This window comes from Limanda limanda, chromosome 11 (genome assembly GCF_963576545.1).
Source record: "Limanda limanda chromosome 11, fLimLim1.1, whole genome shotgun sequence".
Taxonomy (NCBI): Eukaryota; Metazoa; Chordata; class Actinopteri; order Pleuronectiformes; family Pleuronectidae; genus Limanda; species Limanda limanda.
The window spans coordinates 5,766,077-5,836,612 of NC_083646.1; the positions used below are offsets into that span (position 1 = coordinate 5,766,077).

General features: G+C 40.7%; 7 protein-coding genes across 8 annotated transcripts; 3 read left to right on the forward strand and 4 right to left on the reverse strand.

The window, feature by feature from the left end:
- Positions 1-333: 333 nt before the first annotated feature.
- On the reverse strand, positions 334-5,574 carry LOC133013873 (C-type lectin domain family 17, member A-like). Its single transcript, XM_061080960.1, has 7 exons — positions 5,514-5,574; positions 4,794-4,940; positions 3,549-3,797; positions 3,083-3,237; positions 2,748-2,866; positions 2,072-2,220; positions 334-473 (listed from the first exon to the last, which is right to left on the reverse strand). The coding sequence occupies exons 1-7, from the start codon at positions 5,572-5,574 to the stop codon at positions 334-336; spliced, it is 1,020 nt and encodes a 339-aa protein (XP_060936943.1).
- Positions 5,575-6,660: 1,086 nt separating this feature from the next.
- On the reverse strand, positions 6,661-12,072 carry LOC133013874 (C-type lectin domain family 12 member B-like). The gene is made up of 7 exons (XM_061080962.1): positions 11,880-12,072; positions 11,447-11,601; positions 11,101-11,219; positions 10,415-10,563; positions 8,689-8,787; positions 8,413-8,601; positions 6,661-6,671 (listed from the first exon to the last, which is right to left on the reverse strand). Exons 1-7 carry the CDS (start codon positions 12,070-12,072, stop codon positions 6,661-6,663), a joined length of 915 nt encoding a protein of 304 aa, XP_060936945.1.
- Positions 12,073-16,964: 4,892 nt separating this feature from the next.
- Positions 16,965-23,769, reverse strand: LOC133013876 (C-type lectin domain family 12 member B-like). The gene is given in 6 exon segments (XM_061080965.1): positions 16,965-17,097; positions 18,587-18,705; positions 18,933-19,087; positions 19,399-19,731; positions 22,901-23,005; positions 23,709-23,769. Coding segments are annotated over 6 exon segments (873 nt in total). The 3' UTR covers positions 16,965-16,997.
- Positions 23,770-26,667: 2,898 nt separating this feature from the next.
- On the forward strand, positions 26,668-30,935 carry LOC133014144 (tetraspanin-13-like). The gene is made up of 6 exons (XM_061081302.1): positions 26,668-26,886; positions 28,033-28,200; positions 28,405-28,485; positions 29,218-29,331; positions 29,418-29,534; positions 29,860-30,935. The coding sequence occupies exons 1-6, from the start codon at positions 26,824-26,826 to the stop codon at positions 29,932-29,934; spliced, it is 618 nt and encodes a 205-aa protein (XP_060937285.1). The 5' UTR covers positions 26,668-26,823; the 3' UTR covers positions 29,935-30,935.
- A 1,594-nt stretch (positions 30,936-32,529) lies between these two features.
- Positions 32,530-43,888, reverse strand: bag6 (BCL2 associated athanogene 6). Of its 2 annotated transcripts, none has more exons than XM_061080468.1 (25): positions 43,768-43,888; positions 41,951-42,038; positions 41,730-41,847; positions 41,119-41,333; positions 40,937-40,999; positions 40,733-40,855; positions 40,410-40,639; positions 40,104-40,236; positions 39,310-39,510; positions 39,131-39,221; positions 38,655-38,705; positions 38,016-38,362; positions 37,843-37,915; positions 37,349-37,710; positions 36,900-37,158; positions 36,649-36,818; positions 36,503-36,556; positions 36,116-36,224; positions 35,733-35,857; positions 35,139-35,273; positions 34,754-34,810; positions 34,421-34,645; positions 33,758-33,865; positions 33,521-33,667; positions 32,530-33,092 (listed from the first exon to the last, which is right to left on the reverse strand). In XM_061080468.1, the coding sequence occupies exons 2-25, from the start codon at positions 42,029-42,031 to the stop codon at positions 32,997-32,999; spliced, it is 3,573 nt and encodes a 1,190-aa protein (XP_060936451.1). In that variant the 5' UTR covers positions 42,032-42,038; positions 43,768-43,888; the 3' UTR covers positions 32,530-32,996. The 2 variants fall into 2 exon arrangements, with proteins under 2 accessions (XP_060936451.1, XP_060936450.1); XM_061080467.1 differs by having other exon boundaries at positions 38,999-39,221.
- A 16-nt stretch (positions 43,889-43,904) lies between these two features.
- glrx3 (glutaredoxin 3) lies at positions 43,905-45,364 on the forward strand. Its single transcript, XM_061080469.1, has one exon. The coding sequence runs from the start codon at positions 43,940-43,942 to the stop codon at positions 44,921-44,923; it is 984 nt and encodes a 327-aa protein (XP_060936452.1). The 5' UTR covers positions 43,905-43,939; the 3' UTR covers positions 44,924-45,364.
- A 1,250-nt stretch (positions 45,365-46,614) lies between these two features.
- apom (apolipoprotein M) lies at positions 46,615-49,902 on the forward strand. The gene is made up of 7 exons (XM_061081205.1): positions 46,615-46,817; positions 47,136-47,275; positions 47,933-48,003; positions 48,852-48,986; positions 49,503-49,601; positions 49,703-49,727; positions 49,811-49,902. Exons 1-6 carry the CDS (start codon positions 46,704-46,706, stop codon positions 49,711-49,713), a joined length of 570 nt encoding a protein of 189 aa, XP_060937188.1. The 5' UTR covers positions 46,615-46,703; the 3' UTR covers positions 49,714-49,727; positions 49,811-49,902.
- The last annotated feature ends 20,634 nt before the right edge of the window (positions 49,903-70,536 follow it).

A 70,536-nucleotide genomic window follows, 5' to 3' on the forward strand; every position in this document is an offset into this window, starting at 1 on the left:
ACTAACATTTACAATTTAGGAGCCTAAAGCTTTGAGGTTTGAGGAATGGAAACACTGGAAAACATCATCTTTGCATCAAAAGCGATGTGTTTTTTCACCTTTCTCCGGGCAGTGGGTTGCCACTGGGAAGGTTTGGTACTGGAGGATGACCTCCATGGTCCAGTTGAGTCCGTCTCTCTCTCTGCTCAGCTCCTTCTCCGTCTCTCCAAGTCGTTCTTCTCCTGCCGCAGCTGCAGATTCTGAGCTGCTGCATTTTGCATGTTCCGCTCTGACGTGAGGGATGTCGCTGCACAACAGAAAAAAATGTACTGTCTCACTCTCAGTCAGTCAGGGTCAAAGTGCAGTGGAGAGCAGGGACAGACGGACGGACTCATTTCTGAGGACGATGGCAACCGACACCAGGACGACGCAGATGATCCCAAACGCTGCTGTCACCAGGAGCAGCAGAATGTGCAGAAGTTTCGTCCCTGTTTCTAGAAGAAGAACAAAAAACAATCAAGTTATTAAGTTAATTGAAATATCATGTATATAGATGTCAAATAAAAATTCTAAGTTATTTTTGTTTAACACCTTCATTCTTTTTACCTGCATTTATTTTCTCCTCATGTAAAGTGATCGTCTTCTTCTCATGTTCATATTCTTTTTATTTGTATTCATATGATTCTGTCTTCTTATCACTTGTATTTATTGATGGTTCTTTTCGATGTGAATGAGTTTCCTGTGTCTTTCAAAGCAATTTGTAAACCCTATAAAAAAGGTTAAAATTATAGCGGAAAAATACAAATATATGAAATGTCTTTGTGGCTACAGATTGTCACGTTTTATTGGTATAAATTGGAATATATATATAAATGGAAACAGCCACGTTAAGTAAAATCTGTAGTGAAGTGCAATACCTTAGCATCAGATTCCTCAAGTGGAATAAAAACTTCAGAATATAAGACTTTCACTTACTGTCAGTCTTGGAAGATGCTCTGACGTGATTCGGTTCTTGCCCCATTGTTTTCAGTTTTAAGCTAATTGTTGGTGTTAACATGTCAGAGACAGAAGCTGACTGCCTGCAGCCGGATGAATGGGGACGGCCGTCACTGGCTGTGTGGAAACCAGCAGTGAAAACACTGCTTCTCTCCGGTCCACAGCGGCTCAATGCATATTGGCGTTAGTGGGTTGTTGCTGCTGTGGTACGTTGCAAAAAGAGGCGCGGTCCTGACTGTAGTCCGGTTTCAGAGAAGCCAACTGAGGCTGATTTCATGAGCTCCACTTCCTCTTTTTGGGGAGAATGTTGTGAAACAGTCATTTCTTTCTTTTACTTTGGTTGTTATTGGAAAGGTTGCTTTTATTTTGAAGAGCCTATGTTTATTTCTTAACATGTTAATACAAATACTTCATCATATAGCTTCACACCGGTGGTCTGGTTGTATATAAACTGTGTTTAAAGATGGACGTCATGAAGGATCCCCCAAAAGTGAAGCTAAAGCGTCTCAATCGCCCTCTAATGGACATGGAGCTACTAAAAAGTCACATGTCAAATAAAAGAACCAAAGATGGTTTGTGTCATTTCAGATTGTTCTTATCACCCTGATGTTTGTTTAACTGTATATGTTTATGATAAGTTTGATTTGGGTTTTATTTGATGATATAAAAACAAGGGGAAACATTATGATTGACAGCTGAGACTGACTCACAACTAGACTCTGCTGTCAAATGAGATTATCGACACAAGATGGCAGCATCAGTATACAGGACATTTTGTATATATATTTTTGTAAATTACCAAATATTAATTAGTGTGGAAACCAGGTTGTGGCTTCTTGTCTTTACACTTTTCACACATTAAAATATATTCATCCAAATTGATCGTACACAGTAGCTAATAAAAATGCACAAAATCATAGATACATCAAATTAACACTTGCACGCCAAACACCCTTTGTTTTTTACCTTATGTTGTATCCATTATTGTTTTTTGTGTGTTTGCTTGTGCACTTACATTTTCCAAACGCTAGTGGAACAGTTTTGTAAATTTAAATTTGCATGCAAAGTTTGGAACGAGAAAACCCAATATGCTAACTGACTGGAGTCCTGATGAGGGCTTCATGCTCACAGATGAATTTGAGCTGAAATCCATGCCATGATGGGCCCCAGCTGGCTGTCGCATTATGCCCAGGAAATGTCATCGCATATGCACCAGAGTTTTTGACTCTCTCCTGAATCCAGAACCTGCAAACACAGAACATGCTCATCAGTACCTCTAATAACTTTACAGATAATACCAACTAACTCCAATGGCCCTCAATGGGTTTAAGGAAAGCTCAAGTACTCCGACAATCTGCACCCAATTTCTGAACCGATTAATTCCCAGCATAAATAGATCTTCACCAGTTGCAGGCTGCAGGAATTGAATCTGCTTGAATAATAATAATAATAATTTAAATCAAGAACGCCCTCTCGCAAAGTTAAAGAAAGTGAGCGAACATTCCTGGATCCCTACCAAAGGTCTTTGGGGGTTCTCCCCTCACTCATCCCACATCCTTTTGCCAAGTTCTGTGGAAATCCGTCCTGTAGTTTTTAGTTAATCTTGCTTACAAACAGGCAAACCCACAAACAGATGGGTGAAAACATAACCTCAGAGGGAATAACTCTGGCACATTCACAGCACTGATATCTACGAGTGTGTTATTGGCTATTTGACTGCTGGGTCGTTCTCATCAAGTGAGACCTGAAAGATGCTCAGTTTCAATTCTTACCCCAAAGTCTCATTGCGTCCATCAATCCAGATCCACATGTTGTCCTCATTTTTAAGCAATCCCATCCAGTATGCATGATCACTGGTGTAGTAGTACTTGGTGTGCTTATTGATGAATTCCTGAAAGTGATCATCACAAACGTTCACACTTCTTTCATTGACATTAAAATCCCTCCACCTCCCATATGTTTGATTTTACAAAAAAAAATTGTTTCCAGTTGAATTTTGTTTGCAATGTGAATATGCAGCGTTTCTTAACCAGCACAATTTTGCTATGTAATTTAAAAATCTATTTAGAACTCTGTGTTATTGTGGCTTTATGATGATGGAGCTCACCTGCTCTTGTAAACTATCGACAACAAGCAGGTCTGAGACATACTTTTGACAAATTGTTCGTGCTTGCGTCCATGTCTTCCAACGAGGGGGTTGCTCATAAAACAGGTAGCAGTGATCCTGGAACGGGATCCAACTCTCCCGGCATGGCTGACACTCTGTACTCATGAAAGAAGCCGAGAAATAGAAGTTAAATATCACCAATTTAAGTTTGACACACTACAATCGCTGCCATAGTTAAACACAATCGTTTGAGAGGCTTGGCAACGGCTACTGACATTTACACTTTATTATATGAGCATGGCAGATTTGAGCTATTACCGTAAATAAACATATATATCTATATTCTCAGTGTATATCTGTGAGTTTAGGGCTGGACTCACTGTGTGGTTGTACATATAGATATATATAAAGCACTTTGAGTGGTTGTTAAAAAAGCTAAATAAATGCAGTCCCTTTATATACTCACTTTTGTCTGGGCAGAATGTATTGACCTGGAAGTTTTGGAACGTCATGATGACTCTGAGCGTCCTGTTGAGATCATCTCTGTCTCGGGTCAGCAAGTCGGTCTTGTTCGCTAAGATTTCTTTCTCGTTCGCTAAGATTTCTTTCTCCATCATCAGCCTGTGATTTTCCTTCTCGAGGTGGATGACGTTTTCCTTTTCGAGGTGGATGACGTTTTCTGCGACAGCTTCCTGGGCCTTCATGACCCCGAAGACTGCAGTTGTGGTGGGAAAGAAACTGGTCAGTCCAGTGGACAGGTGCTTTACCCCTGAACCTTTTTAAAAATCCTCTCCTACCCATCATTGATTTCCAGGCTTTTGTCATGTGACAGTCCCCTTTTTTTTAATTTGATTTCACCATGGATTTGGCTTACTATCAAGCCAACTCCAAAATACAACATCAAAACAAATAAAATAATTATCGTTCTTATTATCAACATAACAATTATGATACCCTATTATACCCTTTATTTGATAACAATATGTCCCACTTTCCAACTCGTTTCTTTTCAGAGAACTGGACCTTTACTGTCTGGATTTAAAGACGCAGCCAACTATCTGCTCTCTAATGTCAAATTGTCCTGAAACGCAGCAGCAGATAAGGTTGTAAAATGTTTCCTCCTTACTGACAACAACATTTTAAACTGAAAATTCTGAAAATGTGGTGTCCCTGACATTTATTGACCTGTTGCCAATGCCGATACCGAATCTGACATACAAATGTAACCAGGATTGATACTGTGTTGATGGTCAGAGTAAGTTAGGATTGCTTACATGGCCTCTTTTTAATTTATTATGTTTAATGTTGTATCCATTCATATATCAATATCCTTTTTTTCCAAATTTACTTTAAACTGCTCCTGTTCATTGAGGGCAGCTGGAGCCATGGTTTCTGTTTAACTGAAAATAACATAAATATATATAACTGTGACTAATAACCTTTAAGTCTCTGTAAGTTGATTTTAATTGTAAGTGCACCAAAATTGACTGATTCCAATGGCTGCTGAGGAATCCGTGTAAAGATGTATGGTATTGTTTAGAAAATACTGTGCAGGAGGAAGTGGACACTTCCACATTACTGATCCAAAGTCAACGGTAAAATACAGTTTACAAAAGGCTGAGCTCACTCACGCATCTCTTATTTTTTTGTGTTTCCCAGATGTGATGTAAACTGCGTCATTAAAAACTCAGTCTGTTGAAATCAAACTCACTGTAGATGATGACGCCGATGCACGCGATGAGCAGGACGCAGAGAATCCCCAAACACACCAGCAGCAGGACAAAGTGCCGGGAGTGTGCCGCTGCTGCTCCTCCAGCTGCTGCTCCTCCTGCTGCTACTGTTCCTCCAGCTGCTTTGACTGACGGAAGTGAAAATATTCCTTTCATTTTCAACATTATTATGGATACACCTGTGACCTGGGTATATTCTGACACTTCATATGACTTCCATATATTATTGTCTTTTAAAGCAACACCATAACTTTTTTTTATAGCAGATACAATAAAATGGGTTTGATGGTTCAGTAACTGACTCTGGAGAATGTTCCCTCTTTCATCCTCACTCCCCCCCTCCCCCTGAACACCTATTAGGCGCTCTATGTATTAAAAGTTACAAAGCGACACATATACGGCAAAAGCCCAAACATTCAAGGTTGATGTGAAAATGTTTTGGAAAGTTCAGGAGGAGCAAATTTAGTTTTATTTTCAGACTTTGCAACATCACATTTGAATAATTCAAATTGGCACTTTTCTTCCATAACTTACTCGTTACAGTCGCTGCAGGAACTTTAGATTTAACTGTAGAATAAATTGTAGAGTCTTCATCGTTTTCTGGTGGATAAAAAAAACTAAAAGTTTTAAATCTATTGCATGGAAATTTATCAAGTAAGATTTCAGCTTGTTGTTATAGGAGTTTCATAGGAGTCACTTACCTTTCTGAGGACTACCACCGTTTTTGAAAACCACAGTAGCATAATTGAGTTCTTCCTCCATCCTTAAACTCTGTTCATCGTCGTATTTGTATCAGTGCAGAGAAGGAGAGCAGGTTTGTTCAAATTAACTTTAACGGATGCTTGAAAGGCTCGACTGAACAACAACAGCTCCGCCCTACCTCATAGAGAACCAACGAGGTTCCTCTTCATTCAGGACCTAACACGTAAACTTTTGTTTCTCAATTTGCATATGACATGTTCTTACTGGACGAAGCTGCAGCTTGTTTTGTGATTACACACGGTGTGAGTTGTCCCTTCACAGTTGCAAGTCTGTAACTAAGGAAGTTACCAAAGTCAGTATTTTGTCATGTTTTTTATTCAGCAAAGCAGGTTCGTTAGCTTACAGTGTTCTGGACCTTTGACCAGCAAATTCTAATCAGGCCATTATTGGTTCACAGTGAATATTCTTTGGCAAATTTCAAAAGATCCCATGTTGCACTTTTGCATTTGAATAAAGTTGGAAAGTTGACCGACCTGTTTGAATGTCTGTGTCAGTCCGATTTAGGGAAATAGAAAAAAAATGACCAAACCGATTTGCCGGTGGTTTTGACCCAGTTGCAAACCACAGCTGCAGTTAACCCGAGGTTTTCAAAGAATTTCATCTTTGACTTCGACAGACTGCTGGTCGCCAGTTTATTCAAAGTTTATATATGTTAAACGTATCATATGTCCAAGTTGCACCAATGTCAATAGTGCCCTTCCATATTTTCAGTTTGTGCTCCACATACAGACAGACAGACATTCGTGGAATCAGTAGCTAGATAGATAGATAATAAACAAAATTGACATTAAAAGGTAAATTTTCTTCCTTATCTTCTTCATTTAGTATAAACAAAACAATGTTTGTAGGACCAGACCCTTTGAATAAATGTGTAAAACACAAATGAGTGAACAAAAAAGCAAGTTTCTAGCGGCTTTATATTTCCTTTTTATTTGAACAGAAACTGCTTCCTAATCCGGTTTGTTTAAGGCTCTTGTTTCTCAGATACAGCGTTTCAGCATGCCGCAACACAACCTTTTCCAGTTGGCCAGCTCATCGGCACGACACTTAGAGCACAAGGCCCTCGTTGCAAGTCCATTGCTCCTTCTATCCAGTACCTAGTGGAGAAAGAAAAGATTCAGATGAGAAGATTCACACCATTCCCAGCAAATTATAAGCAACTTTAACTTAGCTTAGCTTAGCCTGAAGACTTGAAACCATAGACTGTACACAGAGATAAATGATGTGCCTCCACTTCCTCCCACTATTCAGAAATCAGGAGGAAACATGAACGCTGCCATCCGGCACATTTGGAGACATTTGGTGTACAGCTGCAACATGTAACTTCACCACTAGATGTCACTAAATTCCACACACTGAACCTTTAACGTGTACTTTGACTTTTTTAGTTTGGTTCATGTTCCATCCACTAACACGGAGGAGGCGGGGTTTAGGAACTATGCTGCAGCCAGCCACCATGTCACGATCAAGATGCTTTGGCTTCTTACATAGGGAGCCAATGTTTCAGAGGTGAAACGTTGCCTTCTGTTAACCTCCAAGGTGTGAGGGCGGGGGGGACGAATAAAACATTTACTTCGTGTGGCTTCGCTGGGACTGAATCATCCGCTTGTTCGGGGTAATGATAACTTGTCTGAGCTGGGGCCAGGCTCGTTCTTATTGAAATGACATATGGAGAAACGTTTGATTAGTGTGTTTTTACTGGAAAGTGACGTTGGTTCCATCCACCCACATCCAAGTGCCCGCGTCCTTCTTCCTCATCAATCCAATCCAATAGGCGTGATTTTCATCATTAGAGGCCAAAGTGGGGTTGTTGATGAATTCCTACATTTGTGAGACAGTTGTGAGAGAAGTCATCTGTCATGTGTCCACAATGATACGACAATAATCATCGAGAAAGTGAAATACAGATGAAAATACAGATGCAAGAAACAGGAACATTAAAAAATTATCAGTCAGGGTTAGAGACACGTGAAATAAAATTAGAAACAATAAAAAATTGCAAATGGAATTTCATTTACACAATTATAAAGTATGTCTTAACTCTAAATATTCAAACAAATCATCTTTTGTGTTCACACTTTTGAACACCATGTATCTCCACCTCTAGTTTCTAAGTATATTTATTCGTGTCCGTTTTAAAGTACTTCATGTAACTGGCTAGCTGGAATTACAAGTTAATCTCAAATAAAGATTTTACTCAGTACTCATATTATCTTATTTTATGGTATAATATGGTATGATATCGTATCTTACTAGCCTCATTGTGGTACTTGTAGTAAAGTAAACGACCTGAGCACATCCTCCAGCCCTGATCCATGAGGACAGAGGTGCGTGTAAGTGAAATCGATAGAATCGGTCTTGCCTGTTCCTCCAAGCTTTCAATCACCACCAGATCTGCCTCCTCTGCTCTGCAGAAGTCACGACTGTTCAGCCAATTCTTCAAAGGTTGATGATTATTATGTTCAGAAAAAAGGTAGCAGCTTGTTTGAAAAGGAATCCAGCCGCCCAGACAAGTTCTACACACTGTCAGACAAGAGTCAAGCAACACAATTATAGTCATAACCATAGCTGTTTACTGTATACATCAAAATATATATACAATGCATTATATAATATATATAATTTTCATTGAAATCCCTTGTGTAGATTTTGCATAAACCCTCTGACAAACAAAGCGACCAACACACAGTAGTGAAAACACACTGTCCTGGACGAGGGTGATAAAATCAAGAGGATAAAAACTAACATTTACAATTTAGGAGCCTAAAGCTTTGAGGTTTGAGGAATAGAAACACGGGAAAACATCATCTTTGCATCAAAAGCGAGGTGTTTTTTCACCTTTCTCCGGGCAGTGGGTTGCCACTGGGAAGGTTTGGTACTGGAGGATGACCTCCATGGTCCAGTTGAGTCCGTCTCTCTCTCTGCTCAGCTCCTTGCTCCGTCTCTCCAAGTCGTTCTTCTCCTGCCGCAGCTGCAGATTCTGAGCTGCTGCATTTTGCATGTGTCGCTCTGACGAGAGGGATGTCGCTGCAGAACAGGAAAGATTTACTGTCTGAATCTCAGTCAGTGAGGGTCAAAGTGCAGTGGAGAGCAGGGACAGACGGACGGACTCACTTCTGAGGACGATGGCGACCGACACCAGGACGATGCAGATGATCCCAAACGCTGCTGTCACCAGGAGCAGCAGAGTGTGCAGAAGTTTCGTCCCTGTTTCTAGAAGAAGAAAAACAAACAATCAAGATATTAAGTTAATTGAAATTCTGATGATACTGGGTTGGTTTATAGATGTCAAATAAAAATTCTAAGTTATTTTTGTTTTAACACCTTCATTCTTTTTACCTGCATTTACTTTCTCCTCATGTACAGGGATCGACTTCTTCTCATGTTCATATTCTTTTTATTTGTATTTATATGATTCTGTCTTCTTATCACTTGTATTTATTGATTGTTCTTTTCGATGTGAATGAGTTTCCTGTGTCTTTCAAAGCACTTTGTAAACCCCGTTTTCAAACGTGCTATATAAAAAAGGTTAAAATTATAACGGAAAAATACAAATATATGAAATGTCTTTGTGGCTACAGATTGTCACGTTATATTGGTATAAATTGGAATATAGATAAATGGAAACAGCCAAGTTAAGTCAAATCTGTAGTGAAGTGCAATACCTGAGCATCAGGTTCCTCAAGTAGAATAAAAACTTCAGAATATAAGACTTACAGTTACCGTCAGTCTTGGAAGATGCTCTGACGTTTTTGCCCCATTGTTTTCAGTTGTAAGGTAATTTGTTGGTGTTAACATGTCAGAGACAGAAGCTGACTGCCTGTAGCCGGTTGAATGGGGACGGCCGTCACTGGCTGTGTGGAAACCAGCAGTGAAAACACAGCTTCTCTCCGGTCCAAAGCGGATCAATGCATATTGGCGTTAGTGGGTTGTTGCTGCTGTGGTACGTTGCAAAAAGAGGCGTGGTCCTGACTGTAGTCCGGTTTCAGAGAAGCCAACTGAGGCTGATTTCATGAGCTCCACTTCCTCTTTTTGGGGAGAATGTTGTGAAACAGTAATTTCTTTCTTTTACTTTGGTTGTTATTGGAAAGGTTGCTTTTATTTTGAAGAGCCCATGTTTATTTCTTAATATGTTAATACAAATACTATACATATAGCATCACATCGGTGGTCTGGCTGTATATAGACTGTGTATAAAGATGGGCGTCATGAAGGATCCCCTAAAAGTGAAGCCAAAGCGTCTCATTCACCCTCTAATGGACATGGAGCTACTAAAAAGTCACATGTCAAATAAAAGAACCAAAGATGGTTTCTGTCATTTCAGATTGTTCTTATCACACTGATGTTTGTTTAACTGTATATGTTTATGATAAGTTTGATTTGGGTTTTTATTTGATGATATAAAAACAAGGGGAAACATTTTGAATGACAGCTGAGACTGACTCACGACTAGACTCTGCTGTCAAATGAGGTTATCGACACAAGATGGCAGCATCAGCATGCAGGACATTTTGTATAAATACATTTGTAAATGACCAGATATTAATTAGTGTGCAAACAAGGTTGTGACTTCTTGTCTTCACACTTTTCACACATTAAAATATATTCATCCAAATTGATCGTACACAGTAGCTAATAAAAATGCATGTTTACACAAAATCATAGATACATAAAAATAACAGTTGCACGCCAAACACCCTTTGGTTTTTTCCTTATGTTGTATCCATTATTGTTTTTTGTGTGTTTCGTGTGCACTTACATTTTCCAAACACTGGTGGAACAGTTTTGTAAATTTCAATTTGCATGCAAAGTTTGGAACAAGAAAACCCAATATGCTAACTGACTGGAGTCCTGATGAGGGCTTCATGCTCACAGATGAGTTTGTTCTCCATTATACACCCTGATGGGCCCCGGCTGGCTGTCGCATTATGCCCAGGGAATGTCATCGCACAGCTACCAGTGTTTTTGACTCTCTCCTGAATCCAGTACCTGCAAACACAGAACATGCTCATCAGTACCTCTAATAACTTTACAGATAATACCAACTAACTCCAATGGCCCTCAATGTGTCAAAGGAAAACTCAAGTACTCTGACAATCTGCACCTAATTTATGAACCAATACATCCCATCATAAATAGATCTTTACCAGTTGCTGGCTGCAGGACTTTGTCCTCGGTTTATTAAGTATTCCCCAGGAAATCAAGGAATATGTTCAAGAACGCCCTCTCGCAATGTCAAAGAAAGTGAGAGAACATTCCTGGATCCCTACCAAAGTTCTTTGGGGGTTCTCCCCTCACTCATCCCACATCCTTTTGCCAAGTTCTGTGGAAATCCGTCCTGTTGTTTTTAGTTAATCTTGCTTACAAACAGGCAAACCCACAAACAGATGGGTGAAAACATAACCTCAGAGGGAATAACTCTGACACATTCACAGGACTGATATCTACGAGTGTGTTATTGGCTATTTGACTGCTGGACCGTTCTCGTCATGTGAGACCTGAAAGATGCTCAGTTTCAATTCTTACCCCAAAGTCTCATTGCGTCCATCAAGCCAGATCCACTTCTTGTCCCCATTTTGACGCAATCCCATCCAATATGCATGATTCTTGTCGAAGTAGTACTTGGTGTGCTTATTGATGAATTCCTGAAAGTGATCATTAAAAACTTTCACACTTCTTTCATTGATAGTGAGATAACATTAAAATCCCTCCACCTCCCATATGTTTGATTTTACAAAACACAATTGTTTCCAGTTGTATTTTGTTTGCAATGTGAATATGCAGCATTTCTTAAACAGCACAATTTTGCTATGCAATTTAAAAATCTATTTAAATCTCTGTGTTATTGTGGCTTAATGACGATGGAGCTCACCTGCTCTTGTAAACTGTCGACAACAAGCAGGTCTGCAACATTGTTTCGACAAATTGTTCGTGCCTTTGTCCATGTCTTCCAACGAGGGGGTTGGTCATAAAACAGGTAGCAGTGATCCTGGAACGGGATCCAACTCTCCCGGCATGGCTGACACGCTGTACTCATGAAAGAAGTTAAGTTTGACGCATTACAATCGCTGCCATAGTTAAACACAATCATTTGAGAGGCTTGGCAACGGCTACTGACATTTACACTTTATTATATGAGCATGGCAGATTTGAGCTATTACCTTAAATAAACAAATATATCTATATTCTCAGTGTATATCTGTGAGTTAAGGGCTGGACTCACTGTGTGGTTGTACATATAGATATATATATAAAGCACTTGTTATTAAGAAAGCTAAATAAATACAGTCCCTTTATATACTCACTTTTGTCCGGGCAGAATTTATTGACTGGGACATTTTTGAACGTCATGATGACTCCGAGCGTCCTGTTGAGATCATCTCTGTCTCGGGTCAGCACGTCGGTCTCGTTCGCTAAGATTTCTTTCTCCATCATCAGCTGGTAATTTTCCTTCTCGAGCTGGATGACGTTTTCTGCGACAGCTTCCTGGGCCTTCATGACCCCGAAGACTGCAGTGGTGGTGGGAAAGAGACTGGTCAGTCCAGTGGACACAGGTGGAGAAATATTCTCTTTCATTATCCCACGTGCTTTTAAATTGATCATATTTACTGTTGTACCCATTCATCTATCAATTACGTTTTTTTCCGATTTTACTTTAAACTGCTCCTATTGAATGAGGGCGGCTGGAGCAATGGTTTCTGTCTAACTGAAAATTTGACAATAATATTAATTAGATAACTGTGACTAATAACCCTTAAGTCTCTGTAAGTTGATTTTAATTGTAAGTGCACCAAAATTGACTGATTCCAATGGCTGCTGAGGAATCCGTGTAAAGATGTATGGTATTGTTTAGAAAATACTGTGCAGGAGGAAGTGGACACTTCAACATTACTGATCCAAAGTCAACAGTAAAATACAGTTCACAAAAAGCTGAGCTCACTCACACATCTCTTCTTTTTTTGTGTTTCCCAGACGTGATGTGAGCTGCGACATTAAAAACTCAGTCTGTTGAAATCAAACTCACTGTAGATGATGACACCGATGCACGCGATGAGCAGGACGCAGAGAATCCCCAAACACACCAGCAGCAGGACAAAGTGCCGGGAGTGTGCTGCTGCTGCTCCTCCTCCTGCTGCTCCTCCACCTGCTTTTACTGACGGTAGTGAAAATATTCCAAGTCATTTTCAACATTATTATGGATATACCTGTGACCTGTGTATATTCTGACCCTCCATATGACTTAAAAAAAAGTAGCGTCTCGATTGAAAAGGAATCCAGCCGCCCAGACAAGTTCTACACACTGTCAGACAAGAGTCAAGCAACACAATAATAGTCAAAACCATAGCAGATACAGTAATATGGGTTGTGATGGATCGGTAACTTTGACTATGTAGAATGTTCCCTCTTTCATCCTCTACCCCCCCCCCCCCCCCCCCCGAACACCTATTCTTGCTCTATGTATTAAAAGTTACACAGCGACACATATACGGCAAAAGCCCAAACATTCAAGGTTGATGTGAAAATGTTTTAGGAAGTTCAGGAGGAGCAAATTTAGATTTATTTTCAGACATTGCAACATCACATTCTAAAAAGTCACAAATTGGCACTTTTCTCCCATCACTTACTTGTTACAGTCGCTGCAGGAACTTTTGATTTAACTGTTGAATAAATTGTAGAGTCTTCATCGTTTTCTGGTTGATAGAAAAAACAAAAAGTTTGAAATATATTGCATGGAAATTTAACAAGTAATATTTATAATTGTTGTTAAGTAGTGAGGTTAAATATTGAGTTGGTTCGTTCTATCAATTCATTTCATAGGAGTCATTTACCTTTCTGAGGACTACCACCATTTTTGAAAACCACAGAAGCATAATTGAGTTCTTCCTCCATTCTTAAACTCTGTTCTTCGCCTTCTTTGTGTCAGTGCAGAGAAGGAGAGCAGGTTTGTTCAAATGAACTTTAACAGATGCTTGAAAGGCTTGACCGAACAACAACACCTCCGCACTACTTAATAGAGAACAAACGAGGTTCCTCTACCTTCAGCACCAAACACGTAAACTTTTGTTTCTCAATTTGCTTGTGACATGTTCTTATTGGACGAAGCTGCAGCTGGTTTTGAGGTCAATGATTACACACGGTGTGAGGTGTCCCTTCTCAGTTGCACGTCTGTAACTGAGGAAGTTACCAAAGTCAGTATTTTGTCATGTTTTTTATTCAGCAAAGCGGGTTCGTTAGCTCACAGTTTCCTGGACCTTTGACCAGCAAATTCTAATCAGGCCATTATTGGTTCACAGTGAATATTCTTTGGCAAATTTCAAAAGATCCCATGTTGCACTTTTGCATTTGAATAAAGTTGGAAAGTTGACTGACCTGTTTGAATGTCTGTGTCGGTCTGATTTAGGGAAATAGAAAAAAAAAGATTTTGGACTGAATGTGTGGTTGTACATATAGATATATATATATCACTTTGAGTGGTTGTTAAGAAAGCTAAATATATGCAGTCCTTTTATATACTCACTTTTGTCTGGGCAGAATGTATCGACTGGGAAGTTTTGGAACGTCATGATGACTCCGAGCGTCCTGTTGAGATCATCTCTGTCTCGGGTCAGCACCTCGGTCTCGTTCGCTAAGATTTCTTTCTCGAACATCATCAGCTGATGAATTTCCTCGGTCTCGTTCGCTAAGATTTCTTTCTCCCTCATCAGCTGATGAATTTCCTTCTCGAGGTGGATGACGTTTTCTGCGACAGCTTCCTGGGCCTTCATGACCCCGAAGACTGCAGTGGTGGTGGGAAAGAGACTGGTCAGTCCAGTGGACAGGTGGTTTACCCCTGAACCTTTTTAAAAATCCTCTCCTACCCATCACTGATTTCCAGGCTTTTGTCATGTGACAGTCTCATTTTGTTTATTTGATTTCACCATGGAGTTGGCTTACAATCAAGCCAACTCCAAAATACATCAAAAGCTAAGCTATAACAACATCAAAACAGACATTTATTGACCGATTGCCAATGCCGATATCGAATCTGACATAAAAACGTTACCAGGATTGATACTGTGTTGGTCGTCAGAGTAAGTTAGGATTGCTAACATGGCCTCTTTTTAATTTATTATGTTTACTGTTGTACCCATTCATCTATCAATTACCTTTTTTTTTTTACTTTAAACTGCTCCTATTAAATGATGGAGGCTGGAGCCAGGGTTTCTGTTTAACTGAAAATTTGAAAATAATATAAATATATATAACTGTGACTAATAACCTTTAAGTCTCTGTAAGTTGATTTTAATTGTAAGTGCGACAAAATTGACTGATTCCAATGGCTGCTGAGGAATCCGTGTAAAGATGTATGGTATTGTTTAGAAAATACTGTGCAGGAGGAAGTGGACACTTCAACATTACTGATCCAAAGTCAACGGTAAAATACAGTTCACAAAAAGCTGAGCTCACCTACGCATCTCTTCTTTTTTTGTGTTTCCCAGATGTGATGTAAACTGCGTCATTAAAAACTCAGTCTGTTGAAATCAAACTCACTGTAGATGATGACACCGATGCACGAGATGAGCAGGACGCAGAGAATCCCCAAACACACCAGCAGCAGGACAAAGTGCCGGGAGTGAGCTGCTGCTCCTCCTCCTGCTGCTCCTCCAGCTGCTGCTCCTCCTGCTGCTCCTCCTCCAGCTGCTGCTGCTGCTCCTCCACCTGCCGCTGCTCCACCTGCTCCTCCTCCTGCTCCTCTTCCAGCTGCTCCTCCTCCTGCTGCTGCTCCTCCTGCTGCTCCTCCAGCTCGTTTGACTGACGGAAGTGAAAATATTCCAATTCATTTTCAACATTATTATGGATATACCTGTGACCTGTGTATATTCTGACCCTCCATATGGCTTAAAAAAAAGTAGCAGCTCGATTGAAAAGGAATCCAGCCGCCCAGACAAGTTCTACACACTGTCAGACATGAGTCAAGCAACACAGTAATAGTCATAACCATAGCAGATACAGTAATATGGGTTTGATGGTTCAGTTACTGACTGTGGAGAATGTTCCCTCTTTCATCCTCTACCCCCCCCCCCCCCCCGAACACCTATTCTTGCTCTATGTATTAAAAGTTACACAGCGGCACTTATAAGGCAAAAGCCCAAACCTTCAAGGTTGATGTGAAAATGTTTTAGAAAGTTCAGGAGGAGCAAATTTAGTTTTATTTTCAGACTTTGCAACATCACATATGAAACATTCAAATTGGCACTTTTCTAACTAACTTGTTACAGTCGCTGCAGGAACTTTAGATTTAACTGTAGAATAAATTGTAGAGTCTTCATCGTTTTCTGGTTGATAAAAAAAAATGAAAGTTTTAAATCTATTGCATGGAAATTTATCAAGTGAGATTTCTAATTGTTGTTATAGGAGTTTCAAAGTAGTCACTTACCTTTATGAGGACTACAACCATTTTTGAAAACTAGAGTATTATAATAGTTTTCTTCCTCCATCCTTAAACTCCGTTCATCGTCGTATTTGTGTCGGTGCAGAGAAGGAGAGCAGGTTTGTTCTAATGAACTTTAAGGGATGCTTGAAAGGCTTGACCGAACAAAAACAACTCCGCCCTACCTCATAGAGAACCAACGAGGTTCCTCTTCCTTCAGCACCTAACACGTAAACTTTTGTTTTGTCAACTTGCATGTGACATGTTTTTACTGCACGAAGCTGCAGCTTGTTTTGTGATTACACACGGTGTGATTGTCCCTTCTCAGTTGCAAGTCTGTTACTGAGGAAGTTACCAAAGTCAGTATTTTGTCATGTTTTTTATTCAGCAAAGCAGGTTAGTTAGCTCACAGTGTCCTGGACCTTTGACCAGCAAATTCTAATCAGGCCATTATTTGTTCACAGTGAATATTCTTTGGCAAATTTCAAAAGATCCCATGTTGCACTTTTTCATTTGAATAAAGTTGGAAAGTTGACCGACCTGTTTGAATGTTTGTGTCAGTCCGATTTAGGTAAATAGAAAAAAAATGATCAAACCGATCTGCCGGTGGTTTTGACCCAGTTGCAAACCACCGCTGCAGTTAACCCGAGGTTTTCAAAGATTTTCATCTTTGAGTTCGACAGACTGCTGGTCGCCAGTTTATTCAAAGTTTATATATGTTGAACATATCATGTCCAAGTTGCACCAATTTCAATAGTGCCCTTCCCTATTTACAGTTTGTGCTCCACATACAGACAGACAGACATTCGTGGAATCAAAGTTGACATTAAAAGGTACATTTTTTTTCTCATCTTTTTCATTTGGTATTAACAAAACAATGTTTGTATGACCAGACCCTTTGAATAAATGTGTAAAACACAAATGAGTGAAAAAAAAGTCAAGTTTCTTGCGGCTTTATATTTCATTTTTATTTGTCACGAGTTAAATAACCAATTTGAACAGAAACTGCTTCCTAATCCGGTTTGTTTAAGGCTCTTGTTTCACAGATCCAGCGTTTCAGCATGCAACACTACGACTGGTTCCAGTTGGCCAGCTCATCGGCACGAGGTAAACTTAGAGCACAAGGCCCTCGGTGCAACAGTCATTTCCTTCTTTTACTTTGGTTGATATTGGACAGGGTGCTTTTATTTTGAAGAGCCCATGTTTATTTCTTAATATGTTAATACAAATACTTCATCATATAGCTTCACACCGGTGGTCTGGTTGTATATAGACTGTGTATAAAGATGGACGTCATGAAGAATCCCCCAAAAGTGATGCTAAAGCGTCTCAATCGTCCTCTAATGGCCATTGAGCTACTAAAAAGTCACATGTCAAATAAAAGAACCAAAGATGGGTTGTGTCATTTCAGATTGTTCTTATCAGACTGATGTTTGTTTAACTGTATATGTTTATGATAAGTTTGATTTGGGTTTTTATTTGATGATATAAAAACAAGGGGAAACATTGTGATTGACAGCTGAGACTGACTCACAACTAGACTCTGCTGTCAAATGAGATATCAACACAAGATGGCAGCATCAGCATGCAGGACATTTTGTATATATATTTTTGTAAATGACCAAATATTAATTATTGTGGAAACCAGGTTGTGGCTTCTTGTCTTTACACTTTTCACACATTAAAATATATTCATCCAAATTGATCGTACACAGTAGCTAATAAAAATGCATGTTTACACAAAATCATAGATACATAAAATGAACACTTGCACGCCAAACACCCTTTGTTTTCTTCCTTATGTTGTATCCATTATTGTTTTTTGTGTTTTTTGTGTGCACTTAGATTTTCCAAACGCTGGTAGAACAGTTTTGTAAATTTAAATTTGCATGCAAAGTTTGGAACGAGAAAACCCAATATGCTAACTGACTGGAGTCCTGATGAGGGCTTCATGCTCACAGATGAATTTGAGGTGAAATCCATCCCCTGATGGACCCCAGCTGGCTGTCGCATCATACCCAGGGAATGTCATCGCATATCCACCAGAGTTTTTGACTCTCTCCTGATTCCAGAACCTGCAAACACAGGACATGCTCATCAGTACCTCTAATAACTTTACAGATAATACCAACTAACTCCAATGGCCCTCAATGGGTCAAAGGAAAACTCAAGTACTCCGACAATCTGCACCTAATTTATGAACCAATACATCCCATCATAAATAGATCTTTACCAGTTGCTGGCTGCAGGAATTTAATTTGCCTGAATAATAATAATAATAATTTTGTTCAAGAACGCCCTCTCTCAAAGTTAAAGAAAGTGAGAGAACATTCCTGGATCCCTACCAAAGTTCTTTGGGGGTTCTCCCCTCACTCATCCCACATCCTTTTGCCAAGTTCTGTAGAAATCCGTCCTGTAGTTTTTAGTTAATCTTGCTTACAAACAGGCAAACCCACAAACAGATGGGTGAAAACATAACCTCAGAGGGAATAACTCTGACACATTCACAGGACTGATATCTACGAGTGTGTTATTGGTTATTTGACTGCTGGGCCGTTCTCGTCATGTGAGACCTGAAAGATGCTCAGTTTCAATTCTTACCCCAAAGTCTCATTGCGTCCATCAAGCCAGATCCACTTGTTGTCCTCATTTTTACGCAATCCCATCCAGTATGCATGATCATTGGTGAAGTACCACTTGGTGTGCTTATTGATGAATTCCTGAAGGTGATCATCACAAACTTTCACACTTCTTTTATTGACAGTGAGAAAACATTAGAATCCATCCACCTCCCATATGTTTGATTTTACAAAAAACAATTGTTTCCAGTTGAATTTTGTTTGCAATGTGAATATGCAGCGTTTCTTAACCAGCACAATTTCGCTATGCAATTTAAAAATCTATTTAGAACTCTGTGTTATTGTGGCTTAATGACGATGGAGCTCACCTGCTCTTGTAAACTGTCGACAACAACCAGGTCTGCGACATTGTTTTGACAAATTGTTCGTGCTTGCGTCCATGTCTTCCAGGGAGCGTCTTGCTCATAAAACAGGTAGCAGTGATCCTGGAATGGCTTCCAACTCTCCCGGCATGGCTGACACTCTGTACTCATGAAAGAAGCCGAGAAATAGAAGTTAAATATCACCAATTTAAGTTTGACGCATTACAATCGCTGCCATAGTTAAACACAATCGTTTGAGACGCTTGGCAATGGCTACTGACATTTACACTTTATTATATGAGCATGGCAGATTTTAGCAATTACCTTAAATAAACAAATATATCGTTATTCTTAGTGTATATCTGTGAGTTTAGGGCTGGACTCACTGTGTGGTTGTACATATAGATATATATAAAGCACTCTGAGTGGTTGTTAAGAAAGCTAAACAAATGAAGTCCCTTTATATACTCACTTTTGTCTGGGCAGAATGTGTTGACTGGGAAGTTTTGGAACGTCATGATGACTCCGAGCGTCCTGTTGAGATCATCTCTGTCTCGGGTCAGCACCTCGGTCTCGTTCGCTAAGATTTCTTTCTCCATCATCAGCTGATGAATTTCTTCGGTCTTGTTTGCTAAAATTTCTTTCTTGAACATCATCAGCTGATGAATTTCCTTGGTCTCATTTGCTAAGATTTCTTTCTCCATCATCAGCCTGTGATTTTCCTTCTGGAGGTGGATGACGTTTTCCTTCTCGAGGTGGATGACGTTTTCTGCGTCAACTTCCTGGGCCTTCATGACCCCGAAGACTGCAGTGGTGGTGGGAAAGAGACTGGTCAGTCTAGTTGACATGTGCTTTACCCCTGAACCTTTTTAAAAATCCTCTCCTACCCATCATTGATTTTCAGGCTTTTGTCAAGTGGCAGTCTCTTTTTGTTTATTTGATTTCACCATGGAGTTGGCTTACAATCAAGCCAACTCCAAAATACATCAAAAGCTAAGCTATAACAACATCAAAACAAATTAAAGAATTATCGTTATTATTATCAACATAACAATTATTTATGATACCCTATTATACCCTTTATTTGAAAACAATATGTCCCACTTTCCAACTCGTTCTTTTCAGAGAACTGGACCTTTAGTGTCTGGATTTAAAGACGCAGCCAACTATCTGCTCTCTAATGTCAAATTGTCCTGAAAAGCAGCAGCAAATAAGGTTTTAAAATGTTTCCTCCTTATTGACAACATCATTTTAAACTGAAAATTCTGAAAATGTGTCGTCCCCGACATTTATTGACCTATTGCCAATGCCGATTTCGAATCTGACATAAAAATGTTACCAGGATTGATACTGTGTTGATCGTAAGAGTAAGTAAGGAATGCTTACATGGCCTCTTTTTAATTTGTTATGTTTACTGTTGTACCCATTCATATATTAATTACCTTTTTTTCCAATTTTACTTTAAACTGCTCCTATTGAATGAGGGCGGCTGGAGCCATGGTTTCTGTTTAACTGAAAATTTGAAAATAATGTAAATATATATAACTGTGACTAATAACCTTTATATGGAAGCCCATTTCCGCCACTGTGATGAAAAAAAAAAAAATTGGTATCTCATTATTATGAGATACTATCTCATAATTATGACTTAGCATCTCATTATTATGAGATACTATCTCATAATTATGACTTAGCATCTCATTATTATGAGATAGTATCTCATTATTATGACTTAGTATCTCATAATTATGACTTAGCATCTCATTATTATGACTTAGTATCTCATTATTATGAGATACTATCTCATAATTATGACTTAGCATCTCATTATTATGAGATAGTATCTCATTATTATGACTTAGTATCTCATAATTATGACTTAGCATCTCATTATTATGACTTAGTATCTCATTATTATGAGATAGTATCTCATAATTATGACTTAGCATCTCATTATTATGAGATACTGACTGCAGGGTCTGTCATGCGAGTCTGCGTGTGTGTGTGTGTGTGTGTGTGTGTGTGTGTGTGTGTGTGTGTGTGTGTGTGTGTGTGTGTGTGTGTGTGTGTGTGTGTGTGTGTGTGTGTGTGTGTGTGTATGCTTGTCTCTATTCCTCTTCACTAAAACTGATAATCACATGTATTTTTTAGTAATTATTCGATGATGACCGATCAAGACTTCGGATCGCTCCGTCACTTTAACGCTGACGGTCCTGTACTGTGCGCGTCACGTTACATCTCACGTTACGAAACACATGTTTAAACACCGTGTGCACGTAGTCCCCAGCTCCACACAACACGTGTTTCATGAACTCAAACAAACACAAAGTAAACATCAGTCCTGTACGTGTCCTAATAACTTGTGATCGGTGCTGGTGTTTATTGTTAAAGTGTGAAGTGAGCGCGGGTCAGAGGGAAGTGAGGCGGAAGCAGAGTCCGACACACACAAGACAACCGGACTTTTAAAGAGCGTCTGTTCTGATCCTGGAGCAGCGCTTGTTATAATTATTCAGCGGCAGCACATCGCTAAGACAATGAACGGAGCAGAAAACATGGATCGATCCTGTTATGTCTCTGTATCGATGCACAGTCGCCCACTTCCGCGAGTAAGGCTGCTGTCCCCGCATCCGCTCAGCCTCGGGTTCCCTGCTCTGTGGCGCCCGCCCACAATCCGTATCTCATAATAATGACTTAGTATCTCATTATTATCTGAGATAGCATCTCATAATAATGACTTAGCATCTCATAATTATGACTTAGCATCTCATAATTATGAGATACTATCTCATAATAATGAGATACTATCTCATAATTATGACTTAGTGTCTGACTGTGGGCGGGTTGCAGCAGAGCAGGTGAGCAGTGGTAGAGAGGCTGGGAACTCAGTGAAGTAAAGTTAAGGTTTGAGTTAAAGATAACTACGCCCGCCACTGTAACAGAAATACAACATTTGACTTGCATGACAGACCCTGCAGTCAGTATCTCATAATAATGAGATGCTAAGTCATAATTATGAGATATTATGTCATAATAATGAGATACTATCTCATAATAATGAGAAGCTAAGTCATAATTTTGAGATACTATCTCATAATAAAGAGATGTTAAGTCATAATTATGAGATGCTAAGTCATAATTATGAGTTACTATCTTATAATAATGAGATGCTAAGTCATAATTATGAGATAGTATCTCATAATAATGAGATGCTAAGTCATAATTATGAGATGCTAAGTCATAATAATGAGATGCTATCTCATAATAATGAGATGTTAAGTCATAATTATGAGATACTATCTCATAATAATGAGATGTTAAGTCATAATTATGAGATACTATCTCATAATAATGAGATACTAAGTCATAATAATGAGATGCTAAGTCATAATTATGAGATACTATCATAATAATGAGATACTAAGTCATAATAATGAGATGCTAAGTCATAATTATGAGATACTATCTCATAATAATGAGATGCTAAGTCATAATTATGAGATACTATCTCATAATAATGAGATACTAAGTCATAATTATGAGATACTAAGTCATAATAATGAGATACTATCTCATAATAATGAGATGCTAAGTCATAATTATGAGATAGTATCTCATAATAATGAGATGCTAAGTCATAATTATGAGATAGTATCTCATAATAATGAGATACCAATTTTTTTTTTTTTTATCACAGTGGCGGAAATGGGCTTCCATACCTTTAAGTCTCTGTAAGTTGATTTTAATTGTAAGTGCACCAAAATTAACTGAATCCAATGGCTGCTGAGGAATCCGTGTAGAGATGTATGGTATTGTTTAGAAAATATTGTGCAGGAGGAAGTGGACACTTCAACATTACTAATCCAAAGTCAACGGTAAAATACAGTTCACAAAAAGCTGAGCTCACTCACGCATCTCTTCTTTTTTTGTGTTTCCCAGACGTGATTAAAAACTCAGTCTGTTGAAATCAAACTCACTGTAGATGATGACACCGATGCACGCCATGAGCAGGACGCAGAGAATCCCCAAACACACCAGCAGCAGGACAAAGTGCCGGGAGTGTGCCGCTGCTGCTCCTCCACCTGCTGCTGCTCCTCCACCTGCTGCTCCTCCACCTCCTGCTGCTCCTCCTGCTCCTCCACCTGCTGCTCCTCCACCTGCTGCTCCTCCACCTGCTGCTGCTCCTCCAGCTGCTTTGACTGACGGAAGTGAAAATATTCCAATTCATTTTCAACATTATTATGGAAATACCTGTGACCTGTGTATATTCTGACTCTCCATATGACTTCTATATATTATTGTCTTTTAAAGCAACACCATAACTTTTTTTTATAGCAGATACAATAAAATGGGTTTTATGGTTCAGTAACTGACTCTGGAGAATGTTCCCTCTTTCATCCTCACTACCACCCCCCCACCCCCCCACCCCCCCAAACACCTATTCTTGCTCTATGTATTAAAAGTTACACAGCGACACATATACGGCAAAACCCCAAAAATTCAAGGTTGATGTGAAAAAGTTTTAGAAAGTTCAGGAGGAGCAAATTAAGATTTATTTTCAGACTTTGCAAAATCACATTTGAAAAATTCAAATTGGCACTTTTCTTCCATAACTTACTTGTTACAGTTGCTGCAGGAACTTTAGATTTAACTGTAGAATAAATTGAAGAGTCCTCAACATTTTCTGGTGGATAAAAAAAACTAAAAGTTTTAAATCTGTTGCATGGAAATTTATCAAGTAAGATTTATGCTTGTTGTTATAGGAGTTTCATAGGAGTCACTTACCTTTCTGAGGACTACCACCATTTTTGAAAACCACAGAAGCATAATTGAGTTCTTCCTCCATCCTTAAACTCCGTTCATCATCGTATTCGTGTCAGTGCAGAGAAGGAGAGCAGGTTTGTTCAAATGAACTTTGGTGAATGCTTGAAAGCCTTGACGGAACAACAACAACTCCGCCCTACCTCATGGAGAACCAACAAGGTTCCTCTTCCTTCAGCACCTAACACGTAATTTTTGTTTTCTCAATTTGCATATGACATGTTTTTACTGGACGAAGCTGCAGCTTGTTTTGAGCAAAAGTCAATATTTTTGTCTTGTTTTTCATTCAGCAAAGCGGGTTCGTTAGCTCACAGTGTCCTGGTTCTTTGCCCAGCAAATTCTAATCAGGCCATTATTGGCTCACAGTGAATATTCTTTGGCAAATTTCAAAAGATCCCATGTTGCACTTTTGCATTTGAATAAAGTTGGAAAGTTGACCGACCTGTTTGAATGTCTGTGTCAGTCCGATTTAGGGAAATAGAAAACAAATGATCAACCACTGCTGCAGTTAACCTGAGGACGTAGAAGAGGATATTTTCATCTTTGACTGCGACTCCAGTTTATTCAAAGCTTATATATGTTGAACGTATCATATGTCCTAGTTGCACCAAGGTCAATAGTGCCCTTCCCTATTTACAGATGGTGCTCCACATACAGACAGACAGACATTCATGGAATCAGTAGCTAGATAGATAGATAATAAACAAATTTGACATTAAAAGGTCAATGTTCTTCCTTGTCTTTTTCATTTAGTATAAACAAAACAATGTTTGTAGGACCAGACCCTTTGAATAAATGTGTAAAACACGAATGAGTGAAAAAAAAAAAAAAGTTTCTTGCTGCTTTATTTTTCATTTTTATTCGTCATAAGTTAAATAACCAATTTGAACCGAAACTGCTTCCTAATCCGGTTTGTTTACGGCTCTTGTTTCACAGATCCAGCATTTCAGCATGCAACACCACGACTGGTCCCAGTTGGCCAGCTTATCGGCAAGTTATAAGCAACTTTAACTTAGCTTAGCTTAGCATTAAGACTTGAAACCATAGACTGTACACAGATATAAATGATGTGTCTCCACTTCCTCCAACTATTCAGAAATGAGGAGGAAACACAAACGCTGCCATCCGGCACATTTGGAGTCATTTGGTGTACAGCTGCAACATGTAACTTCACCACTAGATGTCACTAAATTCCAGACACTGCATACATAGGGAGCCAATGTTTCAGAGGTGAAACGTTGCCTTCTGTTAACCTCCAAGGTGTGAGGGCGGAGGGGGCCAATAAAACATTTACTTCCTGTGGCTTCGCTGGGACTGAATCATCCGCTTGTTCGGGGTAATGATAAAGTGTCTGAGCTGGGGCCAGGCTCGTTCTTATTGAAATGACATATTGAGAAACGTTTGATTAATGTGTTTTTACTGGAAAGTGACGTTGGTTCCATCCACCCACATCCAAGTGCCCGCATCCTTCTTCATCCTCAATCCAATCCAATAGGCGTGATTTTCATCATTAGAGGCCAAAGTGTGGTTGTTGATGAATTCCTACATTTGTGAGACAGTTGTGAGAGAAGTCATCTGTAATGTGTCCACGATGATACAACAATAATCATCGAGAAAGATGAAAAATAATGTGAAATACAGATGAAAATACAGATGCAAAAAACAGGAACATTAAAAATATATCAGTCAGGGTTAGAGACACGTGAAATGGAATTTCATTTACACAATTATAAAGTATGTCTTGACTCCAAATATTCAAACAAATCATCTTTTGTGTTCACACTTTTGAACACCATGTATCTCCATCTCTAGTAACTAAGTATATTTATTCATATACGTTTTAAAGTACTACATGTATCTGGATAGCTGGATTTACAAGTTACTTTTCAAATAAAGATTTTACTTTAACTTACTTTTACTATAAAATACAGTAAGTGTGTAAAATCGCAGATATTTTTGGGGTTAATAGTAAACAATCACATACACTTTTAACAAACCATTCAAAGTCCAAAAATGATCAAATATCTCAACATACAATAATTCTAGTAATAATGAACATGTACTCATCCTCCCCCAAAAGTGAAGCTAAAGCGTTTCAATTGGCCTCTAATGGCCATGGAGCTACTAAAAAGTCACATGTCAAATAAAATAACCAAAGATGTTTTGTGTAATTTCAGATTGTTCTTATAACACTGATGTTTGTTTAACTGTATATGTTTTAGGATTGGTTTGATTTGGGTTTATATTTGACGATATAAAAACAAGGGGAAACATTATGATTGACAGCTGAGACTGATTCACGACTAGACTCTGCTGTCAAATGAGGTTATCGACACAAGATGGCAGCATCAGCATGCAGGACATTTTGTATATATATTTTTGTAAATAACCACATATTAATTTGTGTGGAAAGTAAATGAGAAGAAGTGTTTTCTGCTGCTGTGATGCCAGAAAACCTTGTGTTTTTCCATCACAACCATATTAATGAAATGCTGACGACACACCATCTTCTAGAAACTACTTGTAGCCACCAGGGGGAGCCATAGTGAACTGTCATTACATTACAAGTAAAAAGTGTGCTTTAATTTGAAAATCCACCTGTCATTCAAGTAATGTGAACATAAACACAACTTTGAAAGACAATATAATTAAAACGAACAAAACTTGTTCTTTTGTGCTGTGACATTTGAAAAAACAAATTATAACGTTAACCAATATTTATTTTTTATTGTTTTATTTCATTTATTTTTAATGTAGGATTGAAGTATAGAAGTAGATTAACTTCTGTTATCTCTCTCACACTCAGCACGATCCGGGTTAATGTTCAACTAGATAATAACACCGATGATTTCCATGCGTGAGTCGTGCGTAACAGAGGCTGAGGACGAATCAGCGCGCAGGATGTGTCCTGGAGCCGCTCCTCGGTTCGGTCTGTCCCTCCTTCAGACCTTCAGACGAGCAGGGACCAGGACCAGGACCAGGACCCGGGGACCAGCGAGACTCACTCGGCCTCTCGGGAAAACGAAGGAAACAGAAACCTCTTGAATCTGAATCTGTGAGGACCGTGTGCGGAGCCGCGATGGTTTGCGGAGGATACATCTGCACCAAGAACGCTCTGTGCGCCCTCAACATACTTTATGTCGTGAGTAGAAAGTTTACAGCTGTTACATCGCAGGACGAACTGCTGGGAAGTGTCAGTGGGACTCATGAGAATGAAGAAGATGTAGTTGGTTCTTTGTTGTGGAGCAGGTGGTGAAGGAGGAAGTGACCAGGCCCAGTTAATGGCAGCTGCTTGCACCGTCAGTGGTATCTTTACACAGAGATAAGAAGAAGTACTTAGGAACATGAAGTATAAACACCTCTGTCTGCGTCATTATAAACCCAGAACAACCTATTTCTGCTGTTTTTCCTGTTTCGATGTATAATCTATTTACAAACATACGTCGACACTAATCTTGATCCTGTTGTTTTTAAGATAAAAAAACTAATAACATTTTTATTGTAATGTCCTGAATTATATATGGAAACTTTGGAGCTGCTAATAACAACATAGAATGTAAAGACAATTCATAAAGGTATAAATACATTTTATTTAGATACAGCTGATGACAAGTACAATACAGAAAGTACAGAAATAGATTTAATTACAGCTGCAACAATTATCTCATTAATTATTTAGTCTATTGACAGGGTAGCTATTTAGCACATTTAATAATTCTATTTATTTGAAAAAAAACATTGGAGAATTTGTTTCTTTTTCTTTGTCATGCGTGGTATTAAACATCTCTGCGGAAAGATCTGGGGTAAATATCTGTGAAATTTGAAAGAAATCAAGTATTATTTACTCTTTAGTTCCTATATCTGCCTCTAAACCATATAAAACAGCTCATTTACGCACAATAACTATATTTAACAACTTTACTTTACTCCTTCCTCTTGTTTAATGTAAGTCCAGTATCGGAAAAGATTTGTAAGTTGAAAGTTTGTCTCCTAAACCAAAACTAAAACACGAATTCAATCCTTTTATCACTTAACAAAATTAAAATTATATATTTGTACTTTTGTATATTGCATATTACATAAACCACTGTCCCTCAAAGACATTGAACTATAATAGTATTCTACATCTTGAGGTTTTTACTCAGAATAACAGACAAAAACTGAGAGAAAGAGATGAATTGTCCACATGAATTTGCTTTAGTGCTGACCGGACGTTTGCTGAGTTTAGAGCCGAAAGCAAGTTGCATCTGTGCCTTTTTAAAGCTTTTATCTGTCGCTGACTCTGTAGTTGGTGAGTCTGCTGCTGATCGGAGGGGCCGCCTGGGGGAAATGGTTCGGCCTGGTCTCAAGCATCCAGGTGGTGGCAGGCGTCATCGCCGTGGGCATCTTCCTGTTCCTGGTTGCCTTCGTGGGTCTGTGCGGCGCCCTGAAGCACCACCAGGTCCTGCTCTTCTTCGTATCCTTTGTCCGGGTAGTCGCCGCACACGTGCCGACGGGCGTTTGTGTGACCAACTGAATGAAAAGCAAACAAGCTGAAGCTCTCAGAGGGTTTTACTCCTCTGTGGAGCCTGTGATCTGAGAGGGTTTTGAGTAGCAGCAACACAATGAGACTGTTTTCACGTTGATTTGATCTGATGTTGATTTCCTGAACACGATCCAGTACATGATGATTCTGTTCCTCGTGTTCGTGGTGCAGTTCTCGGTGTCCTGTGCCTGTCTGGCCCTGAATAAAGACCAACAGGTATGTTCCTTTGGTCTGTGCTGACAATTATAAATATATTGTTACATTTTTATATATTATCTACTATTATTTATTCATTTTTGCAGTAATGCATCTTGACATTGTTTCCAACCGCCAATAAACCGAACAAGATTTAAGAAATAAATAATAACAAAACTTTATTTCTATAGCTCTTATCTAAAGAAGGTTGCAAAGTGCTTTCCAAAATACATGGAAATAAAACAAAACAAGAGAAACAATAGGATGTAAACCTGATTGCATCAACATTATAAATCAGCAAAATCATAAATATTATACAGAAATGAGTCTTTTTATAGAATGAGTACTTTTACATGGCTGCATTTTCACACTCACTGGTGGGAAACCTCCTCACAAGGCCCCATGTCAATAACTTTCTGCCAAAAGCTTCACAACTTTACAGGTTTGGTCGGAGAACCGAACATCTAAATTAAAAAGTTACTCATTTATAATTATTAATATGGACAGTTTGCAGAAAATAATTAGTTTGGTTTGATGTAGGGCCCCCGGGTTCCCTCTGCTGGGGGCCACCCAGGTCCCTAGAGTTTTTATTTCTTCACCGTGACACTGCTGCTTCTGTTCTTTAGACAGAGCTGAATGCTTTTTCCATCCATGTTGACTTTGGTGGCTCAGTTTACAGCCTCATCCTGCTGCCGGCTGTTCTCCAGCTTTTAGTAACAGGACACACAACCCGTGTGTGACTTTCGTTCACAGAACCATCTGCTGGAGATCGGCTGGAACAAATCCGAGGCCACTCAACTGGACGTGGAGAAAACGCTCAACTGCTGCGGCTTCTCCAACGTCAACTACAACGGCACCTGTGCTGCTGTGAGTGAATCGTCTGGATGTGGATTTGATGTGAACGTGTCTCTGGGAGTTATTGAATTTTCCTCCTTTTCTTCCTCTTCTTGCAGACTTGCTTTAAAGACCCGTCACCAGCTTGTGAAACCTGCTCAAATATCATCCAGCGGTATGCCGGAGAGGTGCTGCGGTTTGTGGGCGGTGTCGGGCTCTTCTTCAGCTTTACAGAGGTCAGTGAAAAGCCATAGTGACAAAGTTTTAAACCTGTGGAATTTGGTGTGAGACGGGAGCTGATCATAGACTCCTCTTCCTCCCACTATTTCGAAATGAAGCCAAAATATACCAGAGTTTTGCGCAGTATGCTAGCGATCGGGGATTTGAGACTTTGTGGTTAAGTTTGATTTTAGGAAAGACCTTAGGTTTGTATAAGATGGACGATGCATCTCCACTTCCTCTCACTGTCGAGAAAGTAATTCAATTTTGGGGGCAAACCATCATGTCGTCCATCTTTGAACTGTCTGTATGAAGATGACCGTTGTCTGTATTTCCTTTCAGATCTTCGGAGTTTGGCTCGCCCACAGATACAGAAATCTCAAAGATCCCCGATCAAACCCTGGAGCCTTTCTATAGCCAGGCACAGATTAATACATTGCACTGCTGAATAACTGTTTGTCCCCATAAATTACCTGTACATCTGTTTAATGCAAGGCAGAAAAAAAAGAAAGTTTTATGGGTCTTTTCGGGCCTCTTCTCTAAATCTTTGCTGCTCAATTACTCTCATTTAAATTATGTAACTTTTGATCCTGAAAATAAATGTTGTGTCTTTAAGTTGGTTAGTACACTTATTTACTTTTGTTACTAAGAGTTGGAGAAGATCTTTATCACTCAAATATCTGTATGGTGCTGGAGTTAACAGCCAGTTAGCTTAGCTCAGCTTTGCTTAAAACCTTGAAACACAGGAGAACAGTTAGAATGGCTCCGTCCAAAGCTTATTGATAAACACATGCTTCTGTATCTTTGTTATTTCATAATAAAACCACCAAACTGTAAGAAGAGAGAGGATCTGCAGGGGGGTTTTGTGACAGACGATTTTCGGATGGTAGCATTGACACACTGAACACACTCACACCTCCTATGGAACTGGAATGCTATCAATTCGGGTTATGCAGTTGTGACCACATTCCGAGGGCCGAGATCCGATTGTCATTTGTCTTCGGCCTTTTCTTGGCGCTTTAACCATAAGACCACAAATACAAACCATTACTATGGTTTTTTTCACATGACCTGTGACCTGTAGCTGTGTCCTCCTGCTTCGTCACAGAAGCTCACAGCGACTGTGTTGACTCAACACACACACACACACCTTATGCAAATAAAACGCCACGAGTGTAGCACCACTCCTAGATAAGCACTTCACAGGTGAACACACACACACACACACAGACACGCACACGCTCTGCAGACAGTGGATTTGTGTTGGACTTGCAGGAAAATATTAAAATTGGGTCCAATCTGTTCCAGTTTGATAGACAGTGATCGATATTATCAACCTAACATTTTGTTTTATTTGTGTATTTATTGCTCTTTGATTTGAATAAAAAAGTATTACAATCTGAGCGTAATGAACTTAATCATGTCCCATAATATTTATTCTCTCATGGTTTGTAATTTTCCCTAAATGGTCCAAAATAAATCAAGTAAGAAATAGACTAGTTTTCACTCAGGAGGTGAAAACTTTGTGCCACATGACTCGCTCACATTCCTCAGCCCAAACAGGATGCCAACCAGGAAGTGCCCTGGCTGTTTACGTTCCTCTGCGGATAAAGAACTCCACAGGCAGAGTAACCTGTTCACCAATGTTACCCTGACGTCAAATAGTTCAGCATCTGCACCGTGTTAATTCAATCGACTGTGTGCACAACGTGTCATTAACTGTAACCTGTATTTTTATCCGTCTATTTGATCAAAGGTCATTTCTGACGCCAAGCAAGGGAGGAAACAAATGCTCATTGTGCTGCACATAAATTGAAAAGTTTGTTAAATAAATAATAGAAATAATACAGATTTGAACTTCATGGTTTATTAAAAATGGAGCAGTTCTACAAAGGCTGAGGATAAGTGTTGGCGAGTCAAATGTAGAAATCGTGACGTCCATCTGAAGTGTGTCCAGCACTCGTCAGTCACTTCTCTCTGGACTTTATCGACTCGTATTGTCAGTGTGGATCTTTACTGGAAGGGAGATGTCATATGTTAAGATCTGTTTTTCGAGCTGCAGCATTTGCAAACAAAGAAAACATTACCACACCTCATCTCAGTGTGAACAACTTATTAAATCTATAAAGGAAACGTTTCCAGTTTTTCAAGTCGGTATTTAAACAACAGTCATGTGTCCAGATGTGATCAGACAGGTTTGACTGGCTGTGAGTTCATCTTCTTTCCTGTTCATGCTGGTCTCCTCACGGCAAAAGGTTTGGTGAGTCACACAAAATGGTAAATAAATGTCATGGTATACTAATGCATCAAAAACGGCATAAACTACAATAACCTTGCTGTGGTTGTACGCTTCCTCCACCCAGTGCAGTTCCTTTTTCCTGGCTCACATGAGCTGACTGTGATCTTTGGCCACTTAGTTCTAATCAGGTGATCTGAAGGCGCTTTCCACTTGATTCGGCGCTGTGATGTATGCTGGTCCTAACACAATGCATGCTGGTTAGAAATGTTGGCCGACTTCACCAGCCCTGTTTTTTTGCTGAATTAAGACAAACATCTCTTTACTTCAGAAAAACTGAGCGGATTTTGTATTTTTAAAGAAAAAAAGATGATTATTTTCTTTTTTTTTAAATCTGCTGTTATTCTTTTGGATTAACAGGATAACTAAGTCTTAAATTCAGAAAATCCGAGCCCATTTTTTTTTCCTCAAGTGAATACAATAGGCTTCAGTATATCCATAAATGTCAGGTGTTAAAAGGCAAACCTCTCGTTGTACCTGACTGTTTTTTACTCCTCCCCTTCAGGATCAAGTCAGACACACCTAGAGTCCAAGTGACAACTAGTCCGAATTCGCAGGCAGAGGCAGACTTGAGATATTATGAAATTACCTTTTACCAGGAAAATCTATCCATGAGCCCAAGTGAGTGTTAGTGCCTGATGCAATGAAATTCTCTTGAGATATTCCTGATATATCACATTCAAAACAACCCCCCGACACACAAAAAGAGAACTCCGTTGTATCAAGATTTTTATTAAGCTTACTGTACAGCATGTTCATCACATGAAAGTTTACTCTTGCGCTTGATAGGGAGGAAGGCAAAAGTCCACTACATAACTAGAACTCAGGCTCAATATTAACAAAGCTACACAAGGATAAGAGAGCAAAAGAAATACAGACGAACACAAGGGAACAAGACAGAATTAAAGTCACCAGGTTTAGTGAAACTTAAATCTAATATATCATCTTTTGGATCGGGAACATTCTCTCAGCAAAGGTTTGACCTAAATAAACACTAAGTAATAAATAGGCACTGGGGAAGCAGTCACATTAGCAGTAGGAAATTAGACGAGAGAGCTGCTAACTGCTTTAAAACGTTACACACAGTTGGGAGAAGCTGTAGCGAGTGGTCGGGGGAGTTAAACGATGATCCGAGAAATGAACACAGAAGAAGACAGCTAGAGTGCCGGTGAGTTGCAGCTGATTACGAGTCTGATGAGAAGGCTCTATGCGAGTTGGGAAACTGCTGAGAGTTGAAATCCGGGTCTTCTCTCACTCGTTTCTTGATGTCGGCTTTAACCTGAGAGGAGAAGAAGAGAAACAGTCAAGATTGAGGTGGAAGAAAGAGGCACTTTGTCAAAATGTGACTTTGTGACGTTTGCAGTGTTTCTATGTTATACAAACGTACATTTAGATTAATTAAATGATCAGTTAAATCATAAATTAATAAATTAAAAGGTCAACAAGTTTACAAATAAATGAAATCTGTTATTCTGTGGATAAATCACTTTATCCCAGAGCCAACTGTTTCAATTCAAGGTTTATCAACCTGAAAACCAGGTTTAAGACACTGGAAATATGTAGTTTTTTATGAAGCAGCCTGCAAACACGACTGAACATCTTCAGAACCCTGATGCTCAGCTTTGTAACTTGCAAATGAAAAGTTAACAGAATCCTAATAAAAAATCAATGCTGAGGGCGTTAGTAGCCGACACAATGAGCAGATACCTGTTCTGCGTACGCTTCCTTCGTCTCCTGTGTCTCCAGATCGTCCTGTAGTCGCTCAGTGGAGGTGATGGGCCTGACCCCGGCCGTCCTGGCTGCTTGACTCACTGCGTCAGAGAGGGAGAGGAGGCTCGCACCACCCTGTCCGGTCTGAAAACACACACGTACAAACATGTTAAATTAGGTGATGACATGTGAAGCTGTTAATGTGAAGAGTGAAGCTGGAAACGACCTGATCACCTTTCTGCGTTTCGCAGGCATTCCATGCAAATAGGCGTCAGACAGCGGCGGCTGGGCCTTCATCTTCCTCTGGGTCATCATATCACACCTGATGATGGGCACCCACTCCTACACCCCAAACAGTAAATACACAAGGAGGGTTATTGGTATCCAGGGTGACTGTGGGTCCTCAGGAGGTTCTAAAATGTCTTAAATACAAGGCCTTCAAAAATATATAAATTAGATGGTCTTCCACTGCAGCCCAGTAAGGAAATACTTGATCTGACAAACACAGACTTCAGAGGCTTCATTAACTTAAGCTAAAGTAAAAGCAAATTTTTTGACAACAATTTGGAATTTATCTCCCATCTCTTATTCTTGGACCAAAACACTTTTTAGTGTATTAATGGACATCTGAGTGTTGTTTAAAGATGATCTCAGTCTGTTTGTATTTCCAGAAACCATGTCCCTGCTACTCTGAGAACTTTAGAACAGTTTTCACTGGAAACATTTCTACAGCAGAAGTTCCAATAAAAACTGTCTGATCATCCAGAGTAACAGGGGAACATGTCCAGGAGCCGAATGTCCTGACCTCCTGTTTTGTTGCACGGCCCTGGTTCACATTTACAAACAACCAAAATGATGTGTTATTAAAAACAGCGAACAAACTGTGTGTTCTCTTACAGGGGGAACAGCAGCCGCCCAGGCCTCTGACTCTCCAGCAGAATCATCGCTGCCTCCCTCTGCTCCCGCTGCTGCCATGTCGCCACCTAATGGTGCGGCCCCTCCTGCGGCCCCTAGGTCTCCAGGCAACACCCTTGTCTCCCGTGACGATGCCCTTGTGTCGTGTGACACAGACATGGCCTCCTCTGCTGTGGTTGCTGCAGCTGGTGAGAGGTTGTCCAAGTTCTTCAGAGGGAGAGAAGAGTGAAGTGAGGAAACTAAAAGTCAAAGCAGCGCCTGAAATGTCATATTAAGGTTGATCCACAGAGGATTTTAAAGACACACCCTGCTTACCGTTGCACTTTGTGCTCGTTCAGGCTCTTGTGTGGCAGGTGCAAAAGACTGATCTCGCTGAAAGAATGTCATCTAATATTTATTAGCCATTTCAGACGTGCTGTCTAAAGGAACACGATATGTAAGAGCCATCAGACAAGACGGACGGCTTTATTTGCACACTACATTATTTGCATATACCTGAGTATGAGTTTGTGTATCAGTTGGGAAGGAAACCGATAAAATGTTAAACTCAGAAATTCAAAGATAGATACAGAAAAGAAGAAAACAATCAAACTTCAAACAACCTGTGAGTAACTGAACACCTGAGAAGTAACACGTGAGAGCCACTAACACTATCAGCCACTAACACATAAATAAAATAAAACAGGCTGTGATGCGTTACCTGTGTGTGAACGATGTAGTTTTGGATCTGCTCCTGTGTGATCGGGATGTGCTCCAGAATCACCTGCAGCCTCATCGTCATCATGCTGGTCATCCAGTTGACCAGGCTGGGGCTGATGTCACTCGACATCCTTCGCTGCAACCAGAAGAAAGTTCAGCTTTTACTTCACAGCAGCTGGTGTGTTGTTTATTTTTTGTATTTTTCTCTCTTTGGATTGATTCAAACTTTTAATTGTGTGACTTCCTTTTTTATAAAGACAAAAGTGATGACTCCAAGTGATGTTTGCTCATGTTGAGTCACTATCAAAGTCAATCACACATGTATAAGGTGCTTAATCATGTATTTGACTCTAAATTGGACCATCATTTATAAAATAAACATCATGCTGTATTGAAGAAGACTTAAAATTAGAGTTAGAGACAATAAACTCCTTAGAAAAGGGATTACTAACGTTATAAAAATAAAGAGAGAAGCTGAGTCATTTTTTACAGAAGTCTATAGAAACTGACTTCATTTCTTTTTGCAAGAACTGGAGTCGCCATCTGCTGGTCATTTGAGAGAATACAGATTTCCATTTCCAGTGAGTGTACTAACTATTCTGTGGTTGATGACTGCAGTCAGAGCTCTCTGGTCTCCTCTCAGGCAGTGCAGGTTGAGTGCCAGACACTCGAAGAGAGCCTGGTTACACATCAGCAGCAACCGGGGGCCAAACATCTCATCTGGATGAGAACAAATATTGAAATTGAATAATAAGGAAAAACATTGCATGAAAACATTTATTTCATTAAAAAATTCCTCTACGATTCTCTACATTTGCTACAGAGACAGTTTAACTTTAAGTTGGTAAAGTTGACTTATTTGCTTAAAGCAGGATTCCTCATAAATACTTTAAATAGGATACTCTCAAGTGCTACAACCTACACAACACAAATGGAGGCAACACGAACACAAACAGAAAAAGAAAAATAGTCTTTTACCACTGCAGCGCAGAATATGTGTGGCGATACGAGTCAGCTGCTGTCTGAAGAAGGACATGTTGGTCTGAGTCACATCAACGCCGTCCAGCACGGTGACTGAAGACTCTCTCTGAAGGGGTTGAAAGTGAAGAAGGTGCAATTAAAATTACTCGGCGGAAAGGTTCGTGAAATATTTTTCAGTCACTAAATTGGGTCCAACATTTCTTCAGTAAAGCCTAAATGACTAGATGGACTATAGAGAAATCCCTATAGGCATCTTATCAAAACTTCTTCGATCATCTTAGCTGTGATAAATTGATATCATATAGTGTAAAAAATGATTTGATCACATTTCAATAGCTACTGTTTTGTATTTCAGTGGACGAGGAGAGGATTTCAGGGACTTACAAAGCTCTCGGTGATGTACTCCTCCAGTTCGTTCACAAGACTCTCGGCAGCCTCCTGTGGGACGGAAAGAAGGAAAGATAAAACATTTACCGGTCAATTACACAAAAGAGAAATATGAGTGAGAATTCCTGGTGAGTCGTACTAACAGCAATATTCTGGTCGGTGGGCTCTCTGCCACTGAGGTAGTTCTGGGTGAAGAACTGGGACAGCTGAGGCTGGATGCGACCAAGGGGTTGGTGCTGGCCGTGAAGAAGCATCACCAGGTCTGACATGGTGAACGTCTGGCACACCAACATCAGCAGCTCGCCGAAAAACCCTGTGAACCACAAATAAAACAAAAAATAAAAGAAGGGAATACAGAAAATGCTCCGTCACTACATTTTGTGCTGTTCTTTACCAGTAGGATCCTCGGGACTGATGAAGATGTTGGTTGCCTGCGACAGCCTCTGCATAAACTGAGCGATGCTCTCTGTGTCGTTCTGGGTTTGGCCCAGGGAGCCCATCATGGTGCTGAGAACACCACGGACGATGCCTGTGAATAACTCTGGGTTGAGGGCTTCAGCCGCTCCAGTGGGATTGGGCATCGGGTTGGGCCCTGAACCAGGAGCTGGAGCAGTACCAGAGGAAGGTGGGGGTGGAGTAAAGATGGGCTGGGCCTGGGAAGGAAATGAGGATTTGTTACCACAGTAATTTCTTTAAAATGTGTCCACACACATACACTGTGAGTCATTTACTAAATAAAATACAATTTAATACACAAAATGATTATTTATAATCAGTTTAATGATGGAATACTGGATAATAAAAGTAATCCACAAACAAAGTGTCACACATTCAAACTCTCACCTGCTGCATGAACTCGCTGACTCCCTGGATGAAGGCTGGAACACCAGATGTGGTGACAGTGATGGAAGGGGCTCCTCCGGGGCCAGCTGCACCAGCTACACCCAGGAGGGAACCCAGGAGCTGGCTGAGGTCTGGGGGCATCTCCTGGGACTGAGGCTCATTGGGGTTGGTCTCATTCTGGCTCATTGGACTAGTATTGTTTGCAGTGGGTGGAGGTGTTGGTCCAGAAGTGGAGAATGAAAAGGAGGAGGAGGAAGAGGAGGATGAGGAGGAGGAAGAGGTGCTGGTTTGAGAGGGGGGAAAGGAGGTGGAGGAAGGTGTGGATGTGGATGAGGAGGATGAGGATGTGACAGTTTGACCAGCTGTGGAAAAAACAGATTGAAATATTTATTAACAGCAATGGATTACCAATCTCTTTTTAAGTAAATGAATCCCATAAGGACAGAAATGCTGTTAATAGTCTGAATCTGAATTGAACAAACGGATGAGCTTACCCATTTGTCCCGGCAGCAGAAGCTGTCCGACTAGTCCACTAATCATCTGGTTGAGAGCAGCAGGGTTGAAAGCCTGTGGGGGAAGATATTGTATGTGTCTCAAATACTGAATATGTTGACAATCAGCCTCAACAATCACGCAGGACCCAAATCTGAAAACAGTTTCCGCACACCTGTCCTGGCTGCTGGCCTGGCATGGCAGCCCTCACATTGATGGTGGTTCCCCTAGTGCCAAACGCCGGAGGGGGCATGTTGGGTGCAAATGGGGGTCGGCTGAACACAACCCTGGCCTGGGGTCCAGTGTGGGGAGGTGGTGGGGGAGCAGTAGGGGTGGTGGTGGGTGTGTTAGGACCCGTGGTGGTAGTCGAAGAGTTGGCTGTGGAGTTGTAGCCGGGAGGGGTGGGCTGTGGTGGGACTGGCTGGCCGGTGGCAGCGGCGGTAGCGGCGCTTGTAGCTACGGCAGCGGCGTATTGGCTGATCTGTTGCATGAGGTTCCGCATAAAGTCGGGGGGGAGGGCACCTGGAGGCAGAGAGCGAGCAGGGAATCAGAACAATATGAGTTCTTGTTTTTGTGATCAGAAGAAAATAAGACTGATTAGTTAATGTTAATATATTAAGGATTTATAGCTTCAGCTAAAACATTTCATTATCAATGATTAATATCATTATCATTGTTCCTACATTGTTTCCTGAAGCCAAAGTCGACTTCGTTCTTAAAATGTTTTGTTCCTGACCAAAGGGTTAGGGTTACAAAATTTGATCTAATATTTGACATGAATTTATTGATTAATCATCTTTAAACTGGCCTTTACCTGGTTGTCCGGGCATTTGCTGACCAGCTGCTGCAGGGTTTGCACCTTGGCCTGCACACAAACACAACACAAAAAAATGTTTTAACTCCTGTGTAATAGTATGTTACACTCAGAAGTGCATTTGCAATAACATCCTTATTCAACAAACAAAAGTCTGATTAGATTTAAGCCTATAAATCATTAAATTCTTCAGACCAGTCGGCCAACGCTCGTGGCGTTGGGGGATGAAGTGGTGCCATATGTGCAGTCATTCTATTCCAATGCACTGCCGCCCAGCAACGTGACAGACAAACGCCTTTAACGAAGTGGAGCATTCAATCAGTGACGGAAACGGGACAACACACCATCCGTGTTCATCTGCATCATGACCACCGGGACTGCCTGGTGGCTGATCCTGATGACCCGGGGGCCAGCCTGTCCCTGTCCCGCCTGCTGATTGGACGCGGAAGTCTGTGGGGGAAAGGTCTGTCCCTGACCTGCCTGCTCCGACTGGCTGGCCGACTGGGTGGTCGTGGTTGGTCCCTCAGTGCCGTTAGCCGCAACAGTCACTGTGGCGCCCATGTTCATCTGTTGGTGAAGATGCGAGGTCAGTCAGGTCGAATTAAACAAAATGTTCACATCACCTTCTGTCTAAAATATATTTGTGTTCTCTTACTTGCACTGGGATGTGGTGGTGTACGGCTCCAGGCATATTGGCCGGGGTGGAATAGTGGGAGAAAGGACGGACCACGTGTAGGTGGCGTGGCACAGGGCTCATGAGGTTCAGTCGCAGGTCACTGAGGGCCACAAGGGCGTTACCAAGGAGACGGAGACACTCCATTGTCAAGACGAGAGTTCGCTGGTCCTCCTCTCTCTCCTGTTCAAAAAAAAAATATATCAGCTATAGAAAAAGTTTTGAAAAAAACATTATATTTACCATTAATAGTTTACAAAAATGAACATTAATATAGACGAGGATTCCTGCACATTGGTCCAATTTATCCATCCAACCAATCATATGAACAAACTCTCCACAGCTGTATACACCTTTCATTTAACTGATGATGATTACATAATCTGAATGGATCTTGAGTTTAAATATGATATATCAAATATTTAATGAAACAACAGCGCCCTCTGCAGCTCCAAAGCGGTGATTAATTCAATTGGGCTACCTGTCTGAGTTTTTTTTAATTAACTGATGCCATAGATATTTATAAATAACGATTCCAAAATATAAACAGACGTAATTAAGAAAGACAGAAACAAAGATTATAAAAAACGAACATGCGTGTCCACCCCATGTATGATACCAGGTAAAGATACAAAGCAATGGGAGGAGATAGTATTTGGTACATACTGTGTATAAAATATGTTAGTGTGCCACATGTATGAAGGGAGTATAAGACTGAAGGGGCAACATACAACAGAGATCAGCAGCGAATTATTATGTGGAAGTTTGAATCCTACTGTATTGTTGTTGTATTCTGTGCTGGTGGCTGTCTCCAGGATGGTGTGAGCTCTCTGGAGGAAGGGCTGGAGTCTCTCCTCTACCCTCCTTAGCTCAGACAACATCTCTGCCAGATCTGATGGGCTGGGATGACTAGAGGAGGAAAAGAAATCAAAACGTGTCACATTCAAACACATTCCATTGATTATATGCCAAAAAATGTAAGGATGCATTCAAATTTACGATTGATAAAAAAACCCTGAATTGCTTGTATTGATTCTCACACAACTATAATATGCGGGATAAGTAACAATCATATATCTCACTTGGGTCCCGGTTGGGGGGTTGGTCCCTCAGACTGTCCAGAAGCAGCGGGTGCAGGTGGGGGAGTTGTTGGGGGTGGGGAGGTGTCCATGGGCTGGGAAGGAGACGGAGTGGAGGAGGTAGAAGAAGACGAGAGAGGAGGGGCAGCAGCAGCAGTAGTAGGAGGAGCGGCAGCGGCAGCAGCAGCAGCAGTTGTTGTCTCCGTTTGGGAGGATGCGTCACTCGGCCGAGTCTAAAAACAGACACAAGACAGTATTAGTTACTGATAAGGCGGCGGTTTCTCTGGAGCTTTGCCGAAGGAATAATTTGGAGGTTGAGCTCTCACCTCCATTCGCTGGATGACATCATTGACGTCCCTCAGTAGGTTTTCAGCCAGCACCAGCCTCAGCCTCGGCTCGCTCTGCACCGGTTGGTCCATATCAATGTGCACATTCACAGACCCGTTGGTCTGAAACGGAAAAAGTGACAATTAACAAAACAGCGTGATGTCAAGTGGTGTTGTGTACTATCAGCAGACTCTGTATCTTACCCCAGTGCTGGTTGTGACTCTGGCATTTCTGGCACTCTCCCCTACCATCTGCTGGACTGACATCTACACGAGAAGAGCAACACACTGAATTAACAAACCTTTGGAATCCACAGTTAACACTCAAGACCAACCTTTTGTGTTGGTCGTGGCTGTAATGAAACGAAACATGATTAAACGTGTACCTGTATCTGCTGGGGGTCCATTATGTTGACAGGAAGGTTGAAGGTGCCCAGCATCACGTAGCTGTTAGCATTGCGATCATGTGGGGGCACTTGGGATGTTCCTTGGGAGGACGAGGAGGGGCCACTGTCAGCCGAAGTGCCTCCTGACCCTGAGCCAGGCTGAGAGGGCGGAGGAGGCGCCCGCTCCACAAGGTGTATCACCTTGCCACCCACATCTGGGACAACAAGAGCACTACAGTTACATCTGGGCACAGAAGATAATTCAAGATAGATGCTTGATGATTACAGCTAATTTATTAATTGATGTTGCAACTACTAACTGGAGCTATACGATGCAATTTACTGTAATTACTTTTTACCACAGCAGTGATCCACAACCAAAATAAAAAGTTGCTGTACAGGAAACCTCAAACTAAACTCTACTCTACTTATTTGCCAACAAGTGTTGCTGAAATGTCACTGAACAATGTGCTTGTTATTATAAATAACCGTGGGACCGTTTTTTAGAGAACTGGTGTCACACTGAAACTAACCAACACAGGAAGTAGTACAGAGCGAAACCTAAATGTCCCTTTAAAACAAGATTAAATCACAATTAATTAAGTACTTACTGTAGTCTGCCAGAGTTCGCTCATCCTGCAGCACTCTGCCCTGGTAGATCAGTCTCTGTTTGTCCACAGGGATGCCCACTGAGGGAGCAATATGGTCCTTGAACTCTTTCACTGTCAACTACAAAAGGTTGGAAGAGACCATAGTTAGGATGACCTCAGAGGCTGACTGGTAATGAGAATGCTCTCCAGATTCAGAATTCAGAAGGAATTGAAGAATTTACCTGACCGCCGACAGTGTAGGTCCTGCTCTGTGAGTCTAAGGTTTTGACCGTCACTTCTATCTCTGCAGTTTGTTCCTCCATGGTGTTGCTGTATCATAAAAAGATGAATAGAATTAAACAATTAGGATGCACCAAGCAAGACATTTTACAGTTAAAATATAAACCTGTCAACCATTTAAACATTACCCCGATCAATTTATGTCTAACTCAACCAATAATCACATGTATTGCTGCAACTATGACTAATTGTTATTGCTTTAGTTGATCTGTTAATTTTTATGTGAAGTAACTGACTAATCAGCAAATGTTTAAAGTGTCAGAAGGTTAACGCACATCTTCAAAAACAATCACTTAAAAGAAAACTAGATAAACACTGATGAAAACAGAGACCAGTGAAAGTTCAGCATGTTTTGCTTGATGGGAAACTAGAGTCCACACTATGATCAAACAGAGTAGTTATTAAAAACATCAAGAAAATAACCACGTGCAAAATAGAAAGGAGCTGGTGGCAAATTCTGGTTTAAAATGTCCCAAATCTGAATGTGATGAGGCTCCTCTGGATAAATGTGGTCCAGATTTAACCTGTCTAACATTTTTTCTAAACTAGAACCAGCATGATGAGGTCTAGAAGGGGAAAAATCTGGTTTTACCAAATAGAATATTTAAATATACTCTTTTTTTATCGTAACTTGCTCTGATGAGGTATTGAGAGACGAATAGCTGGAGAAATCATTTTTGTGTTTTTACTAAATGAGTTAAGATTTTACAAATCTAGAGTCTAATATATTATTCATCATATCTTGTGATATTGTGGATCCAGATCTGATCAAAATGTGAGAAAAACAGAGTTATTACAGTCTTCTACCATCATGAAATATATACTCAATTTAAACTGTATTTTTATTACATGTTAGTACAGTACAGGTGTGACGAGTCTTAATAAAATGTTTTTTTAATCACCCTTTTCATATTTTCATAATAAAATCGAGGTTTTGCGGATCTAAAAAACATTTATAAACACATTCTCACTGTTATTTCAGTGGTTTCATATGTAAACCTGGTCTGATGATGTTTGGATGGACAAAACAAGGAAGATCCTGGCGATTGAGTCGAGACTTGACAAGTCATAGTGTATTGTGGCATTGTGGATCTAGATCTGGTCCAAATGTGAGAACCAGCAGACCAAATTCAAAACTATACATCCATTTAAATTAGATTTTTTAATTAGATGCAGGGTTCAGGCGTGACGAAGGCGATTAAATCTCCCTTTTGATATTTACCCAAATCAAACAAAGGCTCGGACACAGGCCTCTGCCCCCCCCCCCCCCCCCCCCACTGTCAGTCCAGACTAATAACAGGAGTCGAACTATTAGAGGTTTTACCACTAACCCTGATGTGATGGGGACTCGATGGGAACCCACGGCTAATTAGCTCGTCTTGTGTTTGTTTTTGTTTTCACATAATCATAGTAAAAAGATTTGATAAAATGTGAAAAAGACGACAACCGACGCTAGCCTGGTGGCCGCTGCTGTTAGCTTCGCGTCGGTGACGTTACGTTGTCGTGTGTGTGTCTCGGTGTCATTCGCGTGAACATTAATTACACACTTTATAACATGTAACGCGGACGTTAGCCAGCTAGCATTAGCCCGCAACCGTTAATTGCCGCTAGCCCTTGTTAGCAGGGGTTAGCTTAGCTTTAACAGACGTCCTCAGTGTGGCCAAGCGGGCTAAGCTAATGCTAACGAAACGAACCGGTACAATTAGCTTATCGTGCCGGCGGCAGCGGGTCTCTGGGTTCTCTTTAGCAGGAACTGTACCTTAGCAGTCGAGCTAGCTGTCGGGCTTATCCGGCGTCAGCAGCGGGTTCTTATCACTAAATTAGACGCGATTCACTTCCTGGTACGAGCTCTGCTACCTGGAAGCTACCAGGCTGCACGGCGGATGTGACGTGGAGGTGACACCGGAAGTGCTAGTCAGAGGCAAAGAAAGATGGCGAACTTCGTGGAGGCGACGAGCCAGCGGCAGTTTGAAGACATTCTCGCCAAAGCGGGGCCATGCCTGACCGTGGTGCACTTCCAGGCGGCCTGGGCCCCGCAGTGCGAGCACATGAACGAGGTGATGGCCGAGCTGGCCAAGCAGCACCCGCACGCCACCTTCGTGAGGCTGGAGGCGGAGGCGGTGCCGGAGGTGTCGGAGAAGCATGAGATCTCCTCGGTGCCCACCTTCCTGTTCTTCAAGGCCGGGGAGCGGGTGGACAGCCTGGACGGGGCCCATGCTCCGGAGCTGACCAAGAAGGTGCAGCGGCTGGCGGGGAGCGGGAGCCGGGCCGGGGCGGCGGCGGAGGACAGCGGCCCCGCGGAGCTGGAGCAGCGGCTGAAGAAGCTCATCAACGCGGCGCCCTGCATGCTCTTCATGAAGGGCTCGTCCCAGGAGCCCCGCTGCGGCTTCAGCCGGCAGATCGTGGGCCTGCTGAAGAGCCACAACGTCCAGTTCAGCAGCTTCGACATCCTGTCCGACGAGGAGGTGCGACAGGGGCTGAAGGTCTTCTCCAACTGGCCCACCTTCCCGCAGCTGTACGCGAACGGGGAGCTGGTGGGAGGACTGGACATCGTGAAGGAGCTGGCCGAGTCCGGGGAGCTGGAGAACACCTGCCCCAAGGCCGCCACCCCGGAGCACCGGCTGAAGAGCGTCATCAACCAGAGCCCGGTGATGCTGTTCATGAAGGGCAACAAGGAGGAGGCCCGGTGCGGCTTCAGCAGGCAGATCCTGGAGCTCATGAACGGCGCCGGGGTGGATTATGACACCTTCGACATCCTGCAGGACGAGGAGGTGAGGCAGGGTCTGAAGACTTATTCCAACTGGCCCACCTACCCCCAGCTCTACGTGAAGGGAGAGCTGATCGGAGGCTTGGACATAGTCAAGGAGCTGAAGGAGAGCGGAGAGCTGGTGTCGGTTCTGAAGGGGGAGTCCTAGGATGGCATCAGGGAGAGGGCGAGAAGAAGAGGTCACCACGGAGGTCACCACACCGGCCTCCTGGCACTGATGCCAAACTCCAGGAGCACCAGGAAGAGAGAGACAATTTATATAATAGAGATACCAGTAGTAAATAAAGAAATAACTCACATAATCGCAGTTGGAGATGTGACTTGGAGTAATTCCAAAACACATTTTGAGAAATGTTTAAACTGACACTCGAGTGGTGGTGGCAGCGCTTGGCCTTATTTTATAAATCCCTGCATTTCCTTTCTGTCAGTCACTGGGGAAACAGACGACTTCAGTGGATTTGTCGAGCCTCACACTTAACAACAGGTTTATGTTGTGTATGTGGCCCTCTGGTTTAGGTTTAAATGCAAAGTCCACATGCACTGGTTTGTTCAGCGTTAACATTATGATTAAAAAGTTAAAAAAACATCAGATTCTGTTGTTGTTGGTCGTGTTTACATAAAGTTAAATGTTTGAAATATCACTAAAGAATGCAGAAGAACAATTTAAACAAACACTGAAAGATTTTTGAATATTTAAGGAGGAGGGATTTAGAAACTGCGCTGATTTTATAACAAAAGCAAGAATATTAGCTGTGTTTGGACTGAATCTTAATTACAGAACATCCACAAGTCCTGCCATTAAATTCAAATTTGGCAAAATGACAATAGGAACAGGGAGTGTACACTAACATACACACACAAAACTTTTAACACAACAATGCTCCGACATAGCCTTAAACCCCTAAGTTGAGTTAAATCAGATAAAGGCTCAACAAATTATTAAAAAACTTGGTTGAAGGGTGTAGTTTGGGTCAGGGAAGAACCCATTCAATTTCTATGCATTTAGAACATTTTCACTGTCCACCATCCAAATACAAATCTAGTGAATTTGAATGTAGTTTAAAAGCGGACTGTTGGGCCTCGGCGGAGAGATGCACTCTACTGAGGGCCTTTCTGACTTCATCTGCAGTCCCTGGACAGGATTATATATTAAAACCAATACAGTTCAACACAACTATTAAAAGCAAACAACCGACCAAACTATAAGCAGTACATCTCATATTCAAAATAATACAGATTATACAAGATATTGTCTTCAGGTTAGAAAACAGGTTCAAGGTCCAATGCTCACATGACTTTATTTGTCTCGAGTGTTTTAACAGTGTTGTATGATAGTGCTTCTACGTTTCTCTTCAAATCTGACAACCACAAAGAACACAAACAAGCAGGTGTAGGTTGAAAAAGAAAAGTCCAGTTACCTTCAAACATGTGGTTAATGATTCTCAGTTGGTGAATGTTGACAGAGATTGTGGGACTTTGTCATTCAGCAAGGATATGACTCAAAACAAATGAGCAGTGCTCTGTTTTTAAAGGGCTCCTTTGAGTATTTGAGGGTAATTTAAGATTTCCTATAATGATCTGCTTTGTTTAAAAAGAAACCGCAACTTCCTACATTTGATGGTGACTCAGTTAGTGAGAGAGACTTTCACTGAGTTTCCCCTAAAAGCTGATTTTGGAACATGAGTAAAAAGATTCATTTGACTCTCAGTCTGTATCTTTACATTGACAGAGGCAGAAATCCAACATTCGGCCCATCACTCCCCTCATCTGTAGGTCAGGGGCTATCACAGCTAAACAGGTTAATCATTCACTTACACCCACTCTCCTTTCAAGTGACACGTTGAACCATTAAACAAATTCAGTGTCCCCAGGATTTACAGGCATTTTGATCAGGTTCAATTTCAAGTGTTGACTCCACAGTGGCAGTCATGTTGAATGAAGCCCTGTCGTATTTTCTCTATTTATACGGTTTGTTGTATCAGGCCGTCGCTCCCTGCTCGGTCCCTGAGCTGCTGCCGGCCAACGCTGTCAACCGTGAGCAGGTGAGAGACTAAATTAAGTTTTTCTGTTATGATAATGCAAATGGTACAATATGGACGATACTTTGGGGAAGGTTTAGAATCTTCTTTTCACAGCAATTTTGTTTGCTGTTTTTTCCTAGCGAGTTTCTTTTGACTGTAGAAATGTCACAGTTATACTTTCGTACGCTGAGATAAACATTCAACGCTGCAACACACACTTTCCACTGCCTCTGTTCTTTCCATCAGTGGTCTTCGTCACAAGTCGTGGGCTTGCAGCCTAGGTGCAGTAACTGAATTTTAGCCGCAACCCACCTCTCTGTGTATCTCTGTGTGTTTTAGTATCTTGGGAAATGGTTCTTTATAGCAGCAGTCAGTCGAAAAGAAGCTCACATCCAGAAGTTCAAAGCACTGGACAACATTATGTTCACCGTGGAGGAGCCGGCTAATGACACGCTGCTGCTGAGCGGACGTATGCGCATGTGAGGAAATGAACAGACACACACACACAATATATATATCCCGCCATCTGGAAGTGCAATGAAGATGACGTGAAATTAAAGTATTTCATTATTTCGTTTACCATCATCTCTAGATCTGAGGCTTTGACACAATGGTGATTAGTTAATTACATTTTAGCCGTTATTCATAAGTCAATCCAACAGTTAACATTTTTATATTATATTGCCATTTTCAGAGGTCGTTTTCTTAATTTTTATATGGTACATTTTATGTAATTATTTGAGCACATAAAATGTGTCATAAAAGTCTGGATTGAGTAATACTTTTATCAATTTATAGTATCTAGTGTTGGAGGTACATTAATCCTTCACTACTACCCCATTTTTCTTTATTTAAGTGAGCAAGGCTTAGTAAAATAATACAATCAATGACTGTTCTGATAATATGTCACATGTCTTGTTAAACTGGTTTATAGCACCCGGGTTAAAACAGGTCAGGCACATGTGAAACAAGAAAACCCAACACTTTAAATAGATAATGGAATTAGGGAAGTAACATTGAAGAAGTTGAAATGTATAAATGTTTCAAAAGTGAAAGTTTTGAGTGTATCTTGCAGATTCGTTTTCAATATAAAACTGCTTCAAGTTCAATGTAGGTTTTCTTACTGTGTTTTTTAGGGGGGACAACTGCATAAATCAGACCTGGACCTATCATCTGCATCCTGATCGGGTTGATTTGGAACTGGAGGGTAACTGTGGCACCATCTGCATCCACAGATGCTTTAAAGTTCCTGAAGGCCAAAGCTAATCCTGTTTTATAAGAGACAGCGAAGATGGGAATTTTATACAAGTTTAAAGGGATTCAATCGTTTTACCAGAGTTTTATGGCGAATTTGGAAACCTCTGAGGCGTTTCTGTTATTCCATCGGAGTCAATTTTTATTGATACAGCCTGATATCACAAATTTGCCTTGAGAGGCTTTACAATCTTTACAGAATACAGCCACCCTCTTCCCTTTGTACTGTTGGGTGGGATTACATCTTTAAATACTTAGGCCTGTGAATAAATTCAGGTCAAATAAACTAGTAGGATTTTCAACGGGGTGTGATTGAAGTAATGCTGAAGTGACACTTTTTATAATGACTCCTACCATTGAAAAGACAATTTTACTCAACCCATTAATTTGGGCATATGCAACATATAAAACAAACATAATGTCTGTGATGGATCTAGATCTTAGGGGTTTTAGCTCAAGGATGTTCGTGGGCGAGCTCAATGTCTGCATGGAAACAGCTTGTTGTCTGTTGCAGAAAATCTGCTTTCTTGCATTTTGAAAGCTTATCACAGTATATATCATTTATCTCCTCTCTCCAAACACCTGTGTAAAATAATTTGGAGACGATTTCTCCACAGTCTCTGCAGAAATGAAAAGTTCAGCACGTAGTCAATCGTTTAAGAGAAAGCCACCATAGAACTTGTGCTAATGACAGGTCCTGTATCTCATTTGGTTTGAGTACGTTACAGTTTGTGCACCCTGCTGTATGTAACTCTCTGACCAGTACCGCTGCCCTGCTGGTGACTTGTGCTTTTGATCCAGGAAGGCCACAGCGGAGGAACCTGTTCTGGAGCGGCAAGTGGGCCAACTGTGCCGACTGCATCATTTTCCATGAATCGGAGCCACCGCTAAAGGAAACAGACACAGAGGACTCCCTCGGCAGATATATGCTTTATGGTGAGAAGTCTCCAAGGAATCATTCACACAGGAACTATCAATAAGCCTTCTCTAAAACTATCACATTAAAAGCCCATAAAATATCTACCAACAGCTCATGTTTCACCAGGGTTTGGTCAGTTATCTGTCTTATTAGCTGTAGTTTGTTCAGTTATCTGTCTTATTAGCTGTAGTTCGGTCAGTTATCTGTCTTATTAGCTGTAGTTTGGTCAGTTATCTGTCTTATTAGCTGTAGTTTGGTCAGTTATCTGTCTTATTGGCTGTAGTTTGATCAGTTATCTGTCTCATTGTCTGTAGTTTGATCAGTTATCTGTCTTATTGGCTGTAGTTTGATCAGTTATCTGTCTTACTGGCTGTAGTTTGATCAGTTATCTGTCTTATTAGCTGTAGTTTGGTCAGTTATCTGTCTTATTAGCTGTAGTTTGGTCAGTTATCTGTCTTATTGGCTGTAGTTTGATCAGTTATCTATCATATTATTGCACTAATCCAACCTTTGTCGATTACTTTACACGGAAGCTCGGCAAAAGGATGTGGAGCCTGAGGTGGTGAAGACATTTCTGAAAAATTCAGCTTGTCATAACAGGTTGGCAAATGTGAGACTACCTCAAACAAAAGGTTTGGCATTTTATCAATTCCCAAATTTTTGCCTATTTATTGATGTCTCTGAATCTCAAGATGTCTCTTTAAATCCATCACTTTTATCTTTTTTGTTACAGAGTTTTGCTAAATATTAACACTGAGGTAAGAATCGTCATGTTATTAATATTTTATACCTTACTCTGGAATCACAGAAATTACAACCCAGTCTCTTCAATCTCTTACAGGATGTTGCCGGGGCCTCGGACACCCAGGATATTAATACGTTTATTTCTTGTTAAATAAATGTAATAAATAAAGTAAAAATACAGAATACGGACATTCTTCCCCCTCTGGATATGTGTTGGTCATTCACTTCAAAACTTTTCACTGTCAGTACGAAGAAGCACATGTAGCTTGAGCTGAGTGAAGCAACATATCTTTGTGACGGAGGAAGCATCCACCTCCCCACAGTAAAGACCTGGGGATTTCCCATCATGCCACTGAACATGTTCACATAAAGGATTATTCATTAATGATTGTGTACTGGCTCTTACAACACACTCATATGTTTTCCTTTTTCCTCTGCCAAGAAAAGTATTTGTTTACTGAGACTCTGTGACAGTATGGAGCAGTTTCATAAACATCAATCATTTTTGCAACCTTGTGATTTCATTTGATAAATTAGAGATTTTATTCTTCTTCACACAGTTTCTCATCTCTTGTTCCTCGGATTTACTCACAGGAAGTGACAGGTGGTAAATATAAAATCAGGTCACCAGCAGCATGTTTGTGTTTATCCAGTTGTTTAAACAGTGTCTAACATTCCATTATCCCCTTTGTAACTCTTTGTAAAAAGCACAGTGTGAGTGTGGTGTTTACGTTCAATTTCGTCTCGTCACGATGACACATCTCAAGCGTACATCGTTATGATAAACATGACATGATCACTTAACAACACAATTAGGTAAGCTAAAAGGAATGACATTCTTATGGAGGTGAAAACAGTCGAACAGATGACATAAGAAATCAGAAAGTGAACTTCCTCTCCGGACTGGTTTCCCTTTGTTGATCTCTGCTTGGTGAACTGACCTCAGTCTCATCTAGGGATGGGTATCGTTTGGTTTTTATCCGATACCGGTTCCTAACCGATACTTTTAAAACGATAACGGTGCCTAAACGGTGCCTGAACCGATACTTTTTTCAAAAAAGTGCACAAAACGATACTTGACTAAGAAAGGCTTTTTTTATTGCCAAATATATTAACTGTTTAAAGTAGATTATAAATATAAATAAATACAAAACCCTTTTTAACTTAAAACTATGAATAACATACGAACTGTTAACAAAAGTTTACACTATACTTAAATAAATAAAAATAAATACAAAACACACACACTCTGACTCGTGACTCTGCCTTCGGTGCCTGAGCCAAATGAAGACTGAGGGTCGCTTTTCCATCACTCAGAGACCCCCCCCCCCGTGTCTCCGCGGCTGGGGCTGTCGCAGGCAGGCTTCGGCCCGCCTTCGTCCCCCTAAAATGCGGTCGCTTTTATGAAACATTTCTCGGCGTGGTCTTCGTTCCTCCCGGTCCCGGAGCCCGGTCCCGGAGCCCGGTCCCGGAGCCCGGTCCCGGAGCCCGGTCCCGGAGCCCGGTCCCGGAGCCCGGTCCCGGAGCCCGGTCCCGGAGCCCGGTCGCGGAGCCCGGTCGCGGCGCACCGCCACGGAGGAAATGCGCGGGGGAGAGGTCTCACGAGGAGATCCTCCCCCCCCCCCACACCTGCACGGGAGCCCTGACGCACGCGGGGTGCGGGCAGCGCGGGGACAAGAGTCTGTCCACCGGCAGCCGCGGGGCCCGGCGGGAGCCGCCGCTTCCCGTGAAGGAAGGAGCGGAAGTGTGAGGAGGCGGGACGAGCGGAGACCTCAGTCTTCCATTGGCTCAGGCACCGAAATGAGGCACCGAAATCTCCGTTGCGTTTCGGTCCGGGTAGGTACCGGTTGTATTGGAACCGGTTCCATATTGGAACCGGTTCCATATTGGAACCGGTTCTCGGTACCCAACCCTAGTCTCATCTGATCCTTGTCTACGTGCACTGTTTGGATGTGTGGGTCCACCTGTGGTTGAGAAAGTATTCAGATCATTTACTGAGGCAGTAGACTCAATAAAGTCAGTCTGTCCTTCTATTCTTCCCTCTGTCCATCCATCCGTCTACTACAATAAACGTTTAATAACATTCAGTATCCTAATGTAGTAAAGTAAAGAAGTATTATCACTTATTTGAAGTATCATAAGCAAAACACTCAGTACAGGCACTCTCGAGCCCGGTCCCTTCTGGACCAGACGGTGTGTTCGTTGATTCGAGGTTCAAGTGGGAAAGGTTAATAATTTAGACAAGATCAGTGTTCAAAAGTTTCACAGTAATAAGTTTATTGTATAAGAACAATACTTACAGAGAGTCTCTGGAGTTCTGCTGGACACGTCACCAGGTTCACTGGATCATGTCGAGAAGGAGCCCCCACTTTCCCAAGTCCACAGTATTTGTAAAAGACACAGAGTGCAACACAGAGGCGGTTCTTTTCTTGAGGGCACTCAGCAATTGGCCAGATGTATACTGTCTCTCAAAGTGCAGTTTTTTGCAAGCACATCTCTGTGAGAGAAGGTCCGGTCCACCAGGTTTCTCCCACCATTATGCCCTTATTAAAAAAGGAAGTTTTTCACAGTGGAGAGACCCAGGAGATTAGTCTTTAGAGGAGGATTTAATATCTTTTTCTCATAATAACTTGGAAAATCTCAAGATGGATTTCCTTCTCACGCATCCCCAAACTGCACTTTGTGGTCAGATTGACCCTCAGATGGTTCCACTCTGTGTTTGACCCTGTACCTGAGTCCAGAACTAATATATCACTCCTGGATAAAAGAAACAGTTGTAATATTGTTAATTCTATAGATTACACAGCTATTATGATTCACAGGATATAATGTAGGTAAAATATAGTAAAATATATTCATAAGATAGAGAACAAAACATAGATATCTCAACAGCACTCAGCTGCTGTGTGTAGGGTCAAATTCATCACTGTTTAATTGATAAAACAAATGCATTTTGCTGTTGAAGTATAGCTTATTCTAAATATCCCCCATGGTTTCCCATGATGCCACTGAACAGAACAAACAGGACAGATTCCTTTGTGAATGATTCTGTCTGGTCACTAACACACTCAGCTACACTCAATCTGCTGGAGCTTCCTTACAAACCCTCAAAGAAACATAACAAATGAAAGTGGCAGGAAACTCGTGCTTTATCAAGACTCTATTAAAGTAACTCACTGATCTGTTTCATATAAATAAAGGAATTTAGTTTCTAATCAGTTTTTCCAGAAAATGCAACACTCCCTCCCGCAGAGGGAGTGTTGCATTTCAAGAGCAACATCAGCTCACTTAGAATTAATATTTCATCATCTCACTAACAACATGTTTGTTGTTTTACATGGAAACTAATATCGCACTTCTTACTTCCTTTCCCCGTTCTTTTGCTCCGAGTCAGCGTGATTGTGGCGTACATTGACAGAGCTGTCATAAATAAATAAAGTTGTAAATAAAGCTTGGTCACTTAGCAACACAATTATTTGGCAGGTAAGCTTAAGGGCAGGACATTTCTTATGGAGATAGAAACAGATGCATGATAGCAGAACAACAGAAAACAAAAGATGAAATCCCCTCTTCAGTTTTGTCAGACTGGTTTCACTTCATTGGTCTTCCTTCAGTGTCATGGGATCCTCATTTAAATCCACTGTTTGGATTCAGACTGAACAGATCCAGATCCTTAACCAGAACCATAATACATAAAGCAATAAGTAAACATTCAACATCCCGATGTAGTAATAGTGCAGAAGTGTGAAAGCAGCATTTTACTGTTGTAGCTGCTTGAATTGGTTTTAAATCCATTGGTTCCCAACCTTTCGGAGTCGCGACCCACCAGTAGAACCAGGCCACTGCACCCAACTGTTTTGTGAGTGTTTTTCATGAAGTAGTTACAGAACAGGGGGCCTTCTGTAATTTTATTTTCTTTTATTTCTCTTTCCCTAAATCACGAGCAGCACCCCTGCAATTCAAGGGAACCGCTGGGCTCTACTCTCACAAACAAACTCCTTAATATCCATTTTAAAGCAGATCTCATCCCTAATACAGATAATTTAGGTTATTGTCAATTTGTTGTGTAAGTCTTTTTCTTCACAACCATCATGCCGACACCCAGAGATAATCTTGCGATCCTCTTCGGGCATTTTCACAACAGTGAAAATGTGTTTGTTCCCTTTACGTCCTGTGGGGACAGCACCCGACAGCCCACATCTAGCCTTCTACCTCTCATGCTATGTATGTAGGTGTGTGCTTGTGTGTGTGTGTGTGTGTGTGTGTTTGTTTGTGCATGTGTGCTTAATAGAAATAAGGTGGGAGAGAGTTGGTGACATTTACAGTATCCAGGAGCACAGGCTGGTTGGTTGGGGATGCCCCCACCATGAGTGGAGTGTGAAACCAGAACCAGTAAAGCGAAAAAGGAAATTGACCCTCTCTCTCTCTCTCTCTCTCTCTCTCTCTCTCTCTCTCTCTCTCTCTCTCTCTCTCTCTCACTCTCTCTCCCTCTCTCGTCTCTCTGTCTGTCTCACACACGCATTCTTCAAAACTCTCGCTACTGGTTTCAGACCAAGCTTTCACTTTGTCACGTCTTCATTTACAGGACAGCAACTTCACACCACCAATCATTAAAAAGCAAAAGTCTTATCTCATCTCAACTTATCTTATCAATCCTATCAGGATTAAGGTAAAAGTCGGAGAAAGCTTGCCCAAAAAACGAGGGCATTGAAGCCAAATAATATGAAACTAAATGTTGGTTTTGTGAATCAATGAAATGTTTCACACATGTCTGTGGTGCTGCTGAGTTTCATCCCACCTGCAATGCACTTTGTTGTCCACATGTTGAGCCACCTACGCTGCAGCCACCTCCCTCCTCTCTATAACCACACAGATCAAATCATGTCATCTTTACTGTGAGCTCAAGAGAAAGGGAAAACCCTGTCAACCTGACCTGTCTCTCAGAGAGATGCAGCAGATGAACCTGGACTCTGAGGGAGCAACACACAGCAGGTGAGTGAGGACTCAGAGAGGGAAATTGGTTCCTCTCTTACACGTCTGTCAAAGCATTGTTTTATATTCCTGTGATAGCTCTGAAACAATGTTTATATTTTTTATTCAGTGTTTTTGTCTGTGGGTAACTGTCAAACAGGAATAACAACATGTTTTAAACAAAACCCATAGTGACATTTCAGGCTTTTTGAATCAGTTTGAATTTTCTGATTTCAAAAACTCTTAACTCTTCTTGTGTCACATATTTTTGTAATGGCAGGGGTTTGTGTCTCCTAATCTGATTCTAACGTTTGGTTTTACTTTGATTATTCATGTATTTATTTATGACATATACTCGGGTGTCCTTGGATGTTAAGATACAAAATCGACGAGAAAATACGAGTCACTCATGATGTGCTGCAGTCTGTTAAAATCAAATAAACCCTGTTCAGTGTTTTCCTCCCTGCAGACTCTGAAGATGATCACATATAGATTTCTTCATATAATTAATGAAAAAGAGGCAAACAACTATTTCAGCATATTTGTAATTTTTTATAAGTATAGACTATGTGATAAACTTGCTGCTAATGCTGAACTCACTGTTCATTTTGAGCTGAATTACACCTGCTGCTTATCACACCCGCTGTATTTGTAAATCAGAGCAAAGAGCCTGGACCAGGGTACAAAGTGTGCTCGTGGAAATTACCGTTTGTGTCTCTTAACATTCCTGTTCCACTGGTGTGTGATTGACAGACACATTCTGGGCATCAAATACTTAGGTGTGATCTAATTCACTCGTAGTACACTGTGTACACAGCATAAAGATTACTGCCGCAGAGCGTGAAGTTCAGCAGTGTCCTCCCAAATGAGTCACAGCTGCTTATCATCCTCATCCCCAAAATATCTAGGGGCAGTTGCCGAAAAAATGTGCCTAGAAAGTACACGCATTTGCTGATATATGTAGTGGAGTAAAAGTACATGAAATTAAGTCTACCTAAGTAAAGAACAGATACATGAAAAATGTAATTAAGTACGGTAACTCAGTAAAAGTACTTCGGTATATATAACCTTTGACTGCATGTTACTTCTTGTTGTTCATGGTCAGAGTTGTTTTAGATGTCAATCTTTGAGTTTCAGTCTCTGTCAAAATAAATTACCAACCAAACCACAAAGTGTACCAAGGCATGTCACCCACTCTGCAGTACCACAAACCCCCCCACTCAGGTAAAACCCCTGAGACGCAGCACAGTGGTGGCTATGAGGACACCTTTGCCCATAATGCAATGTGTCCTATGAAGTCACTCTGGGGCTTTTACACTTTAAAACTCCTTTGTCTTCTTTTCCAAATATGTTATTTAAATATTGACAAAAAACTTAGGGATTTCTGTTTAAACCTGACTGGCTTTGTGTTTGTTGGCCCAATGGCATCGATGGAGGAAGTATCAAGATCCTTTATCAAAGAAAAAGCACAAATATCCAAGTCCTAACAATAAAAGATATACTCAATTACAAATCACACTCAAGTATGAAAGTATATCAAGCTAAATAAACATTATGTATCAAAATAAAAGCACTTGTTCGGCAGAAAAAAGCCCTTGTGAATCAAGCTGATTACTACTTTCTGTACAGTTTGGTAAAAACAAAATGTATATGCAGCTTTAGACTTTTTTCCAACATTTTCTTTTTTTATGCAACACAGGATGATCAACAAATTAAGTACAGTACTTGAACAAATGTACCAGTACACTTTCTCATCAGTGTATGCGTGTGTGTGTGTGTGTGACAGGATGGAGGGTCACTCGAGGTCCTCTCACAAGTACCTGCTGCTCCAGGTGTGGTGTGGTCTCCTCACGGTGGCTGTGGTGGTCATGGCCGCGTTTCTCACTTCGATCAAACCAAAGTCCCCCGAGGTCAGTTCCCCTGTTTCCAAACAGATCCACGTTCACCGACCAGGTGTCGTCTGTCAGCGAACCGGAACACACTCTGACACATGACACGAGAAATAACGTGATGTTATAACTGTGCCATTGTATATTCAATCCATCACCTGTGCTCATAGAGTTTGTGCGTGTGAAGATAGCAGTCTCACTACATGCTTTGTGTCAGTGCAGCTCCTTATCCCGTCGTTATCATAGACTGTATAAAACCCTACGTCCTCCATGTTAGTAGACGAGTCATGGACCAAATTAAAATGTCAAATAAACAATTAAACCAAAGTTACTGTAAACAGCCACAGAAATCGGTGTGATAAGAACTTAAAGGTATTATCATGGAAATTCCTCTTGAGATTTGAAATAATGAAATTCTCAGACTGGAGTTGCTTTGGAGTCTTTATAATAATAAGCTCTGCAGAGTTTATACAACAAGCACCAGTGCTCAACTGGCCGCAAGTTCAAAAAAGCCAGGACTTATACAAAGAGGCGTTTTACCAGACAATATGAAAAAAAGACAAGCCAGAACTCATACAAAGAGGTGCTTCATAAAACGTAATAAGAAATAGACATGAAATCCTCATCATGTCTATCTGCTGTGTCCGTCCACTGTAGCAAACTCCCTGTTTGCCAATGTCACAGCAGTGAGACACCTGGTCAGGGCATTTCCACAACCTTAGACACTGGTCAGTGGAATTTTCCTGCACAGTATTTAACATGTAATTTGACTTTTACTTTGACCCATGACCCATCCACTAACATGGAGGAGGAGGGACTCTAGGTGAGATGTTCTGGCTTCACTTTGGAGGAGCACACATGTCATCCATCTTTAGTCTCTGGTCTTTACCTCACTGTATCAAGTGCAGACTCCCATTTAGCCCCTCTGGGTGGCAGCAGCATAATGGCTCACATGCTCTTCAGTGTTTGAATACATGTACACATACAGTACATGCTGGATAAAAGAACACAACATTTACACAATGTAATGCAACTCAAAACAATGTATGACTCTTGTTGATGGGTACAATGGATTTACTGTAGAAGCATTACAAATTAGAATTTACTGCAGAACTGCTGCTGGGTAAATTCAAAATAGTAATAAGGAAGTTCCTCTATTCTCCTCTGTCACAAAATACAAACTTCCCTCACGCCTGAAAGGTGTGAGGGAAGTTTTTGGTCCTGAACTCTGTGTACAACAGGGATGATGAAGACCAGAGAGATGCAGACGATGAGGTTCATGATGATGAAGGTTTGCTTTCTCTCTTCTTCAGGACGCAGTCTCGACAATGAAGCCAGACGACGTCATTCCGTCAGGTACGTCAAGCAGATTTTACTGTATTCACTTCAAACGATGCCTTGTTGTAGCATTTTGTTAAAAAACAAAAACACATTGGTACGAATGACACTGGATTTAACTCTTTTTATTTTGCAGTCAACCCTTCACCTTTAGAGGCCCCTTTGAAGTCAGTCGGTAAGAAATTAATTTACTGACTTTATTGCCAGTGACTCAAGTTTTCCAAACCTTTATACGAGTTTATTACAAACAAATGATTTTTGATTTTCAGGATCTTCTCCCTCATTCATCCAGCTGATCAAGTGTAAGTAGACCTAAACTGATTAATACTCAGATTCATTTTCTTCTTGTGTTGTAAACTGATGACGCAGCAAGGCCTTTGGATTTGACTATAGATGAGTCTGTAACTCACAACGCTTTATTTTGTCTTTTTTTGCTTGAGGGCAAATCTAAAATGTCAACTAATTAGTGCGCAGGTGATGTTTGCAGCACTTTTGAACCCTCGTGTTTCAGTCGGTCTCACTGCTGTTAGTTTGACATATTTCCAGGGTGAGAAGGAACATTATAATTTTTCTAAAACATTAACATTCAATGTCAGACTTTCTCTAATTTATCGAATGTAATAATACTCGTCATCATCATAATCATAAACTAAAACCACACGTTGATTAAGCTTTTTAAGATGGATTTAAATGCAGTTTGGGGGATCCTGCTTTAATTTAAATTTCTCAGTTTGGAATCAATAAAATAAATCTATCCAGTGTATCGCTGTAAACAAGACCACCCCCCATGTGTGATTTTTAGATAACGTGCCAGGGAAACAGCGTCGTTGCCTTGTCCTATACTTTCCTTTTTACACAGACATTGATTCAGCTCGGCTGCAGCATGAATGCAGAACAACCGTTATACAAAAAGACACTGAGATTGATGTCTCTCGCTCTTTTCTTTATGCTTCTCCTGTAAAACTGCAGTTGCACCGAGCTGCCACTGGAAAGTAATGGTTTGAGAGCGGTGAAGAAGAGGTGGTTTCCGGTCGTGAATGTTAGCCCGAGCTAACTTAAATGTCAGCATATTGGTTATTTGTCACGCTGGAAAGTCCCCCAACTCAAATGGACTTCAGCTTCAATGGGTGTAGTCAGTGTATTACATTATTTATTTGTTCTGCTTCATCTCTTTCTGTCAGACTAGATTATTAACACAGTTCTATAGCATTCACTGTGTGTACGTACAGGGTTTAGCTCGAGCCCGGCCAAATAACAATGATTGCAATCATCACTTCCGAAGTTATCTTTTTAAATACACTGGTGTCAGAACAGTACTTGTATCTGAATTTGTATCAGGAAAGGGAAAATGTCACGGAACATCTCTACTGTGTGTGTATGAGAGCCCACCCAGTCTGAACCACTGCTTCATCCGAGACACACAGCGCTGTCATGTTTCCAGTCTCACGCTGTGTTCCTCCCACTCTGACTTTTCCTGTGTGAAGCGGGTTCCTTCAGCCACAACTGACGAGAGGCAGAGCTGTGATGTGGCTGACAGAGGCTTTGGGTAGAATTACAGCCGCATGGAAACAAACAGCATCAGATAGTCAGGGGACTGAAACGAGAGGTTATTTGAAGGATCAAGTATTTATTCAACCTGTTACGATCATCTGAGTGTTAACGTTTCAAAGGCCCTAACGGTTCAACACGGAAATTAATGCATCAATATTTTTCTAATTAATTTAATTAATTTATCTTCAACTTCTTTGGGTTCTAATCATAGATATGTACATAATTTGCATAATGCAAACTTAGCAGCTAGTCTTGCACGCCCACTAACAAAAGGCTGACACTTCTACACACGTTGGAAGCTGTCAACCAATCACAGCAGAGTAAGCCAGCTGGCCAATCAGAGCAGACCGGGCTTCATCGGGAAGGGGGGCCTTAAAGAGACAGGAGCTGCGACCCGGTGTTTTAGACAGAGGCTTAAAAAAGGAGCTGCATCAATGACAGTGTGAGGAAACCGTTTCAAGTAATAGCACCTGAGTATAATATATTAGCTTCAATTTATATCCAGGAGGACTCATCGGTCACTGCTTAAAGTTTCATGCATGAGTTGATATGCTTCTGTGAGACTAAAGTTTGACGTCCCTCCTACAGCTCTGAACGATTCTTGGGAGGAATCCCCTGGTTGTCTATCCTGCTCGCTCGCCCTGAGCAACGGCTCCATCCACTGCAAGAAAGACGGCCTCTACCTCATCTACGCCCAGGTCACCTTCTCCGAGCAGCCAAGTAAAACTCAGGCCAGATCTGTGATTTTGAAAAGAGATCACATATCTGGTAAGAGCATGAGGAAACTGGTAGAGGGAACCTTACCCAGCACGACAGAGGGATCTGTGTGGGTGGCCAAGATTGTCAATCTCAAGGAGGAAGACAGAGTCAGCGTAGATATCACAGAGGGTTATCGACACGACAGCACATTCTGGGGAGCTTATCAACTCCTTTAGCACTGCAGCTCTCTTGAGTCTGCTACTATACAAGAGGAAGTATTATTCCTTGGACTGGTATGATGATCGTAGGCCTATACGAGCATTTATCAACAGGAGTGGATCATAAACTGGATTTTTTTAGTTATTTTGTTATTTAACTTTGATAATTTTATACCAGAAAATACTCAAAATCACAGAATTCTGTCATGTTCAACAATATGTGAATCTTATTTTTACAGGGTAATTAAGCCTTTTAATCATCTGAAACACTAAAATGCTAAAAAGCTCCATCAGGCAGGTTGCAGGAGGTTTGCGCTCTATCTCAGGCTAGATCCATATATTATGTTTTACTCCAGAGTTTCAGAGCCAATAAAACCAACGTGGACAACAGGCATGAGCCTTGGCTACCGGTGAGGAACGCAACATGGAAAATAAATTATAAGCGACGCGTTACTAAGCCTGTTGTTTACGAGTGTCAGAGACAAGCTATTATTCAAGCAATTCCTATTTACAGGGCACACACATACCCAATGAGTAATCCCATGTTCAGTGGCATCAGTGGCATCAGTGGCAAATCTTCACCTCCCATGATATTCCCTTTTATATTCAACTTTGTGTGACTGTGCCTTAAATCAAAACACTCAAGAGGACGGAGTGAGTTTTGGTTTTAAAATTCCGTTTTCAAACAAACAGATAGAATCATGGATGTAGCCTTAGATCTTTTTACACAAGGTCACATCCTCTGGGCTTTGGATGAAAACCTCTTGAAAACGAAATGACCTGGATCAGTGCAACATTAGTAGAGCCGTTACTTTTACCTGCTTTACCTGAGTTGAGATTTGTGTTTTCTTGTAGTTTTTTAAGATGTCTGCATTTTAATGAATGGAATGCTGTGATTGTAAAGGTTTAATCTGTGACTGCTATGTGCTTGTTTAACTTATGAAATGTGATTTATAATGTGATGGTTTATTTCTGAGGGATGGCCTCTAATAAATGTATTTAAAATCCTCTGAGTCAATTTCTGAACTTAAGATTTGCACCATGACCACATGGTGGTGCTGTCTTCCTACTTCACCTGCAGCAGCACATGTTTCTGTCAGATCGACTCTCAGCATCACTGGTACACGTCACTTGTGACCAAACCTGATCAACTCAAACAAACTGAATCACTGATGCCTGACAAACCTCAGCACAAAGTGAGGTGTTACTCATGTTTAACCCCCGAGGATGAAACTGTAAATACACACACAAGGTGATACTGTACATACGTGTTCAACAAGAACAAACAGGAAGCTACATATTGGTTGCAACATCACACTGCAGCGTCACAATACTTCCCCTTTTTACAACAGATCCACACACACACATGTGAAACGCTGTCATCAGACTGATACCACGGGGGCGGTTTGCTTCTTCCCAACCAATCAGAGCTCATGCTCTTCTTCTAGCTCGTCATATACAATGATGATGTACTCTTTTGTCTGTACGTCCGACTTCAGCGAATTACCTTTTAAGGGTACTAAGTGTTTGACATCAATCCTGAGAGGTGCATGAATGTTTGTACCAATTTGGCAGTTAATACAAGCAATTTTAGGGTATTTCACTGAACATCACAGATCAGCCTCTTAAGTTTCCAAAGAATGAAGCTTCAACTTGATGCTCTTACAGTTCTCGTTTTAATCCACATAAAAAAGTCCCCGGGGTCAAGTTCACTCTCACACCAAATCATAACAAAATGTGAATGTGAAAACAAATGGAGAAGGAGAGAGCAAGGTAAAAACAAATTGAGTGGCTCCACTCCCTGCAATACTGCAGGAGCGTGGAAACCAGTTCTGCAAAAAGAGGGAATTTCCTTGGGCGCCCAAACTGAGAGAGGCCTCGGTGACAACCCTGTGAAATTCTATTATTGGCTATAGACGGCAAAGACACCACGGTCAGAAACCCCATAATTAGGCCCCATGTCACGAGTAATATCATTATGGCCGTACTTATCAGAAAAATTTACGTCCTCAAAATTCTAATATTACAACATCAGACACACAACTTCTTTTTCTTTTTCTATTGTTAATTGTTTAATTCCTTCTCGACCTCCCACAAATTGGTCGTTAAAGTAAAGACTGGGAGCATTTCTTTCTGTACAGTGCTCTGAGGCACCTTTCACCTTTCACCTTTCACCTTTCACCTTTCACCTTTCACCTGGCATTTCTGTTTCGGACTAAACTGCCAAGTCCGGAGATCAGGATGAATAAAGTATATGTGTGAAATGCAGAAAATAAATCCTGTTGCACCTCATTAGCTGTAAAAGTGTTTCATCCACTTTGTTACCAATACTTTATAAATAGCACTGGCTCCACTTTTGTGCTACACCTTCCCTCTGTGTAAGGCCCACAGCTGCCCTTCGCCTTGTTAGTGTTCACACAACCTGTGGGTACGTGAGCCCCCTTAAGATCAGCACTTAGAGGAAAGCAGGAATCGAACAGGTGTCTGAACATGCTGACTTCTTCACACTCTTGATCTCTCTTTGGGTTTTCTGTTCTCGCATGTCTCTGTGGTTACACTATGTGGGCGTCGTTTCGGGGTTTGTCATTTCTGCCGGCTTCTTAGTCAGACCATGGAAACACACACTGAAAGGTGCCAGGGGGAAAAGAGGGAAACAGGTTCAGACACTCCTCATGTGGGAGACGAGGGTTACCCATTCATTGTGTTATGATGTGGAAAATAAAACAATTCTTTGGATAATTCCATGTTGTGTCAATCATTCAGAAGCACTTTCTGTTGTAAACGATTACGGCGATGTGTGTGTAACAAAAATAGTCTAATAGTAAAGAGGCCTTTGTACATATATATACATAAATAAAATAAAGACATATTTAAACCAAAATATTGTGACTCGTTACACTGTTAACAATGCTTCAAGCCACAACACTTTTCCCTTACAGCAAATCAAAATAAACTGAAACCTCAAATGTTACACATCCATAGCGAAGTACAAATATATTAGAACAAAATCCTAAATGTACGTACCAGAGTGTCATTGTACTGAATTATACAATCAAATTATCGTGTTATTGTGTGAGCAGCATTTGAATATTGCAGCTGGACATGATGGAAGTCATTTAAATCTATTTTCATTCTGTTGTGTGGTTCAAATTTATAAAAAGAAACCGTCATTTATAAGATCATTATGTTAAATATAGCTATTCCAGCACTATAACTATTTGTAAGTTATTTACATTATTTTAACGACTCATGTAAATCTATGTGTGTATGTAAATGCATATAAAGTATAAAGTATAGATAGAAGAGAGCAATTAATTAATCCCCAAGGAAAACAAGACGGTCAGTCATTAGAGCACAAACCTCCGCCAAGGACAAACAGTCACTTAAACACTATCAAGCCTCATCGAATTACTCACACTCATGAATATCAGTGGCATTTGCCCGATTTATGTGGACATTTTACTGACATTTTTTCGGAAATGTTCCATTTTGTAATGTTAAAGAAAGTGAAAGATAAATCATGGATCTGCCCTCTGATCCCGAGCCAAACTAAAAGGTTCTTCTCTGACCCGTTCTGCTTCTTTCCACCATGTTTTGTGTAATCCTGTTACCAACTGGATGGGGGGGGGAGCGACATTACCTGCTGGGTAAAGGACATTATGAGCTAAAACAGCCAAGTCACACGAACCCCCCGATCTATAAATAACTAAATCAGGCTGTTACTCACACTTCCTGTTTAATGCAAACCACCATTAAATGAGGAAATGAAAAGAAAAGAAAAAGCTTTTCTTCATGCTTATAAAAATGAGGGGAATACAATAATTATCACTTCCTCTGTCTTGTCAGTGAAGATCAGTCCCCTGACCTCAAGTCATGTTGATGGGACGTACTTTCCATAATCCGGCGTGATTTTTCTGTATTTATTAATGTTTTGTAGAGTTTCAGTCACATGTGGGTGCTGACGCTGAATCATGGGATTCTCTGAACGGTCTGAGAGCAAGTAGCTACAAATATAGATTTTCCAGTGTGATGAAGGAAGAAGAAATGTGGATAAAGTTTCACTCATTTCAGCCATTGTTTGCAAACACAAAGTCAACAAACTGTGTTGTTGCTTTGCTGCAACAAAAAGGTCAAACTGTGTCACAACACAGGCCTAAAGATTACAGAAGGGACCTCGGGCTGGGAAAAAAAAAAATTGAATAATCAGAAAGTGGGAAAATCTGAAAACAATACGGTCAGTGTCCTGTTGTTCTTAAGAAAAGTTATTTTCCTCTGACATCAGCTAAAAAAGACCAACAATGGAAGTGAAACTGAGGAAGAGTTTTTTAAACCCTACAGTCACAGCCTGTCTGAGCAGCCTCCATCTGAACAAACTGAAATCCTCCCGCTCAGCCTCATCTGCAAGGACGGTTTTCTGAGCTGCATCGTGACCCTGCTGCTCTCGTATTGATGTTAAACTCTGACCAAAACTTTACATCACTGATTAATATTGTGACCATGAGTAATGACGGCGGAAACATGACAATGACGGAAAGAGGAAGTAACAAGTCGGAATTTCAAGGGAATTTAAATGACTTCTTTAAATACTACTCGGCTCATTCGTGCGGAACATGACTGAAGCTATCAATACATCATATTCTGCAGAAGCTGTGAAGTAATAAACAAGTTCCCTGATTAAAGCATTTTTAATGGTTTGCTTACTTCATAAACAACTAATTCCTAAAACTGCAAAACTACAGAACTGTGCATTCGTCATCATTTTGGAAACATTTCTTTCAATGTTATTTAGTTAAACAGATACTTATTATAATTATTTGATGGTTTGTTAAGGCCCCTAACATGACTGTTTTGTTTGATTCGTACATTGCTCCAGTCACCACCGGTGTGATGAGCTGCTGCGACCTGCAAGGCCAGGGTGAAAAATATGACATCTTGAATATTGTATATTCCAAGTAAAACTTTTAGTTAATGTGATTTTGTAAGACACATGTGAAAAACAATTGAAATTAAAAGGGATCTTTTTTTTCTTTCTTTTTTTTAACATAGAACTGAATATAACCAAAGAGATAATTAAATTCATGATCAGTTCTTCTGAAAAACTCTAACCCTATACTCGTTAAAGTATCCTATACTACTTTGAAAATTTCAAAACGTGATGATTAAAAGCCACGGTTTGAATTATTATCTCATTTGTAGCATGAGCTTCTCTATTCTAAGTTTATTGATGGATATTTAACATTGGACATTGGATGTAATCGTATCTTAGGAAAGTGTAAATTACACAGAATCTATAAATATGTGTCTCGTCACTGTGTGTTCACGTCTGACCGACGTCTTGCAGCCGCAGCTTTGTTTGGGTTTGACAGGAACCGACCTCCATGACCTCCATGACCTCCATGACCTCCACTGCTTCACCGGCCCCGCGCCTTCCAGCCTGTTGTCATAGCAACGTGACGTGTTGCCGGTACATTTCCGGTGACTCGCAGAAAATCCATTTAGCAACAGGGTTGTTTTTTTTCTCTCCAAGAAAACAGGAGCCAACAAGTCATTAGCCTCAGTCGACCAATCAGCAGCCAGAGTGTAGCCTGGGTCACCTGTAACTGTGCCGAAAGGACCAATCACTGATTCACAGGTAAACGCTTCTCCTAGATTCAAAATTCAATTACTCTCACACAGGCTGTGAAAGAACAAGAGTGTGAAAGGTTTTGTAAGGAAGCGCAAAGGTGACGAAGACGTAAGAGAAGTGATTTTTATATATTTGTTTAACTTTAATTTAAAACAGAGACTATTTGTCTGTAGAACATCCAACAAAAAAGATTTAGAAATTAGATTGTAACGCATATCATCTATAGTTTGACTTCTGTTATGTATTTTAATTAATAATATTTAGCATTTATTTAGTATTTCCCCAAAAGAAAAGTGACTATTGGACTTTTGATGTGTGTCCTGAAGCATGAATCCAGATAAATGCGATTGTTGCTTTGTGTCTTTTGTGTGAACAGATAAGTGATATTTCACAATGCACATTCACAATAACAACTGTATAAGGTGATGTGATGATGTAACTGTTGTGTTTATGAGCAGGGAGGTTCCCTCCACTGATCCATGTCGGATAGAGAGTTTAAAAATACCCAGCATGACGACATGACTTCTCCTCTGAAGTGAAGCCAAAGCGTCTTGATCACTCCTCGCTGGCCGGCTGCAGCATAGCTCATAAATCCCCCCTCCTCCATGTTAGCAGAGGGGACAGGAACCAGAGTGGAGAAGCACCTTTATTTACAATCTATGATTATGATCTACAAATAATGAGATATTGTATGAAAGGAACAAATCAGGACTTTTAATTGGTTTTCATTTAACGTCTCCATGTGAAATAAATAGATATTAATAGAGCGTTGACTTCAGAGGGTTAAACCTCTGACTTGAAGTGTTATGATTACTGACAAGAATAAAGACAGGAACTAAAAAACTAAGACACAAATTCGAAAAGAAAATGTTTAAATTACATTTGACTGTTGTTTGGTTTTCTTTGATTTCACAAAAGCTGTTGTGTCTGTTCTTTAAATTGTGTTGGAGAACTTTCTGCTCTTAAAAAATGTCGTACTTATTCAGACACAGTTTAAATCTGAATTTGTTCACATCCTGCCAACGAAATTTAATAGCACAAGTGATGTGGAAGTTCAAATTAGCCTCACGGGCAACGTTCAGTTAGTTCACAGACACACACATACACACAGACACACAAACATACACATAAAGATGCACACACACACACACACACACACACACACCCACCCACACACACACACACACACACACACACACACACACACACACACACACACACACACACACACACACACACACACACACACACACATACAGACCCACACAAACACACACACGACTTTCTAACCTCTTCTAACTTATTATAGTTTTTTCTCTGAGGCATTTTCTCCTGCTAAATCCAGCATATATATATATTCGGTATAACTTAGTCAAATTGATTTCTTGATGCTGTAAACATGCCCCCGAGTTTGAGAGTATCACTTCATTCCATGGCCAAAAGATCATGTAAAAACGATCTAAATCAGAACTTCTGGGTTTCAAATCAATTCATATTGGAAACTGAGGAGGTGAAACACCTACAGTGGGTAAAGTGTAACGCACTGGGGACGTGCTGGAGGCTTGTGGGCCACCAGACTTCACAGTAGCTGCAGCGGAAGCCACCTTTGTGGTGAAACCTCATTCCGGCCTAGTTTAATCTCTCTCAACTCCCTCTCATGGTTTCACTAAAGAGAGCAAACGATCAGAGTGAAACCAAACCCTCTGATGTGGATTTATGTACGTTTTATGCCTCTTCAAAAACCTGCACCTGTGATTGTGTCACAATCTGAAAACAGAGCTCTTCGCCTAAACAGGACATCTGAATGGCCTGCCATAGCTTCCTTCCATCGCTTCCTCCGTCCTTGCTGCCCCACCCCACCCTCCTTCCTCCCATCCTTTCCTTCCTGCCCCGAGGGGATCTTCGTCAGCAGAGTGGCAGAGCTCCGCTGCCTGATGACCACACAATCCTGGGATTTAATGATGCAATCCGTGTGCAAAAAAAACCAAATTCGGCTGGAGAACAAAAGCTTTCATTGCAGTGGGAGTTACATGTGGGGAATATGTCAGCATACGATTAGAGGAGGACTCGCAGAGCCCCAGGCACACGGGGAAGGGGAAAGGCCACGAAGATATGAGCGCTCAAACTGAGGGAGGTTTAGTTTCCCCCACTTCATGAAAAGAGCCATTTGTCTCTTGGAGGAATCCAGTGGGAGTTTGTGAGTTACACATTACACATGACCTCTGACTCGGAAAATACAGCTCAGCCAGGTTCAACAGATTCTACAGCTTGATAAAACTGACAGAATATCAGGTGTGGTGATATATTAACGCTATAGTGCAGGTTACAAAAAGAATGATATGATAATAAACAGCATAATATAATTTTCTCACATTTTCTGGGAAGGTTTTCCACCTTATTCCTCAAGGAAAATGTCAGATTTTCCATCAAATAACTTATTAAAGTTCCTTTGACACCAGTTCTGAGTTTTAGCAGCAAGCAGTTTTTATTGTGATAGAGATCTGCTCTTAAAACAACATCCTGTCTTTAGGATCTTCATGTTTGTACAAGCAACAGATAAACCCTCCCAAAATATGGTCATGATTATAAATTTGAAGATGGCTGCTTTGGATTTGTATATTTTAAAAGTGAGATATGATTTTTTTTTTAAAAAGGTTACGACACACCTGAAGTCCTGCAGAGAAAAGTCGTGTACTCACCATTCCACGCGGCTGAGGGCCACAGGTGACCGGGGCCTTTTCTGTCAGTCCATTCAATTTCTAAACGACTTGGGGTCAGAATTCACCTTCAACTTTTTTTATACGTATGTTGCTATTAATGTTAATCTAATTCTGATGTTTCTATTTCGATCATCTTTTAATGTTTTATTTTCTGTTACGTTTTCGTTCCTGTATGTTTGCTTTACCGTTGTGTGAGCTGTAAATAGCTTTCAACTGTTTCCTATTGTTCAACCTTCAATTCTTCATTTTCACTTTTGACTCTCGTGTTTGACACGGTCTTTTCTCATGAATGTTATTTCATGAGTGTTATGTTGTTGATGTGCTCTGCTGCACACGGCCTCTGTTGCACTGCTGTCCGTCCTGGGGGGGGGGGGGGGGGGGGTGACCGAAGGATGTCTCACCTTGTGCAGATTGTCCAGCCCTATGTGATATATTGTGATTTGTGAATATGGGCTTTACAAATAAAATTGGATTAAATGATTGATTGATTGATTTACAACTTGTAAAGCAACTTGTATTTTGATTATAAATCTAATTAATTTGCAATTTTTTTTTTTTTTTTTATAAAACACACAATTAACAATGTTAAAGATGAAATTGATTGATACCGGTATTATTATTTTGATAAAAGGTTAAATATTACAATTGGGAGCGCAGCCCATATATGAGCTTCCTGTCTCATCACACCGGATGAGTTGGTTTGATGAGCCGTCATATGAATAATCAAGAAGAGGTGAGTGAGAAGGGGGAACTGGTCAGAGGGAATGTGTAAATTAGGTGTGTGTGTGTGTGTGTCATGTGGGGGCATTTGATGACGGTGACAGTGAAGTCATCTTGCAACATCGCGCGGTTGGTTTGTATTTGCATCCTGGAATGCATTGCATGACCCCCCCAGAGGTGTGATTTATCTCCCACACCACAACATCCGCTTAAAACTGCAATGGAACCATAGGAAGCACAGGATGACCACAAAGAAAGAAAAAAAAAATCACAAACACACAGAGATTACTAAAAGACACACAAAACAACTACAAAAATATCTGTAAAGAGACATAAAATGGCCCCAGGCGACACAAGAACTTAAATCAGACACACGACATGGCCATGAAGAGACAAAAAAATTACCACAAACGATCAGAAATAAGCAGAGACAAAAATCAGAGAGGCCTCTAACAGCCACAAAGAGAGAGAAAACAACAACAGACACACAAACCAATCACTCAAGTACAATAAATTGACACAAAGATATAAACAAATTACCATAAGACACACTATGCAGACACGAAGAGACGAAAATCATCCTTAAGACATAAGCGTTGACCCTGAAAAGAGACAACATGAATTCAAAGAGGCACAAAACATTATTTAACATTATATGATTTAATATGCAAACACATTTATCAGTAGTTTTTTCAAATGCACCTGTCCCCCTTGAATTCAAATGAGGAATCAGTGAAAGAGATTGGCGAGTTCTCTTTATAAACATGAAAACAGAACTGCGAGGATATTTTAGGCATGTGTGATGAAAAGCCGGGGCGAGCAAGTTCCGTCTCCGACACACGAGGTCAAGAGAGAAAGTAAAAAGAGGAAACTGAGGCAGAGACGAGTGTAAAAACCAGTTTGTCAAGTTTCATCATTTCCTACTTCTGAAACAGAAAGAGAAGCTTTGAATGTGTTTTCCCTTTAACACAGTTTTCTCTTTTCAGACTGACATTTGAAACAATTAGTTGTAATCTCTCCACGGGTTCTTCGGATAAATTAGGGTTATGGTTAATATATGTATATATATAAAATCATGTCATGTGTATAAG

Bases quoted from the DNA above. Each gene is read 5' to 3' on its own strand.
- LOC133013873 (XM_061080960.1), bottom strand. From the start codon at position 5,574: ATGGAGGAAGAACTCAATTATGCTACTGTGGTTTTCAAAAACGGTGGT. The intron at 4,941-5,513 runs GTAAGTGACTCC...CACTTCCGTCAG, and splicing joins CGGTGGTAGTCCTCAGAAAG to TCAAAGCAGCTGGAGGAACA. The intron at 2,221-2,747 runs GTAAGAATTGAA...CTGTGTTTGCAG, and splicing joins GGACGCAATGAGACTTTGGG to GTTCTGGATTCAGGAGAGAG.
- apom (XM_061081205.1), top strand. From the start codon at position 46,704: ATGTTGAATGAAGCCCTGTCGTATTTTCTCTATTTATACGGTTTGTTG. The intron at 47,276-47,932 runs GTGAGGAAATGA...TGTGTTTTTTAG, and splicing joins CTGAGCGGACGTATGCGCAT to GGGGGACAACTGCATAAATC. The intron at 48,004-48,851 runs GTAACTGTGGCA...CTTTTGATCCAG, and splicing joins GGTTGATTTGGAACTGGAGG to GAAGGCCACAGCGGAGGAAC.
- bag6 (XM_061080467.1), bottom strand. From the start codon at position 42,031: ATGGAGGAACAAACTGCAGAGATAGAAGTGACGGTCAAAACCTTAGAC. The intron at 41,848-41,950 runs GTAAATTCTTCA...AACCTTTTGTAG, and splicing joins CCTACACTGTCGGCGGTCAG to TTGACAGTGAAAGAGTTCAA. The intron at 38,706-38,998 runs GTGTGTTGTCCC...GTTTGTGTGCAG, and splicing joins GATGCAGATGAACACGGATG to GCCAAGGTGCAAACCCTGCA.
- glrx3 (XM_061080469.1), top strand. From the start codon at position 43,940: ATGGCGAACTTCGTGGAGGCGACGAGCCAGCGGCAGTTTGAAGACATT.
- LOC133013874 (XM_061080962.1), bottom strand. From the start codon at position 12,072: ATGAAGGCCCAGGAAGCTGTCGCAGAAAACGTCATCCAGCTCGAGAAG. The intron at 10,564-11,100 runs GTAAGAATTGAA...CTGTGTTTGCAG, and splicing joins GGACGCAATGAGACTTTGGG to GTACTGGATTCAGGAGAGAG. The intron at 8,602-8,688 runs GTGAGTCCGTCC...CCTGTTCTGCAG, and splicing joins GGTCGCCATCGTCCTCAGAA to CGACATCCCTCTCGTCAGAG.
- LOC133014144 (XM_061081302.1), top strand. From the start codon at position 26,824: ATGGTTTGCGGAGGATACATCTGCACCAAGAACGCTCTGTGCGCCCTC. The intron at 28,201-28,404 runs GTATCCTTTGTC...AACACGATCCAG, and splicing joins ACCAGGTCCTGCTCTTCTTC to TACATGATGATTCTGTTCCT. The intron at 29,332-29,417 runs GTGAGTGAATCG...CTCTTCTTGCAG, and splicing joins ACAACGGCACCTGTGCTGCT to ACTTGCTTTAAAGACCCGTC.